At 38.5% G+C, this 69717-nt stretch overlaps 5 protein-coding genes across 6 annotated transcripts in view; 3 read left to right on the top strand and 2 right to left on the bottom strand.

Annotated features, from left to right (window-relative positions):
• LOC145764710 (tektin-2-like) overlaps positions 1-2322 on the top strand; it is an 11381-nt gene extending 9059 nt beyond the window's left edge. The window contains exons 7-9 of the mRNA XM_082576367.1: positions 1-53; positions 582-661; positions 1107-2322. The exon at positions 1-53 is cut by the window's left edge and continues 91 nt beyond it. Coding sequence (XP_082432493.1) covers positions 1-53; positions 582-661; positions 1107-1335 — 362 coding nt within the window. The 3' untranslated portion in view covers positions 1336-2322. The remainder of the gene's footprint in view (positions 54-581; positions 662-1106) is intronic.
• A 9005-nt stretch (positions 2323-11327) lies between these two features.
• On the top strand, positions 11328-20140 carry LOC145764981 (uncharacterized). Its single transcript, XM_082576698.1, has 6 exons — positions 11328-11469; positions 12129-12217; positions 12366-12492; positions 12692-12838; positions 13544-13676; positions 18417-20140. Exons 1-6 carry the CDS (start codon positions 11395-11397, stop codon positions 18635-18637), a joined length of 792 nt encoding a protein of 263 aa, XP_082432824.1. The 5' UTR covers positions 11328-11394; the 3' UTR covers positions 18638-20140.
• Positions 20141-26655: 6515 nt separating this feature from the next.
• LOC145764811 (vacuolar protein sorting-associated protein 28 homolog) lies at positions 26656-29956 on the top strand. The gene is made up of 4 exons (XM_082576489.1): positions 26656-27208; positions 27583-27790; positions 28406-28551; positions 29394-29956. Exons 1-4 carry the CDS (start codon positions 27054-27056, stop codon positions 29506-29508), a joined length of 624 nt encoding a protein of 207 aa, XP_082432615.1. The 5' UTR covers positions 26656-27053; the 3' UTR covers positions 29509-29956.
• A 26122-nt stretch (positions 29957-56078) lies between these two features.
• LOC145764553 (mitochondrial fission regulator 1-like) lies at positions 56079-64667 on the bottom strand. Its single transcript, XM_082576175.1, has 9 exons — positions 64513-64667; positions 64230-64327; positions 63890-63988; positions 61384-61454; positions 60577-60708; positions 58982-59175; positions 58492-58586; positions 57650-57830; positions 56079-57098 (listed from the first exon to the last, which is right to left on the bottom strand). Exons 1-9 carry the CDS (start codon positions 64534-64536, stop codon positions 57048-57050), a joined length of 945 nt encoding a protein of 314 aa, XP_082432301.1. The 5' UTR covers positions 64537-64667; the 3' UTR covers positions 56079-57047.
• A 3-nt stretch (positions 64668-64670) lies between these two features.
• On the bottom strand, positions 64671-67438 carry LOC145764554 (serine/arginine-rich splicing factor 2-like). Of its 2 annotated transcripts, XM_082576177.1 has the most exons (3): positions 67253-67438; positions 66902-67158; positions 64671-66345 (listed from the first exon to the last, which is right to left on the bottom strand). In XM_082576177.1, the coding sequence occupies exon 3, from the start codon at positions 66313-66315 to the stop codon at positions 65740-65742; it is 576 nt and encodes a 191-aa protein (XP_082432303.1). In that variant the 5' UTR covers positions 66316-66345; positions 66902-67158; positions 67253-67438; the 3' UTR covers positions 64671-65739. The 2 variants fall into 2 exon arrangements, with proteins under 2 accessions (XP_082432303.1, XP_082432302.1); XM_082576176.1 differs by having other exon boundaries at positions 66902-67438.
• Between the last annotated feature and the right edge of the window lie 2279 nt (positions 67439-69717).

The following is a 69717-nucleotide window of genomic DNA, read 5'->3' as shown; positions in this document are numbered from 1 at the left end:
CCAGACTAGAGACTCGGACTTATCGTCCCAATGCGGAGCTCTGCAGAGACAAGGTGACTCATGTCGATATTTGTTTCTATTTATTCATTGAGTTTGCAAAGTAAATCTTTCAAATAATAAACAACGTTCTAAAGCTGAAAAGCAACGTAAGTTGATTAATTTTAGGTGTTAAGTTAGATGTTGCGTTTGTTTGCGACTTTATATCCTGAGAAAGTTATTTTCCTTATAAGAATGCTTTGCAAAGTTTTTCTGGATAAATAACTTCATAGTCTTATTATTATTTACCACCTCACAACCGGGTCATTCTGACTTGATTCCACACAAGTTGCTTTGATACCAAAAATTAATAAAATATGCCTTTCCAATATAATGACGATTACTCATTTTTGGGTTGTGGGATCGGAGTCGTTGAAAGTTTAAGCAGACCATGCTCTGCTGAATCTTGCTAAGGACGTTCAATTCCTCCTCCGGCGTCGAACCAGGGACGCATGAGTGCCAAGCACTTTTTCTTTATCTACCTCCATATTTAACCTTTAGCCGTTATGGTTTTGTGATGAAACAAACATCCATTATTTTACCAGCCTCAGTATGGACTGACCGACGAGGTCCATCAACTCGAAGCCACCATCGCGTCTCTGAAGGAGAAACTCGCGCAGTCTCAGTAAGTAAATTATAAGGTTTAGTGACTGCACTTAGGCCTACCCCTCTTTCAGCAGCGTTTTACCACTATTAGAGATTATGCTTACTGGCGTCGGTAGTGGTAAGAGAAGACATCAGTGCAAGGAATCTGAATAGAATTACCCCTAACAACGGGGGGGGATGCATGGCGAAAGGTCTGAAAAAAGTGGCAGACCCCTGCAAGCGTGAGAAGCCTTCTGTCTTATCTAGGCGACTAGCGAAGGGACAGATAGATGATGATGGCATGGGTGTTAATTTAATGTCATAATGCAATCAATTGTAGCTCATAGTTCTGGTCATCGGCAACAAGGCTATTATTATATCGCTTGAGTAGCTTGTAGCTGAAATTCTGTCTTCTGCTTTTTGTCATGTGATTGTCATAAAAGTAGCTTGAAATGCGACAATTGAGCAACGTACCTTTATTGCAGCCATGCCAGAGACAACTTGTACAGGAACCTGCACAGGATTGAAGAGGATTTGGCCTGCAAGCAAAACTCGCTTAAGCTTGACCGGCAGTGTGTTGACGTCAGAAGGAAGTTGGTTGTACCAGCTGAGAAATACGTGGCCAAACCTCCGACCGACATTTTCAAGCGAACGGAAGGACGGGAGTCGACCCCACTGAACCCAATTAAAACCTTACAGCTCGAACTCGCCTAACATTGGATACTTCAAACTTTTGTTCTCAGCACCAGATATACTTGATAAAGCTTATTGTTCGCAAACAGCCATTCATTTTTTTATGAAACTTGCGTCTGCTGACGTCATGGTTGCGTCATGTGGGCAGACTATCGTACATGCTTACCATAATTTTTGTTAAAAAATTACGTAGGTTTAGCTCGTTCTCTTTCATATAAGAGATTTGTGTTACAATAAATCAGTGACGGATTCAAGGATGGGGGGGATTGGGGCAATCACAATAACTTTATTTACAGTATATTTGCAATGTCGGATTAATGTAGGCCTACACACCTACACACCATTGTATTTTATTGAAGTCGCCCCCTCCTATAAAGCTTCCTGCTGGATCCGTCCCTGCATCAGGCCTTCTCCAATCAACAAATGTTTTTGGGCAGGCAAGTGTGACAAGATTTCACAGCGATAGACATATTATTCGCCCATAAGACTGGGCTCATCTCTATCGCATCACTAATTTACGCCACAGAGTTTTTGACTGCTGAAGAAGTCTTATTGGCAAAAAAATCTGGCAATTATAGGGATTTCTGGATCGACCGTCCCTGCAATGAACGGTGCGTGATGGTTACTTTGTGTTGACCTGATTTGTTTCACATAAATGTGAAGCCATTAACAATTTTGTCGACTGACTTATACTTGGACGTGACTATGTTGGCGTCAAGTTGCAAATAGAAATTATAAATTTAAAATATCGCCCTAATGTGACAGGGACATTGTGCGTAGCTATTGCTCTGCCAAGATATATGAGATTATTTCTTGCAATTTTATGAACTTTCTCTGCGCAATTATCTTTGTGTTGGCTTGTTTAGCTGGCTTTTGTATAATTTTGTCGAACATAAAAAGCAAAGTAACATTTTGAGTTTGAAACAAAATGGCTGACGAATGTCTTGGTATATAACGTCACTGCTTTTTGTGAACTCACTTTGTTGTACAAAATAAATCCAAAAATGTTGTAACTACTGACCGAGTTCACTTCCGTAGTTGACTCTACAGTAGCCTACAGTATGCAGCCTACTCACGCCAGGGCTCTCAGAACTGCCGGTCATAGCCTACTACTATAATGCAGTGCTGTAGCCTATTGCGTCATTTTAGGTTCCTCGAAACTTACTGATGGATTCCTTTTTTTCGATGGCAGCAGTAGCCTAGTAGTAGTCGGTAGTCCAGTTTTAATCCGGTGATGTCCCCGTTACCTAGGGTGGCCGGATTCACCTCCAAGTGCCGCAATCCCTGCCTCCACATCGATCTGTCTAAGGCGTACTCTCTTATCAAGCCCACCTTGCCGCTTTCCTTTTCCAAGTTTTCTCGGGTCTTCCTTGTTTTTTACGACCCTCCACTTGCAACTGAACCGCTCATCTCAAAACATCATCTTCATTTCTTCTCAAAACATGCCCATACCACCTCACTCCATTTGCTTTCGCCAACTTATCAACATTCTCATTCAACCCAAGCAAGTTCATAAATTTTTCAGTATTTCTTTTGTCCATCAGCTTCACACCGCGCATTGCTCTCACCATCGCTCTCTCAGTTCGTCAATCGCCAATTCGCTTTCCCGTAAACACCATGTCTCACTTCCGTACAGCATTGCAGATCTCATACAACTATAGTATATAGGCCTATTCTTCCTCTCATTTTCAACGGAAATCTTCTGCCACATACTTGCCACACATACTTGCCACTGCCACAACTCTCGACACTCTCTGAATTTCACCCAACTAAACCTTTCTCTTGCAGTCACTGCCGCTTCAGAACCACCACTGGCATTCAATCTATCTTCTAGATAGCAAAAGGCATTCACTGATTCAACTTCGCCATTCAGATTTTCTCAACAGGGCCAACCATTCCTTCTTCAATCTTCTTGCATCTTTAACATTCTAAACCATCTCCGGATCTGCATGTCACTCTCTTCATCTTTGCACATCTTCCATGCACCCACTTTCTGCATTTTGTAGCCTACACTTAATAGAATTTGCCATCACTTTTTTTCCACATAGGCTAGGCTACACCACATGGGTCAATTTTGCTCATTGTGATTTCCCCTTCCGTTCCACTTATTAGCCTACGTCCTTTATTGTCTTTTTGATGTTGACACGCATACCTTTACATTGAAGCGACTCCTTCCACTTCTCAAATTATTCTCTCAGATGTCCCAATTGTGTCACTCAACAAAACCAAATCATCCGCGTAGGCCTACAGTATCTCCATCAATGAATCTTCTCTTATACATTCAGTAATCATCACAATGGCAAAAATTAGAGGAGAGAGGACAGAACCCTGGTGTAGGCTACAGCCACCTTCACCAAAAACTCGTCTGAGAGGGCAGATCCAACTTGAACTCTTCTCCGAGTTGACAAACTTGGCAGCGACAAACAAAAAATTTTCTAGGTATTTCTCGAACTATGGGCCGATCCAAACTTAGGATGGGGAAAACTTTTTGAATGTATTCTGCAGGTGGTGGGAATAAAAATTTCTCTCGTCATTTTACTGAAATAGCCTGTTTTCTTGCAATTATTAAGCAGACAAAACGATAATATAGGCTACTACAGCCTGCATTAGAGGTCGCTCACTACTGAAATATTGCATGTTTTGCTTCCATTTTTATGCTTCCACTTGTTTTATTTAAGCTTAGAGCACTTAATTAGGCCAATGTTGTGCTTTAGGCTACACAAGATTTGCAAAACTAGATCGCGGACACTCGACACTATAAGTTAGGCTACCATTGTTTGTGAACAAACAGACCGACCGATCTTGATTTTATACCATTCCATAGGGCATTAAAGTTTAGGCTAGGCTACTTGAAAAAATATTAAAATAGGCCACGACTTTTTCGGTGTAGGTAGGCCTTCTCTTGCTGCAAAAACGCCCATAATCTTTCAACTTCATAGCCATGTATCACTCCGTTTGTCCGCCCTGTTACCTCAATGGTTGAGCACCGGATTCAAGATCAAGCGGTGCTGGTTCGACTTTCTGGGTGTGCGCTTGCGCAACACATTTCAAAGACTGATTTCTTGTTACTTTTCCTTCTGGTTTCTGAAAAGTGATGTCAACAAGGCCCTTTTCGTTTTCAACAAGTTCAGTTTAGTTTTTTTTTTTTTTTATTTCTGACCATCACAACGAAAAAACAGTTTGTGTTGTTTGTTTGTTTATCTTTATCTTACATTGCGGGAAAGCGGACTTGAGCGCTATGCATCGGTGTACGCCTTCCGACATACACCTGACCCACGCTGCAGCCGACGGCAATGTCTGTTTTCCGGTTGTCTACTTTACTTGTGACTTAAATTTGGTACTAGGCTACCCATAACTCAAAATCGATCACTAGGTAGAGGCAATTATCGTTAAGTTTCTTGCCCAGAGAAACAACAGCAAGTGCGGGTGGCTGGAGTCGAACATGCAGGCTCTCGACTGCGAGTCCAACGCGCTAACCACTCGGCCACGGCTGCCGAGTGGCTGCCACGGCTGTGGTTGCCACGGCCACGGCTGCCACTCGAATAATAAAAATGAATTCAAGAAAAAAAAAAGAACAGGGTTGGATTGAACAGGGTTGAACTAATTTGTGGAAGCAATTTCAGAATGGCTTACTCTGTTGGGTTTTTGTGTAGTTATTGAGTTTTTGTGTAGCTGAGTCTTATAATTTTAGCCGCAGTTTTTGCCCGTTCGTGTGTAAGAGCTACCTTTAATAAGTTAAAGCTGTTTATCTGCTAATAAATTTCATACAAATGTTACTCTAAAAGTGTTTCCAGAAAGCGCTATAATCCATTATTTGAGTGTAATTTTTCAAAAATTTTCCGGGGGGGCATGCCCTCGGACCCCCCTATAATCGGCAGCCGTGGCCGAGTGGTTATTGCGTTATTGGGCTCGCAGTCGAGAGCCTGCATGTTCGACTCCATCCACCCGCACTTGCTGTTGTTTCTCTGGGCAAGAAACTTTACGATAATTGCCCCTACCTAGTGATCGATTTCGAGTAATGGGTAGTACCAAATTTAAGTCATAAGTAGAGTAGACAACCGGAAAACAGACATTGCCGTCGGCTGCAGCGTGGGTCAGGTGTATGTCGAAAGGCGTACACCGATGCATAGCGCTCAAGTCCGCTTCCCACAATGCAGGATAAAGATAAACAAACAAACAAAAAAAACAAAAACAAACAATACGCGTGCCTTTGGCACGCTCTAACCCCCCACCAGTTTCATTGCTTCCTTTTCTCAACCCACCAGGATACGCCTAGCCCTTAAATCAAACACTTTGTTGTTCTCTTTATTTCATCAAATATTTTCCCCCCAAATCTTTTTTCTGGCTACGACACTGCAAGTATGCAAAACTAATAGGAACAACCTTTCAGAGGCTTCGTCAGACCGAGGATAAAGATTCAAAACCAAGCCTCACAAAATATTCTTGGTTCCAAAAATCTACTCCAGTGAAATTTTGCATATGCCCTTGCCTGTAAGCTTTTAAATTTTAAGTTTCTACAGATCTATTGACTATTAATACAATAATACGCTACTATTTTCTGCAGACGAAGAATAAGACCCATTAGTTCTACTTTTCCCTTGAATTTATTATACACTTCCCAGAATGCATCAGCGGATATGGGGTCAAAGGTGATATAGCCCGCGCAATTTAAAGGTTTTCGTTGGTCAATCAACTTTGGATGACGTCAATTAGAAATCCAAGAAACTTCAGAAAGTGTCACAAGATTATGAATCACTCAGTAATGATGGTGGATATTGTTGTTTAGTTTGTTATTATTTCCTTGTTTCAAGATGCTTTGTGTCGCTGATGTAGTCTCCATGTAACAGAAAATAAATACCAGCCACAGAATGCAACATAGCTATCTGCATGCCAGTATGCAGCATTTTTTTTAAAACTTCTTGGATGGATCTAGTTGTAATAGGCCATAGAGCAGGTTGAACAGTATCATGACCCCAAACCCAAGAAACCTTCAAATTTATGAAAACAACTAATTTAAACCAATTTATTTGGCTGTGACAGTAGCCTACTGAGTTCTTCCCATTCAGGTGAATGAGTTTGTATAACATAGACAATTAGACATTTGTCAGCATACAGCCTACCATAGTAGGCCTACAACAAATCAAATTGACATAAGAATAGTGCAGGTTACCAGAGTTCTGTCAACAACTTGTAAGTGTGAATATGCAGTTATTATTGCAGTGTATAAAATATGTTCCTTCAGAGAAAACATTCTCGATGACAGTAATTCTTTAATTGTTTTTCTGTATGCACTTGCTATTGATGCTGTACGGTATATAAGAGGATGCAACCTATTTCGTGCCCTGAAAAGATCGAGAGGCGAAGTATTCAGGAGACAAAATAGGTTGCATCCTATATAAGAGAACCCCATCATCTCAAACAGTGGCGTAGCCAGGAATTTTGAAAGGGGGTGGTTTTGACGTCTGGCGAGCGGAGGGGGGGGTTGAAACCCCCAACCCCCCTTGGCTGCGCCACTGACCTCAAATAAAGTTTACAAAATTTTTTTTCTGTAGCTGCTTGAGTTACCATTCAACAACAAATACAAAAGCTGGCTACTTGATATGATTTCTCTTTTTCTACATTGATATATATTATATTTTTTGGTACAACAAAAAGCTTTTATACAAACCACTTGGTGATTTGAAATCATACTTTACTCGATAAAAGCCATCGTCGTATTGGCTACTAGGCCTTAACGGCAAGGCTGGGGGGGGGCACAGCAAGGAATGAGGGCCCCTTTGGGTGGCGTCAAATGATCCTAACCGCTGTGCTGTGACTGTGCGCAAATATTCATCAAATTAAAGAACTTTTCAAACTTTCACCAACAAGATAAAACAAGCCAATTCTGCTGTTGGGAAATGGGAGACATTTGTGACAACGAACTAATAATGGAATTGAATCGTTTTATTTATGATTTTATGTCATTGAGAAGGAGAGAGGACTTGTCACGGCCAGGGCTGCGATTTTTTCTTTCTTGTTGAACGACCAAAAGTTCTACGCTTGTTTGTCGAATAGTAATATGACGTCACAAGAGTCAGATTATAAGCGTTTGGTCACGAGTTACCGCACAAGTTGTGTGGTATCAGAGTCACTTTAAGTTTTTAATCGCACGCTGGTTGAGTGATTCCATCTACAACGGCAAAAACATTGCCGTCGCCAAATCAACACACCTTTGATTGCTGCGACAATTGCCGTATGCTTTAATTTTTAATCAAATGAAATTTTATGCGCTTCTTCATCGCGTGTCACATGGCGGTAGCCCAGAGCATCACGCAAGCTATTTTATGCGCTGACAATGCTCTTGTGAACTGTAAAAAGTTTGCAACCTTATAAATACCGGCTTATTGTTACGCAAAAGTTATTCTTTCATCGAATGCTTATTGTTTACCGGTGTCGTTGCGAATATAAATCATCGTGAAAGAAGATAGGCTACAGTTAAAAAGTGGAATTTACCTGCTATAGATTATCAAACAAAAGGAAAAGTTAGTGTGGTATTTTGCAAAATTTGTCAAGAATTTTATGACGGAAACAAATTGGAATTAGAAAAGCCATGGGGTCAAGTTAAAAAAGTAGTACAAAATTGGATAAACGGTTCTTCGGTAGAAAAGAAAAATAATGCTTCTGATCATATGGCATTGCGCGTTCATGAACGGGCAGTTTTGCGTCTTCAATTATTCCAGTGACGATGCGACAGCTTCATCCTCCCATACGGCGTCTTATGATTCCGATTCTGACAGCTAGTTCTTTATCAAACAGACTCGTGTTTGCTCGCAGTATCTCAATTGTGCCGAAATTATGTTAGTGTAAACGTAAATCGAGGCAACCATCTCGCAGTGAGATATTAATTTGTTACCGGTACCTGGTTGAACAATTAACGATATTTTATGATATTTCAAAGTTACTAGATGTCGAATTAATGTAAAACAAACGTAAATTTCTTCTTGGGCATTGTTACGCAGGCAGCAAAATTCGTTATTTTTGCATTGACTTCACGTCTGTAGATGTTGAATCAATGTAAAAATGATGATTTTTGCTGTCCGGGTACGCAATGTAACCCGCCAGGAAAAAAAATTAAATAGATTTGTGCTGACTCGAACGTTGAATCAACCCAAAATTAACTTACTTTTCCCCCTGAGTTATTTAACGTGACAGCGTGCGTATCGCTACTTTTGGTATTATTACATCACTACAAATCACACAGTGCGGTCGTGACTCGTGATAGGCTATACTCTAGTCTCTAGTATATTTTTCGCTTCTCGTTTTTTCGATTCAACGTCTGCAGACGTTGAATCAATATAAAAACGACGGGTTTTGCCAGCTGGGTTATGTGCTTTTGTGAATGCAAATGCAAAATCGTCCATTTTGTAATCACAGAAACCCTTTTAGTGGATGGAAGTCAAGTTGCAGCCGTGTTTATCCGTCTACTATTCTTTATTCACATTGCAAAACATTTCTGAAATCTTGGAACAACAAGTGCATAAGTCAGACATAAATACAAACTTGCAAACACGTTGACAACTAAAAATAGCCTATTTCAGTTATTTTTTCTATAAAAGAAACCCGTTGTGTCGAATAGCACAAAACGTGTGTGGCGAAATGTTTGATGCCAGGCGTTGGAACTTCGATCAAAGCATTCTCCCGCAGTGTTGAAAATGGCGGCGCTGACGCCTTGGGACTTTCTCGTGTGAAGCGACGCTTTTAGACCTTGCTTTGAAAGTAGCCTACCTGGCGCAAGAAAGTTTACGTAAGTCAGCACTCTTATGATTGCATCACCTGATGCCCCCCCCCCCCCCGATTGTTCCTCGACCTGACGACGTTTAGTCCTCTCTCAGTTTTTTTCCTGTTTATTTTCCTTTTTTTTTCGTTTTTTTTTTTATAAGGCACGGCGTTTGTCGAATAGTGATGGCGCGTGTCGAGTGACCTCGTCATCGAAAAAGGCAAAAATCGCAGCCTTGGTCACGGCTTTCCAATAAATTTCCTTTCGCTAACAAGTCTGCTAAAATTTCTAAATAAGCTATTACCGAAAAGGCTAATCCGCTAACCAAAGCGTTAGCTTCACTAATTAGCAGTTAGTGGAACTGTGCCCTCTATTGTGTAGGCTATACATAAAATGAACCCTGCGTTTTGTGCAAAGTAAGTAACCACATTTCAGTTTCTGCGTTGTAAGGGGCCACAGACTTATGTTCGGAGGGGGCCACATTCTGTGTTGCTACAGCCCTGGTGTTGTATAGATGCCACTGATGTCGTCCCCTGAACACGTCATTTCCCCCGATGTCGTCCCTTGAAAGCAGTGTTGCCAGATGTTCAATGTTTTTGTCTATTTAAATGTACAAGTAAAAATGGATGCAACCTAGTTCGTACCATGAACAGTTCGGACTGTCAGTTCGTACCTTGAAAAGATCGAGAAAAAAAAATAAAAAAAGCCGAAGTCGCTGATCGCAGTTTCCGTAATCATTTTAAAACTTTCCCCCTGAAAAAATCAAGAGAAAAAATAGCTCAACACCGAAGTCCGCTGATCGCAGTTTCCGCAAACATTTTTTCGCAGTTTCCGCTAACTCTAACCATAGAGTAATCTATGCTCTAATCCTCGCTGATCGCAGTTTCCGCAAACATTTTTCCGCAGTTTCCGCTAACCTTTACCCTAACCAAAGAGTAATTTATGCTCTAACCCTCGCTGATCGCAGTTTCCGCTAACCGCAGTTTCCGCTTACCCTAACTCTAACCATAGAGTAATCTATGCTCTAACCCTCGCTGATTGCAGTTTCCGCAAACATTTTTCCGCAGTTTCCGCTAACCCTAACCCTCGAGTTTGTTTCAAATTGTTTGGGGAAACTTCGATCAACGACTTCGGGTTTGTGCTATTAAACTGCGATCAGCGACTTCGGCTTTTTCTAATTTTTTTTCTCGATCTTTTCAGGGTACGAACTGACTGTACGAATGGTTCAAGGTACGAACTAGGTTGCACCCGGTAAAAATTAAGGTTGTTCGAAACAAACCTTTTCAGGTCGAAATGAAATTTTTGCCACCTTTTCCTTTTTTTCAACCACAGACATATTTTTTTTAGCGAATATATGAAAAAATAACAACTAGCCTAGAAATTAAGTTTTACTTTTAAAATGAAATCGAATAAAATCAGAAACTCTTGAAAATGGTGGCAGGCCTCAAAACAATTTTTTCTTGCGGCTGAACCGACTGAAGCAAGCTGTTCCGTGGCCATCAGAACTTCGACATGCATCGTTGCATCAATAATGATTTATCGCATCAATAAAGTGTATTGTGATGTCACTTGCATCCTGCTTATCGTCAGACATCAGTTGCTTGGTCAATCAATTTTGTTAACAATTCAAGCATAGACAGTGTGTATTGTGATTTATCGGGTGCTTGGACTGAACTGCTTTCTAATCCTTTGTGATTATAAGCGGCAAAGTACTTCATTCACAAGGCTGCTTGCGCAAAATTTTTCTCGGAACTTCATGGCGGACAATTGCGGCCGACGGAAAGGGTGAGACCCGGTGGACAAATTGTCAGTTTTTGTAGGTATCGCGGCTATGGCCGCCTTCAGTTTCAAGGCCTGGTTTTTTTTTTGTTCATCAACTAATTCCACAAGTTGTTCCAAACTGAAAGAATAACATAACAAACACCACAATAAATATTTAAAATGTAATAGGCTAGCCTAATTTCGCAATTCTGCTTTTGTAGCCTACACTTCAGCAAAAAAGCATATTCCCAGTGAATATCAAGTCTTTTCAGCTGCGTTATTTATAATCACTCACTGGGAACGACACGCGCATTGATGCTCGAGCTGAAATGCAACAGCCATATGAAGTCTATTCGGCAACGTTATTCATGATCACTCACAGGGGACAACATTAACAAAAAAAAGTGTTTTTGCCATAAAAGCCCTTGTGAGATGACTTTTATAAAAATGGGCTTTTTAACAACTCTGATTGATATACTGTATGTTACTAGAAAATATTTTTATACTTTGTTTGAAATTCTATCTCATTTATAACATCCAAGACCAGTGGGTGTTTGCTCAGTATGGCAACGAATAGAATATTGAAGCTGTTAAATGCGCAAGAAAAGGAAAATTCTAACTGCTCCCTGGCACACAAGGTTAGTTAAAATAGAAATAGAATCATTCGATTTTCATCACATTTAAAATTGTATTTGTATGTTATATATATCTAATCTAATATGTTTTGAAATGATTTATATCTAAAGGAAAATAGGGATCAATCTCAAAATCTTGACTCTTGAGTTAATGTATTTTTGTGACATCACATTATACAAACACGGTTTGTTTAGTTTTCAATGTTACCTTTATTTTGTTAGTCTCGCTCTGTTTTGCTTAAAAACAAGCTTGGTTTTCTTCCTGAAACACCAGGATTGATCAGTTGTCTGCTATGACTTCTCCTCCATATCTCTTTATTGTTGGCATCTTCAATTTATAAGTTATTTTTTGTCAGATCATCTTTCACAGTGTTTTTCCATGTTTTCTTATGTCTTCATTTTTATTTTTCCTGTCAATACCTTATCACAATTTCGCTTTGTCAAACTTCTCATCTTACAAGCAAGAAACAAAATTAAACAAGAAAATCCAAACATCGGTGTTTGCAATTAAGTGTTGAAATCATGTCCTAAAAACCTCAAAATTAGAATAGGCTACTTGATTTTGTAGTTGCATTTTTACGTCATCATAATGGAATCTATTAGTATTACTGGATGCTGTTTATCAGATGTATAGCAGTGAACTCGTTTAATGCACCTTTTAGGAAAAACAAGATGAAAACTTGACATTGGTCAAAAACGTTGATTCTCATTCATCACGTCCTGTTCTAGCCAGTCAAGAAAACATCATGAGGTATTATGAAACTTTTTTGGCTGTTATTATCCTTCCATTTCTATCAGTTGAAATTGTTAAAGGTCACGTTAACCACGTCATGTATTTTTAAGGATTTGTAAAGTTATTTCCAAGCGCAGTTTTAATAAGTTGACGTCAAATATTCCAGAAAGCCAAAGCAACAAGGAAAATTGAAGGGTCCAATTCAAAAGCATTTCACTAAAAGTGTCGGTTCTTCCAGCAAAGCAACAAAACGATTGGAAATTTTTGATGAAACAGCTCAGGCTTCAAAACGGGTATGAGTTTGGCTAAATCTATCAATCAATCAACTATTAGAAACAACGCTTTTAGTTTTGTTTAGTGTTGATATACTAAGCAGTTTTGCCAGAAACATACATTTCATGTGGAATGCCACGGTATCACTGCCACCACTTCCGGGCATCTTACAATTGCCAACAAACTATCTTTTCTAACCATAAAAGTATTATGGAACAGTTAAAGACCAAAGCAACACAAACAACATCCGAGGAAGAAGATGTCATTCAGATGATGAAGAACGATACTCCCACAGAGAAGTACTGGGAGCTGCTTGCTGAGACAAGAAGGAAGGCGCTGTATGAGGCTCTTGAAGAAAACAAACAGGTTATATAACTTTTAGAGACTGGTTGCATGTTTGTTCCGGCTCATTTGCCTTACGCACTGAGCCAGACCTGGTTGCCGGCTCTAGGCAAAATAATTATATTGTTATGTTTACGCCTCCTCGTCAATTTTTTTTGCTTGCGCCTTTATCTGCTGGAAAAGCGTCTTAAAAGGAAAGGCAACACTCTATTGTTTTCTTCAGTTCAATGTTATGTTAAGTTCCGTCCAGATGACTGTGACTTCAATTTTGCTTTGTTGTTTTATGTAAAAATCTAATTTTAATCCAAGTCTGGTACAAAAAAACAGAGTTATTGATGGTTTGAGGTGTGCCAGAACATGATAGTGAGACTTGTTGGACAAGCTCTTTGAACGCAGCATGTGTCTTTTGACAGCGTTGAGGGACGCTCCAATTATACATTTTGCTAATTTTTTTTAACAAAATATGCGAGAGGCATTGGGAAGATTAGATTGATGAATTTTTCGGCAACATAAAAAAAAAACAAAGAACTTAATATCTATATGTTTTTTATCAACCCAAACACGAGTTTTCGAATATGTCGAATTCGTTAAGTTTTCATTTAGTTAAAATCGGTTTGGATAAACTGTTCAATAAAAATAATGACACGCGCAGATGTTTCCTTTTATTTGTTTGTACTTTGTGGTATTTTTTATTATTAAAAGATTATATTTTGTGTTTTTCTTTTTCAGTTTGCTGATGAAATCAAGACAAAAGATTCTGAAATAGAGGAGTTGAAGTCAGATGTGGAGCGTCTTGAAGAGATTTCATCCCATGCGGAGTATCTTGCATCAGTCATCGAAGAAATGTCCCAAGAAAATGATGGTACTGCTTGAGTTTATTTCGTGTGGTGCAAGTTATTTGTTTAGCTGCTTCTGTCAATGCAGACGCATTTGATGACAGACATTTTACTGACTTCAGTAAGTCATGTCCAACCAAAATTACCTTTAAAAACTAACGTCGTGTTCAGGAAGTTCGTAACACTGAAGATTTCGTTTTCGACACTGCAGTTTTCAAACCGTTTTTAACACAAATTTAGTTTTTGGGCTTTGCGATTTTACATTGACAAAGCAATTAAGCATTCCAACCATTTTTCACTTTTCAGGTTATATTTGTTTCAATGAAAAGGACATGAATTTGTAGCCTACACATTGCGGCGGCAATTGCCGTATAATATAATCATGAATACTGAATCATGAATTACATTTAATATAATCATGAATACTGAATCATGAATTACATTTAATTTAATCATGAATCATAAAAATCATGATTACTGAATAGGCTCAATACATTTAAACATAAAGCATACAGATGAAGTACTTCACAGCTTTCAGTGGTAAGCAAACATTTTTGTTGTTGTCCCATCGAGAACATTGTTAACCATGCCGTTGTCCTAAAAGCTTCCAGTGTTTTTATACAATGGAATATAAATGTATTTATTGAGTGTTAATCTTATCTACAGCCCTCGAAATTAGGTTCCATCTACGACGGCAAAAACATTGCCGTCCTTGGATTGCGAACAAACCTTGGATTGCGGCGGCAATTGCCGTATGCTTTCAAGTTTAATCAAACGAAATTTTATGCGCTTCTTCTCCATCGTGTGTCACACCACGGTAGCCCAGAGCATCACCAAGCTATCTTATGCGCTGACAATGCTCTTGTGAACTGTAAAAAGTTTGCAACCTTATAAATGCTGGCTTAATTGTTACGCAAAAGTTTTTCTTTCATCGAATGCTTATTGTTTACCGGTGTCGGTGCTAATATAAAAGTGGTACAAAATTGGATAAATAGTTCTTCGGCAGTAAAGAAAAGTAATACTTCCGATCATATGGCATGGCGCGTTCATGAACGGGCAGTTTTGCGTCCTCAAGTATTCCAGTGACGACGCGACAATCCCATCCTCCGATACAGCATCCGATGATTCCGATTCTGACTAGTTCTTTATCCAACAGACTTTGTGTTGCTCGCAGTATCCCAATTGTAGTATTGCAGTATCGAGGAAATCTTCTCGCAGGGAGCTATTGATTTGTTACCAGTACCTGATTGCGCAATTAACGTTATTTTATGATAATTCAACGTCGCTAGATGTTGATTTAATGTAAAACAAACGTAAATTTCTTATTGGGCATTGGTGTTACGCAATATAACCCACCGGAAAAAATCGATTTGTGCTGACTCGAACGTTGAATCAACCCAAAATTAACTTACTTCCCCCCCCCCCATGAGTTATTTGACGTGAATTACCGTAACAGCGTGCGTATCGCGTTGCTCGCTTTATCGCTATTTTTGGTATTATTACATCACAACAAATCAAACAGTGCGGTCGTGATAGACTACCCGAATATATTTTTCTCTTCTCGTTTTACATGCTTTGGTACAATTTTTTCGTAATAAACGTACACAGCAATTGCCGAGGCAATTTTAGCTTTTGCCGTTTGGCCTCGTCAACGTTTTTGCGAAGTAAAAATATGCTAATTTTGAAGACTGCGTGAATGTTCACAGCAAGTAAAATAGTCCGAGGTGAGGTCTTGGTGCGATGTTTCTGCTGGTTAAACTTTCGCTGCGAATAAATAACACTGGAAGAAATTTTGAACAATTTTTGTCCTAATTAAGTGCTCATTTTGCGATGGCATTTTTATTGCCGTAGCAGAATGGCCATTATGGCGTTTGTGGCAGCATTTACCACGGCAATTGCCGCGTGCCGCCGCTAATTGCGAGGACTGTATCTATTAATCGGGTGACGTTACTGTTACCGAGTTATCGCCTTCACCAGACTCAGAAATTCAGATCTATGCAAGTACAGTAGTATAATCACAGACACCTTAAATAGAAGGACTCGTAACTCGCAATCTCGGGTTTTTAAACTTGGGTCCCAAAACCTTAAGGTAGGTCTACCCTGAAAAAACTAAAATGTGGATTTCTCAACATACAACCCATTTCTTGTTTTTAAAATGATGCTTGAAGATGAAATAATTTAAAAAAGGCAAAAAAAATATTGAAAATGTGGCAGTATTTCCCCAAACCGCTACCAAGTGGTGAAAATACACAAATTTTAAACACAAATATTTTTAATACTGTACCACTTACTGGATTTGAATCAAATTTTAACAGAATGTTTGTAAGTATCAAGACTGAAGCTCTATGGAAGGAAATGAAAGATATTTTGAGAAAATAAAAAGTTATTCAATTTGTTGCATTTTTTCAAAAATTTTTGATCCTCAGACATGAAACAAATGGGTGCCGACAGCATCATGAACAAAATTTCCAAAATTCTTTGACCAGAGGCTTTGCATGTTTACTCTGTCTGATAGTGTTAAAAATTTGAAAGCGATTGGCAAAGAAATGAAAGAGATATCTGGGATTAAAATTTGGTATTTGGTCAAAAATCACATTTTACGAAAGACAACAATAAACATTTTCAACACCTTAAAAGCCTCATTTATCATAAGTAGATCCTTTTTTGCCTCTGCTTGGGTTTGGAATCCTTTCTTAAGTACTTTTAATGTTTTTCTCCTGGCCTTGGATGTGTCAGAGCTTCTTTTTGTTGATTTGTCAAGTCAAAACGTGTCGAGTGTTTGCCAGATTTCTGAGTATTCAGATATTTTGCCACTGTCTTGTTTTCCTAATTTTTTTTTTGCTGAAGTAGAAGGTTGTCAAAAAGGGATTTGATCTTCTGTCGTTGGATGGCTTTCTGGTGTTACAGGAAAGGTTACACTTGTGTAACAGTTCATCACTACCACCATTGTTAGACTTACAACCAACCTTATCCAACTTTCTTTGTTTAGCAATTGCTTTTAATGTTTTCAATGGCTCGCTCATTGCTCATTAACCACTCACTGCTTTTAATGGCTCTATCAAACACAAGATTGTTTTTCTGGTTGGATATTTAGAACACAAAATTCGATCTTATTTGTCGGGAATTGAAAATGAAAATTTCTACGATGATGCAATTGATTTACCATTTCTTCAGAATTTGAACCGGGTGAACTGATGATACACAAACTGTCAACAGTTCATTTTGTTTATTCAGTACAGACATGTTTGAGAAGTAGAACTTTCACTGCTGTGGAATTCACGTAAGCCAAATTTTAGCACATATCAATAACCCAATGGGTAGAATTAAAGCAGCCTGCATGACGGATGTCCAATATTCTTTTGAAAGGATTTGTTCTGGACAAAAGCGACTTGCTTGTGCAGGAGAGAAACTTTCTACTTAAGTAGGCCAGTAATATGCAGTTACACTGTTTTAAAAAAATAAATATGGCATTAAATTAGCTCATAGCTGACGAATAACTTTATTAAATATAGGCTACTCATCTGCTCTGATACAGCCTAGGCCAGCGGTTTTCAACCAGGGTTCCGCACTTCTGCGGAACCTTAAGGTTCTGCCAGTAAGTTTAAGGGTTCCGCAAGTTTACATTCAAATCCGAGAGTCTATTTTATTATTATATGGATGCATTCTGCTTGTTGGTTGAAAAGGAATATCCTACAATTGCGCAGAAAGCGCTGCGACTTATGCTGTTTTCAACCTCCTACTTATGTGAGTTTGGATTTTCAGCTCTGACAACCATCAAGCACAAGAGGCGAGCACAATTGCTGTCTGTGGAAGATGAACTTCGTGTGTGTCTGTCAAACACACGACCCAATATTAAAGACTTGTGCAAGAAACACCAGGCTCAAGTTTCTCATTGAATTTTTTATGAGAATAAATATAATTTTTTACAGTTTGTATTTTTATTGTAGGTTGCATAAATAAATCTGAACATGAGTATTTTGATTTTATTTATTAAACGCGTTTAATTAAATTATGGAACAAGGGTTCCTTGAACTTGTGGAATGTTTCATTGGGTTCCGTTCCACCAAAAAGGTTGAAAACCACTGGCCTAGGCTGATGTCATTGATGTACCTCGAACCAGTTTGCAGTTTTGAATCTGATACGATTTAAACGTATACTGAATGTTAATTCAAATTCTTGTTCCATTGACTTAAATAAAAAAAACACTCATTTTTGCCAAAAAATGTAATATTTTTGCGACTAATAAGCTTCAAAAGACCTTTCATTGATATTTTAGAACAAAACAAGTGTGAAAAATGGAATCCTTGCCCCCCAAAACCCTGTAACAGACATCAAAAGCAAAGTTTTATGAATAATTTATACCACATTTTAGATGGACCCAAGTTTGGATTTGGGACCCAAGTTCCAAATACCGAGCATAGCAGATACTAGTCCTTCTATTTAAGGTGTCTATGAGTATAATATATATATAAATTCTTCATATCATTCGTAACAAAAATCTTCTCTCGACACTTCCTGAGTTTCACCCAACCAAACCTTACTCTTGCCGATTCTCTCTGCCGATTCACAACCACCACTGGCATTCAATCTATCTTCTCACATTTTTCACATTCAAAACAATATCAGGATCTGCATAAAACAAACTGAAATAAAATAATAATTACATGAACAAGTAAAATAAAGTGACGATATTTATCCCCGGATTGGCCTTTTTTTAATCTTAATTTTAACACTTGATGTACGAACCTTTCCTGTGTATTCCGCAGAAGAGCCACAGTTGGAGCTTGCTACCTCCAAACTAAGCTTTTCCAGCGGAGACGAGAAGGATCAATCCGTGAATACCACCAGTGGGAACGACCGATTTAACGGAAAATCCGCTGATTTATCCGACGGATCGTGTAGTCATGACAGCGACAAGGAGAACAAGCCTCTCCACTATTGCGCTCCTCCACCAAGCGATGACAGCTCGGACGGGGAGGAAACGTGACGTGTTACCTTTCACTTGTTGAACTGTTTGACTTCAGTCATTGTTGCGTTATAATATGTAAAATTTGGCTAAGCGCTGTGTCACAACAAACTTACGGCAGCACGACATTTGCGTTCGTACCACCACTGCCCTGTAAACATATTTTTTCGCCTTTTGCAGTGTCAGTTTTACCGCCCTGTCTGATTTTTTGTTCAGTCATGTGCATGTGTGCTATTACTTTTACTAAGACGGTTTTCGATGCTGTGAATGTTTTTGTCACTTGACAGTCATTGTTGCGTTATGAAGTGTCAGTTTTTAATAAAAGACGCTTTGTCCAACAAATTTATGACAAACTCCAAATTTTATCGCTTATTTAGTTAAATGCTTTTCAAATTTCATTTTGTTCAGTTTTGTACATTGCAGACATCTGGTGTTAACAATATCACTGCCCTCTTAGACACACACATGTGTTTTACCGCTCTGTCTGATATGTTTATCCAAGTCATATGCATATTAACAATAGTGTTTATTATGGAAGTGTGGGTTTTATGGAAATAATTAAGGTCCCTGTGGAATGAAAATGGAAGACGCCATTCTCGAGTTCCACTTTTGCTTGGGATGATCATGTTGTCTCATCAAGTCGAAAGTTTGATTCCGGCATAAGATAATATCAAGATATGTATGCTCAAGATGTATTCTGCTAAAGATGGATGTGCATCACTGATGAACTCAAACAAGGGTGAAGCTTGAGTTTGGCATCTTCCATTTTTCTTTCGATTGGAGTCTTAATTATTCTTTATATGTTTCGATTGGCATTTCAACGACTTTGTGAAACTTTATTTTCCAAATTTGCAATCCACAAACACAATCAAACAAACAATTATTGAAGTTGGTAAATATTAAAATCATTATTTACAGTCTATTGTCTAGTCACAATGATCTTCGATGATTCTGTAGTTAGTGTCATGTATATTTGTGATCAAATGTGAAGACTTGTTCGTTTGTATTGTTAGATCTGCAACCTCTTCCTACATCGTGCTTGTCCTGCCTGCGATACCATGTTCTTTCTGTGTAGTGTATAGCCATCATCGTGGAATGCCAAGGTTTTGATAAACACATTCTTACCCGTAGGTTATGTTTCCTTTTGATGCTTCAGTTGTAGATTTCCAGACGCGTGAAGTCAACCAGCGTCGTTGGTATGGTGACGTCATTGTGAATGCAATTGTGAGAAAAGAATATATTGACGAAACGTTTTTATAAACGTTTGTAAGACCCAAATGAATGGTTTTCCGAAAGTTCTTGCTGCCAGTAATTGAGAAAATTCTTGCCATCCCAGCGTCACAGAATCTTTTCACATTGATTTGGCATCCGGGAACGTTGAATCGGTTATGAACGAATTTTCGTGGCTAGAGTAGGTTGATATCTTTCGTTTCGTCATGAGTTTGTGCGTAGTCAGGTTTTTGTGTTCTGCTTTTATATTCTCGTTCATTGTTATGATTTTGAATAAATGTTTTGAATTTTGCAGTTTCCAGCAGTTGATCTGGACATTTTATTTATTTGCATCAGACTCAAGATGGCCCATATTACAATTAAACATAAAAAGTAGAAATGAAGCAGATGCTCAACTCCGAAGAGCTGAGTCGTAATGTACCAAATACAAAGATTGACAGTAACAGCCTATTCGCATTAGTTCATAAATCCATTGATTGGAAGACAAGTTACATCGGGTTACAAACGCAAAAGCTACTAACTGTTTGTAACTACTGTGAACTACTATTAAAGTCACTGCTGCACAAAACGTCCACAAGGCCATGAAAGTTTTAAGAATTGGGTTCTGCAATCCTGGCACTACCAGTAGCTCAAGCGGGCTGTTAAAAAATCTCTACTCCCTGAAGAGTCACTATTAGTAGTGCAGGCCCTTAGGGGAAAAAATGAGCATCTTTAGGCTAAACGTGTTACACGTTGTATTTTGAATTTTTTTGTAGTTGATGAATCTAACTTCAACTTTAGTGGGTGCCGCAAATTTTTTTGTCACGTGATCACCCCCAAATCGGGGATTTCCCCCAAATTAATTTTGAGCTCTTTTTACGGCATTTCTGCAATTAGATACGTTATTTTTTTATGTTTGTGCTGACTGCCACTACAAAACACACGAGATAAAAATCCAACAAAATAATGTTATCAATGACGTCACATAACATCATTTTTTTGCTTGTTTTTTTTTTTTTTTATTGTAGTCGCTTGTTTGTTGGTATTACTTTTTTGATTACAATAAGTTATCAATGCTAAAATAATTCTCCTTTCAATTATGACGTCAGCATTGCATCATGAATGACGTCATAATTTTGTTTCAGATGTTTTTTTACAGGTTAGTATAGTAGGTAGGCAATAGCTAATTAGTGTAGTCGTATAAGGTCATGACACAATCGAATCAGCTGTTTGGAGCGGTCGGTTTATAAATCGACTTATGGTAAAAAGCAGTTAATACTCATATAAAAAAAAATAGGAAAAGGTCAAAGTCATTTAGGCCAAACAAAAAGATAGCAAACCTGTAGGTCACTATTTTTTAACCTGGGCCATCAGCTTGAAACTACTTGCCAATGTTGGAGATGCGGCTAATTGTTACAAATAGGCTACAGTAATTGCGAATTTTTCCACAGATGACCAAGACTTCCTCAACATCTCCGAACTTATTTTGTTTCCAAGGATTTGCTATCTTTTCTACAGCCTTTTGATTTAAAACACAAGCATATCATTCTTTGCCTAAGAAACTAACCCCAGAATGAACTTATAGTGGATACGCTTTATGCACTCCTAAAGGCCCACCGCTCCAGCAAAGTATAGTCACAACTCGACAGCTGACTCCACTCAATGGTCCACTGCAGAAAGCAGCCTTGATTGTTTTACAGGTGACGCGACGTAATAAGTTATTGCGTTGTAATTGTGCTTTTGATACATCCATGATTGGATTGAAGCTCAAGTAAGTTTTTTGAAAACAATTTGGCAAGAAGCCATCTGATTAGCGAATTATTTGCAGCAAAACAGAGTAACCGGATAATCGAATACCTGTTAACTGAGGTAAACTACGGATATCGCCGGGATATAGGCTCCCCATGCCAACAAAGAAAAGTTGTGTAGGCTATCGCTAAAGATTTTGGTATTTGCTTCTAAACTTACTCAAAATTTTCCTGGCATATCTTGGTGCACCTATAGCCTAGATTTCTGACGTATGCTACTTAATTCCAGTTGTATGTTGTGTAACAAAAACAGCCATCTAATACTGCAATCACACATCCATAAATGAAAAGTTGCTGTAAGTTTAGTTTTTTGTGCATAAGTATGAAAATCGAGTAAAAATGTAGCCTAATAGCCTACTGTAGTAACTTACTGAAAAGTTTGGGTGTTCATCAGGACAATTATCGTTTCTAGCACTAGTTGCAACGTTCATCTAATGAAATTGAACGAAAAGTTTTCCAGTTTACTTTAAAATCTAAGTTTGTCTCGAATTTCTAGTGGTCTTCAGTGCTTCGAATTTATGTTTATTGTTGGAAGTTTTTTTACGTAATTTAACGTCGAAAGTAACCACACATCATTAGCCAATCTTTAAAACATTGTGTTCTATTTCTCTTGCCTTCAATCGCATTTTGTTTGTTTTTGTTTTATTATCTTTATCCTGCATTGCGGGAAAGCGGACTTGAGCGCTATGCATCGGTGTACGCCTTCCGACGTAGGCCTACACCTGACCCACGCTGCAGCCGACTGCAATGTCTGTTTCCGGTTGTCTACTCTAGTTATGACTTAAATTTGGTACTACCCATTACTCGAAATTGATCACTGGGTAGAGGCAATTATCGTAAAGTTTCTTGGCCAGAGAAACAACAGCAAGTGGGGGTGGCTGGAGTCGAACATGCAGGCTCTCGACTGCGAGCCCAAGGCGCTAACCAATCGGCCACTGCTGCCGACGTATTTTTTTCTGTTGGTCCTCACTGCTTCGAATTTTTATGTTTATTGTTGGAAGTTTTTACGTAATTTAACGTGGAAAGTAACCGCTCACACATCATTGGCCAATTTTTTAAAATATTGCGTGTTTTATTTTTTTGCTTTCAATCGCACTGCAGTATATAACCTGGTGAAATTTTATTTTGTATGTTATTCGCTCTGAGGATGCGCATTGTCATGGTGCGCAAAACGTCGGTGAAGCAATAAACCATCTTGTTTGTTGTTACTTTTACTTTCAATTTCATCAGATGAACGTTGCAAATAGTGCTAGAAACGAATGTCATAGTATGTAACCACTAACCTATCAAGGCTTTGTTAGTCCGAGGATAAGATTCCAAACCAATCATGTGCCGTATTTTTAAAGCCATTGAATTTTCCGTTTTATATCGAATCCTTCGATTGCTGATTTTGTTTTGCTTCCCAGTTCAGTTGTTTTTTATTTCTGACCATCAAATCAAAAACAATACACGTCAACCTGTAAGGCCGAGCGCCCGAGCTTAAGCCAGCTGCTTTCAAACTTTTTTGGGCTACAACATACCAACCAAAGAATTTTGCAATCTGTGGTGGAACGTTGAATTACCACGTCAACGTTTTTTTTCAAAATATTGTGTCCACTAACTATTCGATGGAAGCTGTCACATTGAATAAGCTATAGACTTGGCTACCGTACCAGGGTACCGTACATGATAGAAGTTACTAAAAGTTAGCTTTATTCAAATCAATGTATGCCAGTAAAATCATTTGTTTTTAATGGAATGTTTTATGCACATACGTACCTTATAGTTTTGATTTGGAGTTTAACATCAGTTAGGAGTGGTCTGATGATGTGATTTAGCTGGTTAATTGTTGGTCTACCGTAACATAGTTTGGTTTTTGAATTTTTATCCTCAGACTGACAAACCCTTGATAGGTTAATATTCCGTGTAGTTTTGCATACCGGCCCTTGAAAAGGCTTTGAAGCAGGGCCGGTTACCAAGATTGACAGAGTGAAGTTTTCCAATTGTTGAACTGTTGTTGCCGGGGAATTATTCCATTCACTAGGTGCCGCTGAATAGAGAGCAGTCCTGAAAGTGCGTTGCTCAAACGCACACCCCAAGAACCAAACCAGCGTCGCATGATCTTGAGCTGGGCGAAAGATCAAATTTTTTTTTTAAATTTTCTTAAAAAAATGAGCGCAAGAAAACGACTCATATGCCTAGCCACAGTAGCCAGTATATATTATTTGGCCTCTCACTCAGCATTTTAAACTTTTTTCTCCACTTGTGCTATACATGAAACTTGTTCCTCTTCACCTGCATTTGCAACATTTTTTCACAAACCAGGTAAAGTCTCTCACTCGCCGATGACCTACCGGTACTTAGGAAGCTGTACACTTGAATATAACTGCAAATATGTTTCAAGGCCTTATTTGCATTGTCTTTAATTGAGTGAATGCAAAAACACAATATCATTTAATGGACTTTTAAAAACTCAAATTTTTAACAAACTTATTATTTTAGCTGTTAGGTCCAAAAATTTGGCCATGTCCAATGCTTGGTCCAAAATTTGGCCATGTCCAATGCATGTCTATGCTTGATCACTGGAAAAATAATAGAGCTTAGGGGCCTGTATTTTAATCTAACAAGTTTTTATAGCTTAGCCTTCCGAGGTTGATTTCATGACCACAAATTTGTTTTTATTAATGATATTCCACTTATATGAGCCTAGTAGAAGCAGACTGCAATGAGACTGAGCCTAGTAGCAATGAGCCTAGTAAGTAGCAAGTAGCAATGAGCAAGTAGCAATGTAGCAAGTAGTGTAGCAATGTAGCAAGTAGCAATGTAGCAATGTAGCAATGAGCAATGAGCCTAGTATGAGACTGCAATATTGCTCAAATCTTATGGTTCAAAATTTTTATGTGCTGAAATGGGATATGGCATCATAGGCATAGAGTTTTACAAATTACCGGGGAAGCAGTTATATCAGAATATCACACGCATAAATATCAAATAACAACAAATGACAACCATCAAAAGAACTGAAAACAGCAAAACAAACTTACAACAATTCACCCACAAAACATATTTTCGAACTAATATTCTCGCAATAAATTCTGCGATCAGCTTATCTCTCTCTAGTCTAGGCGATCAACTTTTTCTTTGTGTACCGTACGTTAAACAGTAAACACGCACACATGGTTTAGCTTGGTTTGGGTCATTGTTGACCTCAAGTACGTCTTAATCCGTCTGAGTGTGCCGAACGAACGTTCATCCTCGTAAGACGTGCATAGTAAAGTCAAGTACAATCGTATGAGGATTGCGACATTCGAAAACATGATTGGTAAGGTGTCGTCTTCATGAAGTTTAACGACATTGTTGTGTTCTTCCAACGACAACACTGTACAGTTATTAATGTACCCTAAACCTCAGGCATTGTTGTAACATGCTGCATAGGAAACAAACTACATTAGTGTGGAATGTGGATTTGAAAGAAATATGTTTTGAATAGTAAAATTAAAATAAAATGAAAAAAGAATTGAAATACCGATAAGAGCACCTCCATAGGGGGTGTTCATAACATAGGATAGGGAGATGTGCTGCACCCCCCTACTCTACTCTTATGGTGGCCACATTTGCCAAACAAGATTTTGCGGAAATGACTATTCGTATGCACTGTATTTTTACTGTCAATGAGTAGGTTTGGTGGCTATACAAATTAACATTAATAATTCAAACAAACAAATGTAAAAAAAGAATTTAGCTTTCCTAATTTTCCTTTAATAAGTAGCACTGTGGCGCCCGTTCATTTACGTGCTATTCCTAGTAAAGTCTGCAGATTGTATCAGCTTAGCAGGTAGGGCAATGGTTTTCACACAAAATGTAATAGTGAACAGAAAAAGGTACCCGGACATTTTGCCGAAAGACATTTTGCTGAATGGACATTTTACCGAAACTCCTTTTTGTGTTATATGTATCGATATTCTCCACAGTGTGTTTTAGTCTATCGTTCACAACCTTAGTCCTTTCGGCAATTTGTCCATCGGCAAAATGTTTGTGCACGCAGAAAAATATGTTGTTTTGTTAATGCACGTGCATTTATTTGTTGTTAGTCATGGCTTCAGTGAGTGAAGCTGCTTTATTCGACAATGCTTTTCACACAAAATGTTGTATTGAACAGAAAAATATGTCATGGCTTCGGTGAGTGAAGCTGCTTAAACCGGCAATGCTTTTCACACAAAATGTTATATTGAACAAGAAAATATATTGTTTTTTTAATGGGCGAGTTTGGCATTTATTTGTTGTTAGCCCAGGTTTGCTTCGGCGAAAGCTTTATCAATAAATTATTCAAGTTTCCAAACATGACTGAGTTCACTTTTTAGTTATATTAGTCCAATAATAACTACACTAAACATCAGTAAAAAATATACCGTAGCCTATATTCAAGCTGGTGGTGGGCAAGGCTTGAGTGATGAGTAACTTAGTTTTCCGTTAAAACCCCGACTAGGTTTTTTCAAAGCTGAGCTGATACAATCTGCAGACTTTACTAGGATTAGCACCTAAATGAATGGGCGCCACAGTGCTCCGCACCTAAATATCCTGACGCCACAGTGTGCGACTGTGCGCGCCTGTTTGACTGGCACCTAACTGTCTGCGCCTAAAAGACGTGGACCCGTTATTTTCGTTACTTGAGAAGGGCTAACTTAAGTATGGCCGAAAACGTTAGTAGTCTATAGTTTTATGTTAACTCTAATATATGATGTTGAATGCCGTGTGGTTGCTTGGTTTTATCTGTCTATGGTTAAAGAAAATCGCCTCTCTACCAAAATTGTAAGTTTATCTTAGGGAGCTGGTATACAAGTTCCCCCCCCCCCTTGGTAACTCATGAAAAAGACAGGACTCGACCAAACTAGAATGGCCCGTTTCGGTGAGTCCGATCCCTTAACGGGGGATTTTTTCAATTTTTTTTTTAATTATTGGGTACCGTAGCCTAATTATCATTGCCGTTTTAGGGTTAGGGGTTAGGGTTAGAGGTTAGGAACTCATCGAATCAGACTCACCGAATCGGACTCACCGAATAGTAGCAGACCCCGAACAAACATATAGGGTGAAACTACTTTACCTTTGCTTTACTGTTCACACACTTCAATCCACATGTTTTGGTCAATTCCTTTTTGTCATTGAGTTACCAGGGGGGAAGGGGGGGACTTGTATACCAGCTCCCATAATAGTACATGCGCAATTGTGCATCATGCAACCTTACGTTTTGCAAAAAGTTATGCTGGTGTGTGTGACATCATGTTAGAGTAATGCACAATGATAGCTTAAGAGGCTATGGTCACCATACATGGTAATGGTAAGTATAGCCTCTGCCAATAATATTTTGTATTTGCCAAGTTATATATGTCTGTGCTTTGCCTTGTAGTGTTTAGATCACGTTTCAATTAAATTTATGTTTAAAAATGGCTTCTCAGCCAGAGTTGTATCAAGAAGTGAAGCTTTATAGCACGGCGAGGGAACGAGAAAAGTTTGATAACTTGGCTGAGTTGTATTCAATCATCAAGACTTTACAAGCACTGGAGAAAGCTTATATCAAAGATTCAGTTCCAGCCAAAGAGTTTGTATTTTGTTGTTACTAATGCACTTATTATTCATTACCATATTTTTTGGACTTAAGAAATATGAATACCATTGCAAGCTGTATGTTTTTTATTTTTCACTAGTTTAAGGCTTGTTGTTGTCATGCATTTGAGTGCTTCTTTTATATGGAAGTTTTCAAAATACAGTATGTCACTGTGACAGCAACATAGGGTTGGAAAGCCTCCGTGCTGTATTCCATTTGGTGTTTTGTTCTGTAGAAGGGACATTGAAGCATAGCATGAAGTTTGTTTGTCCTCATTTTTGTGCCACAATTGAAACTTTCTTCCATTATAAAATTAACTGATTAGTTGTGGTCATAGGATATATAGATTTAACTTTATCTTGTTGTAGTTACACTGGAGCTTGTTCAAGATTATTGGAGCAATACAAAGTTGCATTTCGACAAGTCAAGAGTGAGGTTTCATCTCTTGATGAGTTCATCAAGCAATATAAACTTGAAGACTGCCATGCTGCCCTGGAACGAATCCGGGAAGATCGTCCAATCACCATTCCCGATGATAAAGGAAACACAAGCAAATGTGTTGCTGATATTGTATCCGTGAGTGCAAATTCGTTACTTTAATCCTGCAAAATTGTGAGCTGTCTCTACAAAATTCTCTTAGAACTGCAGACAAACTTAGTCACAAAGATGTTTACTTTTTTGTGACTATTTCATCATCATCATAATCCATCGTCGGTTTGTTCCCCACTAGTGGGGGTGGCCGATTGTTTCCGCGCAGCAATTGTTTTAATCCCTTTTCTCCATTTCACCCTGTCCCTTGCATCTTCCTCCTTCAGTCCGACTTTTTTAAATTCATCCTTCACTTGTTGTTTCCACGTTCTTCTTGGACGACCGCGTTTCCTCTTCCCATCCACCTTTAGATCTAGTGCCTTTCTAAGAAAACTATTTGACTATTTAGACTATTTTGACTATTTAACTTTTATTTGACTATTTTTTTAACCATTTGAAAGTCACACTAGTTTTGATTTTGGAAAATGTAGCAAGTGTTTGATGAGTTTAATCAGTGGAAGTATTTTGCTAATACGAACTTACAAGAGAAACAATTTATTTGACTTATAATAGCTTTAAAATGTTTCGAAATTCCGCAGCCCATAGCTGGGTTCGAACCGTCGTGTCACTCTTCGCAAACTGGTTATTACTTTTGTTTTCCAGTTGTTCATCACTGTGATGGACAAACTCCGTCTCGAGATTAGGGCAATGGATGAGCTGCATCCAGAGATGAAGGACCTCCATGAGAGCATGAGCAGGATGAGTACTCTTCCATCTGACTTCGAAGGAAGAATCAAAGTGGATGTATGGTAAGCCAACCCTTTTGCTTCAGAAATACTTCTTGTGAAGCAAGGAGTGATAACAATCAAGATTCCATTCACTGCTGTGGCAACATGACTATAAAAATTAAAGCTCTTAGTACAAGTACAGTTTTCAATAATAAGCTACGTTGTCTCGTTTTACTATTCCTATTTACTATTATTTATTTATTTTCGTATTGTCACCTCTTTTAGGTGACTTATTGCAAACAGTTGACGACTTTGTGAGTGTACTAAAATTTAAGAAGTCTTGTTGAGAAATACTTGATCTCAATTCACAAAAAAGTTATATATCACGGTTAGTCGGTTGCGCATCACGCTTTATACCAAGTGCTTCTGTTGTATTGCGCAGTAAAGTCTAATGGCACACTAACAGGTGCAAGAGACAAGAAGCTGCAAAGACCATCAAGTTATCTGCTGTTGAGTATTTTGAACTGACACAATACCTTACGTTAGCCTGACGAGCTGATGCTAACATGCATTCCAACTTTCCAATAAACTGGCGCTTGTTATAAACCAAAGCTACTTTTGCATCATGTAACATATAACTGCGTAGCACGACTTGCAACTCTACAACAAAACTTGATCTAATTTCTCTACTAAATTTTTAAACTGGTAATTCCACTACCAGCATCAAAGCCACTCTTTGTCGAAGATATTAAATTTCCCTCTCCTCAATAGAAGTGTGAAGCCCATCTTGCTTTTTGATTGGTCAATTCGGTCGCATAACGCCAAGGTGTAATACAAAGTACGCTGGTTGTACAGCATACTTTGTATTAAGTACGCTGATTGTCAAAATGTTTTTTGGAATGCTTACTACAGTTTTTCATCAGGTTAAAGACCTTCATGGGGATGGCGGCATCGGACGATCTCTCTGACGCTCAGGCGCGACAGATGCTCTTCGACATGGACTCAGCTTACAACGCTTTCAATCGCTTCCTGGCCTGAAGAAGCCGCTGGATTGCGCGTCCTGTGATTGCCCGAAGACAATGCTACTGTGAACATCGCCTTGCAACGTAATGCTCGATGAACCTGACACGGTCCCGCTATCGGGCCATCGGGAGACTTTGTTAACAATATATGTGTGTGACGTCGCCATCGTGATATTCGCTGACGTCATGTATTCGAAAAATTTATTTTGTTTGTTTACAATTTTATCTATTGTCTTCTTTGGATTGAATTTTTTAAGGTATAATAGAGAAGCGAAGTATTTCATTACTTTCTGCTAATGTTTTGGGTTCGCTCAACTTTCTACAACTGTTTATTCTTCTTTCCCTCCTGGGTCCACCCATTGCAAGGATAAGAGTGATTTTTTTAGTTCTAGAATAATTTTGACTTTTTTCCAATATCTTCTCTCCTGTACTTCATTTTGGAAATAAAGCTGGTATTCTTCCAACTTCTCTTATTCCGTGGATGTAGTTACTAGAATATACGAAGAAACTTCCGTTTATCTGGACATTCACCGAGTGATTGGTTAATATATTTAGAGTAAGCTGCAACAGCTTCAAAAACGCATTGAAGATTATTTATTGAAGCTAAACTTTTGGTCGTATATCCTGGTTGATAGACCTACCTGATAAGCAGGCCCGGATTTAGAGGGGGGAAGAGGGTGCAGGTGCCCCGGGACCCCCGACTTTTGAAGGGCCCCCCTACATGGACAAAATTTGATTTTGTGTTTTCTTTCTTTCAGCCTCTGAAATTTCTGCAAAATGCAGTGCTGAATTACTGCTACTGTAGAGGTGGTTTTTGCACGGGGGCCCCCCGATCTAAAAGTGCCCCGGGCCCCCCATCAGCTAAATCCAGCCCTGCTGATAGGTCAAGATTAAGTGTGCGGGCGCGCAAAAATGGCCAAATGTAGGCTACAAACTGATTTATATGGGCAACAGATTGAGTTTCGCTTTCAGCAGCATGTTCGTTGCTTACTTTACAATGTAGATTTTAACGACCTGTTTTAGCCTGATGCTGCGAGTTTGCTGTGGTGACAGCGAATTGCACTAGCTTTCAGAACACAGCTCCCTAGTCGTGTGCTATGACGAGGGAACTGTGTTCCGGTCGCTATAGCTAAATCTGCAAGTGAAAACAAGATGATCAGCAACCTCTCAAGCACATGTTTCGCCACACTAAGAGAAACTTACAAGACCTAAGTAGTCTAACCGTTATGATTTCAAATAAAATGCCTAATAATAGACTTACCATAATTTCTTGGGCATAATCCGGGATAAAGTCAAAACTATGAATGAAATAACTGGAAGAAAGGCCGAAGGCCAGAGTTTGGCAAATTTTTATTCCATATTTATATTTATAAGCTTTAATATTGCACAATAAAGTATTCTACTTAGATTGAATAAAAACAATTTAAGCAACACTAAGTTACAAATCAGACATTTATAAGAAAAAAAGAAAGAACAAACACTGAGAACAAAGAAATAACACTAACTCACAAATCAAACATTTATGGGGGGATGCATTCAGAAACCATTGGCTTCATCGTTTCATTGAAGTCAATAGAATGATGACGCAATAAACGTCACTCATTATTCCCTAACTAAAGGATTTCTCAAGCTATGCGCGATATTTTACTCAACCTAATAAGCTAAAAAAATTAAGATATTAAAATAAGCCTCGAGTTAAAGCAAAGTTATGCCTTTTGGGACGGAATTATTTCATAATTTTGCATCAGGTTGGAGTTAATTTTGAAAATTTCACTAAAGTAAAATTCCGGGACATTTTGCTAACCGGGTCGTATGGTAGGTCTACAAGGCATTAGCCTACTAACTGCAGACAAAGACCAACTGTGGGGTGGGATCAACCTTTTCACTGCAGTGAAGGAGAATTGATTTGATTGCTCGACTCTTTCAGTCTTCGAATTGGAAAGTTGTTTTCATGTCGTGGCCTAAGTGATCGAATGGTTCAAAAATGTAGAAAAAACAAATACTGGTAGGCCAGTTTTGACAGTAGCCATTGGCCTATAAATATTTTACATTCTACGCAATTTGCACTATTAATAAGCTGGAATATTAAAAAAAGAGATAACTTACTTACATTTCTATGGACTTTGTGTCTGATGCAAATAAAAAAAATAATAATAACAATTTAAGTTACTTACGGTACAAAAAAACAATAGCCAGCTACCAAACATGCATCACGTTTTGCACGACGCAGGTTTGAAGCGGTGACTTCAATTTAATGATGACGCGACAACGTATGGATTTGAAACAGAATGCTCTAAATTTGATTTTGAAATGAGTGAATTGACACTTTTCATGCTTTGGGGGAAAGTGGTGTAACGTGGACCAGTGTGTAATTTGGACCAGTCCCCTAACTCAAAAAATAAAAATCGTTTTGTCAGTATTTTTGAACAGCTTGAAAGAAAATATAATAATAGCCCGGATGTGAAAAACTCAGCTCATTAGGTTTAGAAACGTGGACGGGAGACAGAGTTGCCAGATTGGGCTACTTATCGCGAATTGGGCTACTTTTAATTCGCTTCGCGACTTGAATTTGAAGGTTTGCGATTTTTTGAAATTTGCGACTTTTTGGGCTACTTTTTACTTCCCAATGCCTAACAAAGATGAAAGTGGAAAGAATCACAGAATAATCGACTTGCATCACATCTCTCACTTTGGAGCGTTTTTACGTTTTTTCTCTTCTCTCTTATTTTGGTAAAAATGGCGTGATGACCCCTTCCACGTGACCACGTGTACTTTTCCTAGCCAATGAGCGAGTAGCGTCTTGCTGAGTTTTACCCAGTTGGCCTTGGCCGAGTCGAACTCGAGTAGCCTATTGGCTATTGTCGCCTCACTATCAGCATCTAGATCTATGCGTTTGTTGTTATAAAGCAGAAGTTTCCCAGGGGGTTTTGTAAGTATTTGCTATTGATAGATTAGACTTAGAGTGTGAATTTTGTGATAGACTTATTTTTTGTGGTTAAGATTTGGGTTTAAGTTTGAATTAGTAAACTTTAAACAAGATATGTACGGTATTGTTTAATTAGACAAAGACTAGAGGTGTAGTGGGTAGTAACTAGTAATGTAGCAAATCTTATTAGCCCAATGGAGGCTAGCTGTGACAGTCTTTTAATATTTTAAGTCAGCAACAATGGTAGCACAATAAAGCTAATTGAGTGACGTAAAAACTAATTTTGTGACCAGTTTTCCTCTGGTTAGCGCTACCAACTAAACTCTTCTCGTTAATCTTTGTTGTGCTACCATCATTGCTCACTTTCTTCTGTGTTTTAAACCTTGCAATATATATCCATTTTCAACTTGCCATGAACAAAACTGTCTAGATCACATATACTGGTATTCATAGAGATATTTGATAGTAATGAATATTTCAATGAGCACAATTATGCAGTACTACCTAGATATGAATGCATAAATAACTCTTAACTCCGTGAGGTTTGTCATTGCCATGTGAGTATTGTAAGATTTATGCTGACATTTTTGTGTTGTATACATCACTTAGTGGTATTGTAAAACAATCAATAGACTTTTTTTTTAGTACTCGTATAGGTTTCATTAAAACAATTAACGGTATTGGTGTTCATTTCTTGGTCTGTTGGTGTAAGCATTATTTTGCATATATTTCTGCTCTTGGATTATAATAATAGTTCTTGTGATCTTTCCGATTACTCAACTGTCAATACTGTAGCCTATAATCTTTTTTCTGTTTAGGTAATTTAAGGTTGTAAAGTTTAATTGTACAGTAGGAACTGATATACAATGCAATATCTTACAATTGGGACATGTTGGAAAATTATGCAACATACAAAATACAGTTTTCCTTGAAAGAAAAACATCGCGCAGAAATTGGGCTACTTTCAAATCCATTTTGCTACTTTTTTGCTACTTTTTGTAAAAAAAATCTGGCAAGCCTGACGGGAGATTGGAATTTGTGGTTTTGGGTATGCTGATGTTATTTTGGGGAGTTGGTTGCTAAGCGCTGAGACGTTATTGGCATGACGTTTGAGTCTGATATGATGTTGGTATTATCTTTAACCTATAAGGAGGTGTTGTGGTCAATTACAAGACTTGTAACCAAGTGTGGAAGTCATAGTTGGTAATTTTTAACAGTGCATGACAGTGTGTAATTTGGACCAGTCATCTCACCTATGCAGCATCGCGTCAGTTCAAAATTCCCAAAGCTGTAGTGTTAAAACATGTCCATAACAGGCTACCAATAAATATGCTACACAAGTGTCAAAAACCATTGGTCGACAACTTGATCTTCCCGAAAATATTGAAGATCAACTGGTCAAACATGTTTTGGAAATGGAGTGAAGATTTTATGGTTTAGGGCAGGGGCTCTATCCACTTTTAGAATTCGGGGGGGTGATTTTTGGACAGTGGGCTAAAATCGTCATAGGCTAGTCATTTCAACTTCTGGGGGGCTACGCCCCCCAGACCCCCCATTGCAGCATCAGCTTCTTTCTGATCGAAGCATAGGGTTTCCAAATCGTTTCACAAAGTATGTTTCGGAAAGGGCATTTTTGGGTAAGCAAACTGGTAGTCACTTAACAAGAAATATTTCTCGCATTGCAAATGAAAACTCGAACCAATCATAAACTACGTTTTTCGTGACGTGAAAAAGGGCGAAAAGAAGATGATACAAAGCAAATCAAGTGCTGGATTTTCTATCAGCTGTTTGTTTGTTTGTTTATTTGTTTTTCATATTTTTAACCTGCATTGCGAGAAAGCGGACTTGAGCGCTATGCATCGGTGTACGCCTTCCGACATACACCTGACCCACGCTGCAGCCGACGGCAATGTCTGTTTCCGGTTGTCTACTCTACTTATGACTTAAATTTGGTACTACATTACTCGAAATCGATCACTGAGTAGAGGCAATTATACTCATAGTGAAGTTTCTTGTCCAGAGAAACAACATCAAGTGCGGGGGGGGGTGGAGTCGAACATGCAGGCTCTCGACTGCGAGCTCAACGCGCTAACCACTCGGCCACTGCTGCCGACTAAGTTGGCAACTGGTTGGCTTTTTAGGGGTTAGGGTTAGAAAGTAGTCATTTCATTGACGTGGGTTCGACTGCTGGTCACAGCGGTAAACCATAATTTCTTCGTGGGAAAATTGTAACTTAAAGTTCCCGGATCCTTTCGTCTGCATATAATGACCGAAGAAACACACACTTGAACTTCTTTTCAAAAAGTGTATTTCTGTAAAAATTAGCCCACGGCTACCGAAAACGAGGGGGTGCAACGCGTACACCACTGAAAACTGTCACTACAGAACAGATTACTTGGATAAAAGACGGAACCTTTGTCCAGCTAGCAAGCACTAAGCCAACAGTTAAATGTGCGGCCAACTTTCAAACAATCATTTTACGAATGACCAGAATAGATATCAATATCTCAAATTCACGTATGCAGTACTGTGACGCAATAATGAAAAACAATTATGAAGTCATTCAACAGGTGTTCGAGCTAGTGAACCAATGCATTCATGTTTAAACAGGCCCAAACAGGTCCAAACAGATTTAAACAGGTCTGACACAAGTCTTATTAACGCTGGTGCAATTTTGGCTCATGTTTTAGGAATTTCCATGACGTAATATTCAGTAGACTTGAACGGTTTTATATGACGTTTGATTTGTACAGAGATTGGCCGTAACATAGCGGCCCCTAGTTATGACAGTCTAACATGGCATAACTAAAAAAGAATTGAAGGACAATCGTGAGCCAATGAATAAAACACACGATACACAAATTTTTTGAATCACTCACGTTTAAGTTAATACGCAAATACAAAGGGCATGCAAAGAATGAACAGCAATAAGAATAAACACGACGATACATGAAATTGGTACCATAGGTATTAGGTACACGCAAAATGACGCTATATACATTATACAATAGTTGCGATAATAACCGACTGTTCTTGGGCTCAGACAAGTATCGGCCACCGCAGACAAAACCAGGCTCAAACCCTAACACTTAGGTGTTCTTTACGGGGGCGAGGCACGAAATATCCCTCAACACGTAGTCTACTTTCACTTTCCCCGTACTCTCATCATAGTTGCAGACGGCAACTTTGGCTCTACGAACCACAGGCTTCCCTTTCCTAATTTGTGGAACTACCTCATGCACCCTCCCAAGTTGATACTTCCCACGTTTACCAATGTCTTGGAGAGAACCTACCACTACAAGTTGACCAGGCTTCAAATTCTCGGCCATTTTTAGCCATTTTTTCCGGCCCTGAAGACCTGGCAAGTAAAAATCGATCCATTTACTCCAAAACTGCTGAGAAAGTGACAAATTGAACCGATAATCCCTTCTTAATTGGTCACGATCATGTGGTTGCCCAACAGCACAGTATGGGTCTAAGTATGGGGTCAAAAGTGAGGCAGGGGTGATGACAGTAAAATCCCTAGGGTCGTCACTCAAAGGTACCAAAGGGCGTTCGTTCACGATCCGAACGGCACTACTGGTGTACGTAAGCAGTTCAATAAATTTGGGCTTACGACTTGAAGAGTCCAAAATGTGAAAAAATGCGATTTTAAATTGTTTAACCATTGCCTCCCAGGCGCCACCTTGCGCCGGAGCATACGGAGGTATAAATTCCCAGTTTATCGCTCTCTGTCTCAGGGCGTTGTGAAATTCAGCTGATTCTATCAACTCGGGTAACTTCTTAGATGCTGCCTGAAAGGTGCTTCCATTGTCGGAATAGATAGCATTAACCTGCCCACGTAAATCTGTAAACCTTGTAAAGGCAAGTAAAAAATCACTCAGCGACAATGACGTAACCAGCTCAACATGAATAGCGCGAGATGCCATACATGTGAATAAGAGTCCCCAAGCTTTTTTGTGACTCCTACCTTCAACAAAGGTCAATGGTCCAAGATAGTCCAAGCCGCAATCAAAAAAGGGTTTCCTATGGGCAGTTGTGCGAGACAAAGGTAAATCAGACATGAGCTGCCTTATAGGCCGAGCTTTCTCAATCGCACACACACCACAATCATTGAGATACCTCTTCACGGAAGCATTACCATTAGCGATCCAAAACTTCTGTCGCGTAGACAACAAAGTGTGCTGTACTCCACAGTGCGCATTTCGATTATGATGCGACAGTACAACAAGCCTAGTGAAGGGGTGCTTCGAAGGCAAAACAATCGGATGCTTTGCTTCTAGAGAAATCTCGGGAGAATTACTTAAGCGCCCTTCAATGCGGATTACACCAGCATCATCTACACAAGGTCTGTACTTTTTAAGTGAACGCAATCCTTTCAAGCGTTCCTTCTCACGTTGCGAAGCGCCAACACTACCCCGCTTTATCACTTCCTCAAGTGCATCCGGCGATCGTTTGGTCATTAAATGTAACACATCGCCATACACGCTTTTCTGAACAAACTTCACAGTTAAGTCTAAGGCTCTATTAAGATAAGAGGCGTCCAGTTTTGGCTTCATAAAGCTACGCTTTTTCGTTTTACAGCACAAAAATTCAACAAAAGCAACCAAATAAGCAATTCTCTTTTTCATAACATACAAAGAAGGTGCGGCCTCGATCAATCTGTGAAGGCCACCCTGTCCAACGTCAAGCGACCCCTCTTCGTCACGAAGATATAGGCTATGGACAGGTACTGGAGTGGGGTTTTCTACAGATGGAATTTCTTCACACTGATAGAGAAGACTAGAACCATTTAACCACAACTCTCGAAACTCTTTCTTTGTAATAAGATTTGGCCTTGTGCCAACATCAGCTGGGTTCATATCGGTAGGGCAAAAACGCCAATCCTGGGCTCCAGATAACAATAAAATATGCTCAACTCGACGCGTAATAAACTTATTCAAACGTAAATCAGGGTTTTTAACCCACTGCAACACAGTCCGAGAATCACACCAAAAATACTTACTGCAGTCGGGCATCTTCAATGCCTCGTAGGCCTGCTTCACGAGTCTTGCTGTATTTAAAGCGGCAACAAGCTCTTTCCTAGCTATCGGCCAAGAAAACTGATTTTTTACAACAATGGTAGATTTACCCAGAACGAAAGACACACTCGGAACTCCGTTAACCAGTCTACGTAAGTAAACAACAGAAGAGAAAGCTTGATTCGAAGCATCACTAAACCCATGCAATTGATATGAAACAATATCATCCGGACTGCACACACCAGAGTTTGCAAAATACCATCTCGGTAACGAAAAATCCTTAAGCAGGTCCAAAGAGCGAAGCCACGACTCCCACTCTTTAACAAAGCTATCAGGGACCTCGGTGTCCCAATCAAACTTGTCTATCGCCAATTGCTGAAGTATAAGGCGTGCTTTTAGAAAAAATGGCGCTCCAAAGCCTAGCGGATCAAAATTTTGTCCAAGCTGACTGAGCATACTTCGGCGCGTGTGTTTAGCTAAGGGCTTTAAGGAACATGCGATACGCATCTCGTCAGACTCGGTTTGCCACACACAACCCAATGTCTTCGCTGATGGCAAAGTCATATTTTCAGTCTGAAAGTCAATGTCACGAATCAAAGGTGAAAGCATCTCATTATCCAAATTTGACAAGACAATCATAGCCTCCTTGTTAGCACTCCACTTAACAAGTTTAAACCCACGGCTATCAAACAAAGCAATTGATTCATGAGTGATTTGCTGAGCTTCCTCTAAGCTATCAGCCGAAAATATAAAATCATCCATGTACATATTATTTGCAATATTGCAGAGAGTCAATTCACCAGCACTGCTGGGATTCTGCTCGATCATTTTCTTTATAGCCAAGCAAGCGATATACGGGCTACTCTTTATTCCCCAAGGGTGTACACAAAAACGAAATGGTACCATCCTACCATTTTCAAGGTCATCATCTTCAAACCACAATATACGAAACAAATCCCTTTGCGACTCAGGTAACTTTATTTGAAAGAAGCATTTAGTCACATCAGCCATGAGACCAAATCTACCAAGCCGAAATCTAGCCAAGACATCTACCAGAGGGTTTAACAAGTCAGGACCCGAAAACATTACATCATTAACACAAGTTCCTCGAAATTCAGACTTGCCATCGTAAACAATACGCTTTTTTAATTGTGACGTCACAAAGTATGGTAAATACCATTTAAATCCCTTGACATTTCCTGCTTCACCCGCACGCTCAATATAGCCATTAGATTTAAGATCTTTCATGGTGTCAGTAAGGAAATCACGAAGTTCAGGTTGTTTTAAAGCTTTCTTTCTTAAAGCAGCAGCTCTATCTGACGCCAACACAAAATTGTTAGGTAGATCAATATCTTCCTTCAACGGAACAGGTATCTCAAATCGACTATCTTTCAACTCAATATTCGGTTCGACAAGTTCTCTAGCCAAAATATCATTGCGAGACAATTCACAGGTTTCATTTTGCAAAGTCAAATCCTGAATGACTTTATTCAGGTCTGCTATTTCCATATCACGAGACTCAATTTTACGCTGAAAGCCAGAGATGACATCCGACTCTGAAGACGTCTGCACTCTGCACACTTTAGCAACGCTTTCAACTAAGGGTGACTTACCACCACAAGCCAACCAACCGAGAGGAGTGAGTAAAGCATGCGGTTCACTGCGATTTTCACCAACACGTTCTTCTTTTGCCCACATCAAATAAGCGTTGTCGTTTCCAATCAGTACATCTACAGTACTACAATCATTCAAATGAAACATATTCACGTCATGAAAATGACGGAAACTACTTAAATCCTGCTTATGTGGTAAAGTCTTAACATCGTCAGCCCAAGCTGGGTTAACCACCGAAGTTATATCACAAAACAGTTCATTCGTCTCTAACGACTGAATGTTGAGTTTAACAAGTTCAGCACAAGTAGGTTTCTGACCAGCCAGAGTATCCATTTTAAACGACGCTTTATCATACGGTTTAAGACCAAGTTCGCACACCAAGTCACTCGAAACAAAGGTCAACTGCGAACCAGGATCATGCTGACAATACACCAACTTCGATTTGCCAGTCATTGGATTCAAAACACGAGCAGCAGTAACGCGGTTAAAGGCTGCTTTAACATTTCCAATCTTAACATTACGCACAGGAACTCTGGCACCAGCATCATCTTTACCGACCGAATCCAGAGAATCACGTGACGTCACATAAAAATCATGCAGAAGAAAATAGTGTTTCCTATCGTTGTTAGGCCCACACTGACGACAGTTGTTTGCATGATTACAGTCCTTAACCATATGCTGGCGCAAACAGTTCAAGCATTTTCCAGCTTTCACAATGACATCTCTCCGACCTTTAGGTGTCAAGCGCAAAAATTCTTTACAATTAGACAAAAAAATGATATTCAACTTGACCACGTGATGAACAACAAAAACATGCCGGTATGTCACTACGTCTGGCCACACCGCCGCGCGGTGCGCCAACAGCAGTCGAGTACTGCGAACTCCCTGAAATCACATTATCATGGGGTTTTACCGACGTCTGCCTAACCGGACATGAAGGCAATTTTCCTTTGCCAAACTTTTTAAATTGCTGCGACTCACCAGAATCGCCCATTAGCATAATGCTAAAATCAGTCGACTTGCGCGTTTCCTCTCGTACTACAAATTCAAACAAACTCTGAAAGGTAGGTTCCTCAGTGCTACCATACTGATCACCTAAAAAGTCAAGATAACGCTGCTTAGCGTCAAACGGGAGTCGCTTAGCCAAATCCAAAACAAAACGTCCTTCTAATTTATCACGCTGACCATAAGCTTTCGCGTAAAGCAAACACTGCGACAATTCATCTTTAAACTCTTTCAAATCACTGGAAGAGATCGAAGTCAATTTGCTACCATAGCGATACTTTCTAATTTCTGGTTCTGCGAAAAGACCTCCACGAACTCCAAAACGTTGGGACAAGCGAGCTAACGACATTTCTATCCTGTCTTCCTCTGACAAGCCAGGAGTGTCGGAAACCAAATTAGCAATCGTTTGTGCAGCTGTTCTAACACAAGCTGCTTGCAACAAAGTCAAACGAGTTCCCTTAAAGGGCGAAGCTGCCATCAAGGCCATAACACGATTTTTAAAGAAGACAAATGGCATATTATTACCATCGTAACCAATCAAGGCCGCCTTATCGAAGAACGTCCTACTATTTTGGTATTCAAAAAAGCAATCCTGCTGTTGAGAACTCGATTTAGCGGGAGAAGACAAGCTATATCCCTTAAGGGGCTGAGTGGGCTCAGTCACATGCACAGCCCGATCACGATCCTCACACACGTTAAAATCAGGAGACGCGATACGCCTCTCACAACCACCCAAATTACGTGTAGCTGGGCGATCAAAAACTAGCGGCGCAGAAAACTGTGAAGGCGGCAAAGCATTACTGCTAATGGCGGCCCCGTGACCTGTACGCTCTGGGGGAGGAGTTCGGTTGTAATTTGCAGACCTTGGCTCTACAGCCTTCGGAAGACCCTTAGCCGCGGCCCCGAGACCTCCTGAAACAGCTGGAAAACATGTGGATTGTACAGGTCCACTTACAGATTGAACAGGCGTCTGGAAAAGGTTAGGTAAATTAAACTGTGATTGATGTTCACTTCTGGAATGCCTAGAAGAGCCCTTCCTAGAGCTACGCCGGGAGCCCGCCTCTGATCGATATTCAGCTAAAACTACCTCTTTTCGTTGTTCAGCCCTCAACTGAGCGTCTTTGAGTGCGAACTCAGCAGCTCTCGCGGCGACCTCAGCCGCTCTCGCTTCGGCCTCAGCTCTCGCGGCAGCCTCAGCTCGAATGGCCTCAGCTCTCGCGATGGCCTCAGCAGCTCTTGCTTCGGCCTCAGCTTGGATCTGGAGCTCCTCTCGTCTTAGCTGCAGGTTAATTTGTGCCACTATCCGAGACGAAGTCCTAGACATCCTAGTGCTTACATTTGAGGCGCTATCCTCAGGATGTATGTCAGCATCCAACATATCTGAGAACTCACTTTCTTTTTGTTCAAAGTTATTTTTTAACGAGTTAAATTCGGGATCTACCCTATCACGAAGTTCTGCCAAGATTGCAGAGTTAAAGATTTTAGTCAAAAGAGCATGGAAATGCCGTAATTCCTCTTCTAAAGTAGATAACTTAGATCGAAAAATTAACAGTTCCTGCTTATCACTCAAAGAACCTAGGGCCACAGAAAGTTTCCCAATTTGAGTCAAAATATCCCGTCTAAGATGCCGGGCCTCTCGAACTGACTTAGCCTCATCGTTAATGGGTCCCTCCCCAGAATGGCCTGCCCGACCGCAAAGAACATCATCAGGCTTAAACTCAGTCGAGTCGACGGCGGTCGAGTCCCTGTCACCACCGAGTGTAGACATATTAAATGTTAGGGCTAAATTTAACAATTAAAAAAATTAAGTTACACAAACACACAAAATTAAGTTATAAAAAACTTAACTGCAAAGACCGTAAAAATACAAAAAAGAATTTAAATGCACGATACCGTAGCTGTACGAGTATGAAGTCCTAAAGTCCACAAAACTTGCTTGGATTCTTCGACTTGAATCTTCAAGCACAGATGGATTGCCTTTAATCTTCTTTCTTGCCGATAAATGTCAAAGTTATTTTTCTTCTGTACCAAACTGAGAAGAAATGTCTTTACTGTTTAGCTTAAAGTTCTTCAGTTGCCTACCGAGAAGAAATGTCTTTAATTTTCTTTGCTTCTTTAGACTACCAACCAATAAGATCTTCTTTTATTATTTCTTTGCTTCTAAGTGCTTCTTAGCCTACCAACTACAAACTTCGTCTTTTATTTTTTTATGGTCACAGCGGTAAACCATAATTTCTTCGTGGGAAAATTGTAACTTAAAGTTCCCGGATCCTTTCGTCTGCATATAATGACCGAAGAAACACACACTTGAACTTCTTTTCAAAAAGTGTATTTCTGTAAAAATTAGCCCACGGCTACCGAAAACGAGGGGGTGCAACGCGTACACCACTGAAAACTGTCACTACAGAACAGATTACTTGGATAAAAGACGGAACCTTTGTCCAGCTAGCAAGCACTAAGCCAACAGTTAAATGTGCGGCCAACTTTCAAACAATCATTTTACGAATGACCAGAATAGATATCAATATCTCAAATTCACGTATGCAGTACTGTGACGCAATAATGAAAAACAATTATGAAGTCATTCAACAGGTGTTCGAGCTAGTGAACCAATGCATTCATGTTTAAACAGGCCCAAACAGGTCCAAACAGATTTAAACAGGTCTGACACAAGTCTTATTAACGCTGGTGCAATTTTGGCTCATGTTTTAGGAATTTCCATGACGTAATATTCAGTAGACTTGAACGGTTTTATATGACGTTTGATTTGTACAGAGATTGGCCGTAACAACTGCTATTGCTCTTTTTTCTTCTGTAATTACCAAATAAATTTCAAAGCAAAGATTAACTCTCTGGCTAAGTGCGAGGAAGTCACAATTGGACGGTAGCCTCTTATAACATGTTCTGATTGGTTGGCGGTGTCATTCTAGTCATTTGCAGTGGCAGAATTTTTTCTTGTTAAAGTGGCTACCAAGCAAGCTAAGTTAAAACACAATGTAAACGCCTGGCTTGTAGTTCAGGGTTGCCAAACCAAAAAATCATATTGAAATGAAATATATATTCATATTGATAAAAAATTCAAAATGTGCCAACAGCGAAAATATATTTTTCAAAATTTGATTAATAAAATAGCACAAAACCTTTTCAAAGCCAAATGAGTGGGGGGGTGATTTTGCATTGATCACCCCCCCACTCCAATTAGTGGGGGGGTGATCACCCTCCTCACCCCCCCTTGGATAGAGCCCATGGTTTAGGGGCCATAGATTTAAGAAAGCTTGCATATGACATTGCGTCTGCCAATAATATCAATACCCGCTTCAACAGTGAAAAGGGTCTGGCTGAAAAAGATTGGCTTAAGGGATTCTTGAACCGTCATCCAGAAATTTCATTTCGAAGACCTCAAGCAACTTCAGTTGAAATTACGTACTCCAATGGTACAAAATACACACCCCAATGGTCCAAAATACACACCATATGTGTAATTTGGACCATTTTTGAACATTTTTTATTGCTTAATTATTCTGTATTTTTTTATTGTATGTGGTTTATATTTTCTACACTGGTTTGCAAGTACCTAGACTGAATCTGGGTGAAAAATAATACACATTGACCGGAAGTTGGCTGAGTTGTGCTTATTTTTCTTTAAGGGGTTCAAAATACACACCTTTCCCCTACCAGGGGTAGCCAGTCCTGCGTGATGTTCGAACCGCATATCACAAAATCCAGTTCGGTTTTAGAAGAGCCGCAAAACAACAAAAAATCAAAAATACAAATTTATTCACACGTAATAAAGTGTAGGCTATCAAATAATTAGTGCTACATGATATTCTGTGAGTTTCCACTTCGTAATGTTTGAAATTCGGCTGATAAGATAACTTACCTAAGCAGTTCCTTGGAGTGCCGAGTTTAAACTTTGTAAATGATGCATTACCTCACTGACAAACATAATATTTTGCATCCACTTATCATCTTCCAGTTGGAGAGTAGGTTTGTTTCTTTCATTAAAAAAAAGTACTTCAAAAAACAACTCGGCAAGATGGGAAAAATGCATGTTAAATTTATTAACTCTAATTCATTAAAGAGCTACAATCAAAGACTCAAAGAGGCGCAGTTTGGCCATCCCTGCTCTGTAGCCTACTGTAGCCTACCTTTAGGAGAATTTTTTGAAACAGGCAGTCTGCACTCTGCAGTTGTTAAATCCATGTAAAAATCACGGATTTTGCTGTTTGGGATGGTAATTGGTAGGCTATTTCCAAAACGTGAAAAATTTAAAAATAGTTGTTTGAATTTGATCGGGTGAAAATTCTAACAAATCGCTTAAAAAAAAACATCAGCTATGTTTTCATCACGCAATGAGATACCAAAAAAAACCTCGACCGTGTTTTGTCACATAACAAATTCTTATGAACTCGGAGATATTTGAATAGCCTACCAAAGTAAACATTATTCTTTTGTTTGACACAATGAAGTTTGGATTGTCTCACCTGCACACAATACAGTAGGCTACTGTAAAGCACATAGGCCTAAGCACGACATTTTGTCGTGAACATCGAATGTCCAAACGAAAGTTTTGGGAATGCAAAAAAGTCTTTTCACAGGTAAAAGACATTGTCTCCTTCAAAAGGCAACATTAGGTTTATATTTTGTCAACTTGTGGGTGATGAAATCGTCAAAAGGTTAGGGTTGATTTCACACGAATTAAAATACTATTCCAATAAAGCAATGTAGGCGTGGGCAATCGCAAATATTCAACCAGCAAAACTACTCTTTTTGACGTCGATTTATTGTCTGCAGACAAGCAACCGTAAAGAGGCCGAGTTTTGCTAACTGAAGCACAAAGCCTCAATAGAATTCACAACGAGAGCCAAAGGCTGGCTGGAAACATTTTGTAACAAACATCAGTTCAGTTTGTTTTGTTTCTAATCGTTGGTCAGTTTCCTAGCTGTGTAGTAGCTAGACAATTTTTCAAAAAAGAAAATTACTGGAATTTGTAGAAACAACGTTACTATCGCCATGGAAACAACGACGTTCAAAGAAACTGAAAACATTGCAGGTGCATCTTTTTAAGTTTGAACAAAACCAAAAATAAATGTTTGAAAAACAGCATTCTACATTTTTAGACAAAGACATTCTTCAACTTTTGGCAACAATGAAAGTGTTTTTTGTTGCACTGGATTTTTTTTTGTTTTTTTTGTAAAATACTAAATTATTTGGACATGGACCTGATCGTTTTTTTTTTTAGTTTATTAGGCAGAGATGGATCCAGCAAGTAACGTTAAGGAGGTGATTTCAATAAAACACAATGAAGTGTAAATTTAGGTCTAAATTAATCCGACCTTGCAAATACACCATGAATAAAGGTAGTTTTCTGTATTTTAAGGGGGGCGATCGCCCCCTGAAGGCTGAATCTGTCACTGTTGTCAGGAAGCCCAATGCTTTAGATTAGCCTTACGTTCTACGGATTAGTACCAGGGTCGTAGTCGTGGAGCCGGAGGGATTTTGGCTTATCCGGAGTGGCAGTCGACCAGTTTTAAATCGAGGTGCCAGAGTCGTAGGCTATATTTTTCACATCCCGGATTAGCCTATTTCCGTGAGGTTGTCAGCTGCCCAGTGGATCAAAAGATTGGGAGAAACGAGGAAACGTGATTTAAAATGGACCAGAAGGCAGAAAGTTATTGTGTCGTCATTAAAGCATGTCATGAAGTGTCTTGTCAAAGCAGAGCCGCGTGTTATCGATATTGAGTTGAGTTATTTCAGTTTCCATCTTGAGTTGTTTCAAGTTGACGGAATCACCTTGAAGATGCAACGAGGCAAATGTGGCGGCCAGTTTGCTTCTTAGTAGCCTACATGTGTTGCTTCAATAATAATAATTATTCAGACAAATAAGATCAACAACCTGAGTTGCACGCCAACTTAACTAAAGGAATAACAATGTTATAGTTTTATTTATTAATTATTATCGCTCTACAGCTGCTATGGTCTTTTAGCTACAGGGCTCATGTTTCATTTTCTATCAGGTTCACAATGTCATCACATTATTATCGACTTATTTTCACTGCATTATGTAAGAAAGAACACAATCGTTATCCTACCGTCTTTTAAAGTGTTAGATTTGACCCGATGTGGAATCGACATCAGATCTACCAGAGCCGAAGGCGTAGCCACTCGGCCATTGAGCTGGTTATGTCTTGCTTCAAAGAACGAGACAATTCTGTTTCTGGCAGGTTGAACGTTTTTTGTACTTTCTTCTCCATAAAACATGACGTTTTTACAACGCACATACCTCGCAGCAGAAGCAACAACAAAAAGTGACATAACAATAGGTAACGCTCCCATGGCGTTCTTATTTAAGCCACAATTGTCAAATAACAATTAGGCTACACTGTGGCCTTTGTAGTGTACAATTGGGATAAGATGGGTTGGCGGATTGAGGCGCGGTCACCGCTAGATCACGCAGTGAATATGTGGTTGATGGCTCTGTCTGTGTCAATGGTTCTCAACAGGGATCCGCGAAGCGATTTTAAGGGGTCCTTGAAAGTTTCCAAGTTTGCAGCATGATTGATAAATTACGAAATTTAAAAATTGGTTGTGCTTTATTTATGTATTCCACTTACAGTGATTTTCAAAGTGTAGCCTACGTCTCAAAAAAACTGCCGTGTCGTTTGAAAATGCAAAGGACATCACACAAGGGTTTGGTTTTCTAACTAAAAAGATATCATATAAATGAAATAAATCGTTTCATAAGGTTATAGGTTATGTTCAACTTAATTCTTTTGAGACAGCAGTCTATTGATCAATGCTTGACTTAGAAATACAAACGTTAGTCTGCAGTCTATTACCACTCACAGTTTTGCAATGACTGTGATTATAACGAATTAATATTGATTACGGTACAAATGAAAAAAGGGAGAAATTCTTTGTAACGGTCGCAAAAATTCTGTTATTCTTTGATAAAATTTGTAGAAAAATATTAAATCAGCATTTTTGATTCTGTGTGCCAAAATATAGCTAATTTTGTCAATGTCATCAGTAGTCATAAATGCGTCACAAATTCAACAAATTCTTTTAAGTGTGTCGCTTCGAAACTTTTAAAACATTTGATTCCATTAAGAGACGCGATACAAGCAACTAAAATTTGAAACAAAATTTTGTTAGGGGTCCACGACCACTTCAAAGGTACCAAAAGGGTCCGCCAAGACAAAAAGGTTGAGAACCACTGCTGTATGTCCTTGAGAAGTTGGTTGTGAATGAGAAGCGACTTTCTCAGATTTGTTTTGCGACACTGGATAATTGTTTTTCTTGTCAGTATTGACAGAATTAATATGATAGAATTCCTATCCATAGAATTCCTGAAATATGATAGAATTCCTACTACTTGATGTTTTGTGCCCCAGAGTGATTGACAATAACTGTAGGGAAGATCACAATGTTGGAGCAGGTTTAGCTTCACAACTCAATAGTTTCAGTTTACTTTCCATATTGTTGGTAAATTCTTTAAAGCTTTATAACTTCTCCGCAAGCTGTTACGTTCAACTTTGTAAGCATATCCAGCAAACATTGGTTTGGCTCTTGGGTTGAGGCTCTACAAGAAAGCCTGTACCCTACATTGTTCAAACACAACCATGGCCTTTAGAGTTACGGCTAGCTATGTCACATTTTGTCAGCCATTTCGAAAAGGCCTGCTTTTTTTTATCTTTTCAAAAATAAAGAACTGTAGGCTAGTGTTTGTTGAGGTTGCTAAGTTCGGTGAAACTTATTGCAGTTGTTTTAGCTGGATAATACTACAAGCCAAAATGGTAAAACTTTATGCAGAAATAGCACCCATAGAGCACTGCTTGCAGCCGGAGCTCTGCAACCCCAAGCAAACCTCAACAATATAATGTAAAACAGTCAATTTACTGTAGGCTACGTGACTGAACGTCAATTTCAAAAATTTGGACGTAAATTTCAAGTTTTTTTTTACCAAAGGTCTTAAAATATCCGCCCCGTGGTATGTCTGTCCGCCCCGTTGGTGGTTACGCGCCCGGCTCAAGATCACGCTGCGCAAACTCGACTCTCGGGGTGTTTGCTTGAGCAACGCATTGCAGGACTGCTCTTGAGCAACGCATTGCAGGACTGCAGGACTCTTCATTCAGCGGCACCTAGTGAATGGAACACGTCAACAATCGGAAACTTCACTCTGTCAATCTCGGTAACCGGCCTTGTGTCAAGAGCCTTTACAAGTAGGCTATGCGAAACTACCAGGAATAACCAATTAAGGCTTTGTTAGTCCGAGGATAAAGACTCAAAACCAAGAATATACTGTTATATCCTAAACCCTGCGCTAAAGTTGGATTTGAAAAAGAGCCGGTTCCCCCACCCTACTGTAAGTGCAGATTCACTAAAAATTGGTGTGCAATATATTTCATCAAACTGATGTCGTAAAATCAAATTTAAATGATATATAACAAAACTAAAACAACCACAACAAGTTTCCCGAACTGTTAGCAACCTCAACAAACATTACAGCACTTTACTTTTAAAAAGATCAAGAAACTAAAGGTAGGCTTTTTAGAAATTGCTCACAAAATGAAACATAGCTAGCCGTAACTGTAAAGGCCATGGCACAACTCAAGAAACTACTGGGATCAAGCTCTCAAACAACCTTCCTCAATTTGAAGATTCCATCAATCAAATCAAAATGCCAATGATGCATATTTAACGTTGTTGATACCACAGAGCCTTGCCACAGTAGACAACGACAGTCTCACAATTGCTTCAATTTTACACCAAAATGACCTTTTGAAGATATAGTTCGGTCCAGGTGCAGTTTATTTACTGTAATTCTCACATCCTGATGCTCAAGGTTGCTTATTTAAGTTCTAATTTTCACGATTAGCTCTACTACGTTTATCACTATTATTGCTATTACAATAGTTATTAGTACGGTGGTTTATAAATATTTAGTTGTTAATAATTTTTCCAATATTGCAGTAGTAACTCAACTATCTCTATTCCATAGCTGGTAATGAGTGAATGCTTTAAGGAGATCTTGCTATTTGGATGAGCCACTGTCGCTAAGTATGTCGACCCAAGCAGTTATTATGGACAACTCAAACTAATAATAGTCAACTGGCTGTTTTGCGGAAACAGGCAGATTTTTTTCCAAGTTCCTGAGCCTCTAAGTCCTAAACTTATGATAAGCCGAGATCTAAAAGAACAACCGAGATCTCTCTTCCCAATATCACTTTTAAAACATTTTGTTGATTACATTGGCTACTGTATAATGTTGCTGTATAACAAACAAGGTTTTGTGAAAGTTGATTTGATATAATTATTTCACAATGCAACAAATTGAAAGCTTATCGAAACGTTTGAAAGAACTTTGTGATGAAAATGGCAAAGAAAGGTTTGAAGATCTCAGCCAAACGTCAGAAATTTTAGATTTGCTCGGAATGGCATACATGCAAACGGGTTTACATAAACTCAGCTTGATCAGAAGCGCCGTTTTCTTCAACGCCGCCATTCAACGACAACTGAAAATGAGATCAACAAATAAAATATACAAAACGCATCTTAAAGAATTGTGTTTGCATGTACTAAACGTATCTCCAGCGAAACATAAAGATGCAGACCTGATTGAGATCGCACAAAACGTCTCTACAAAAGTTAAAGAAATGAGAGACCACACTGAAAAAAGTTTGTTAAATATCGATTGCATAGAAACAGGATTGTCTGAAGCAGATCTCAGAAAAGCAGAAGAAGACAAAATTGTCCGTGTGCGCAATCTTCAAAACGAGATAACTGATAAATATGTTGAAATTATGGCCAAAATTTCTGATGATATAATCAATAAGGTCATGGGCACCCCTCCAGAAAACTGCAAATTTGCAGTTGCAGGAATGGGATCTCTCGCAAGGAAAGAAATTACACCTTACAGTGATTTTGAGCACATCATCTTGTTGGAAGAAGGCATTCAGTATAAATATGGAGAAAGCAAATTTGAAGAAATTTTGGAGTTTTTTCGGTGGTTATCTGTTATATTTCACATTGTCGTGGTGAATTTGGGTGAAACTATTATTCCAAGCGTTGCTGCCCCATTTCTAAATGGTGATAGCGTTTCTGGTGGTGGTTGGTTTTTCGACAACCACACCCCATGCGGTATTAAGTTTGATGGGATGAAAAAGACAGCTTGGAAGTTTCCGTTGGGAAAAATGGAAGGGTCGGGAAAGTTTGAATTAATAAAACCGATTGACGAAATGGTCAAATTTCTTGTTGCTGGTGAAGAGAGTAAAGATTTGGGATACTTGTCTGACATCTTAGTCAAGACAAATTTTGTTTTTGGTGACAAAGATTGCCATGCAGCGTATCAAAATCGGGTTCAGGAAACGGTACAAAACAATTTACCACAAATAAACTTGCAAATGAAAACACAACTAGAGAAAAACTTAGAAGAGTTCAATTCATATGTCAATATTGCAGGAATGCAAGCATCAAAAGGTTGCAACATCAAATATTTGATATATCGCGCTACGACTATTTTTATTTCACACATTGGTCGTTTGTTTGCAACAGAATGGTTTTCTTGTTTTGAAATAATTGAGTCTTTATTCGTTTTCTCAGATAATGCACACAAACTTCAATATGCTGTTGCTATTGCGTGTGAAGCTAGGCTCAAATTGTATACAGCTAAGCAAGGTGCCGACGATGTCACTGGCGAACGCAATTACGTACAAAACAATGCAAAGACTTTGATGAAGCTCAAAGATCTTCTGGGGGAACAAAGTCTCGGAGATTATTTTGTGATTGCTCGGGCTTTACATCGATTGTTGAGATTCGGAGACATCAGTGATATCTTGACTCAAGATCTGAGTTGCCCTCTTGGTGAACAAGCGCTAACGTTCATGAACTTGGATTTACGAGACCGCTGTATACAATTGGGAAGACACCTTGCACACAATGCACAGCTGGATCCACACGACAAACTAAATTTGCAGTGTTCAGTTGCTCGCATTTGTCAAAGAGATGGAAATTTGGATGCAATTTTGAATGTTATCCAATGGGAAGAAATGTTAGATGAGATTGCAAGATTACGTGATGATGGTGTTCAACAAGAACTACTCACGTCTGAATACGAACTGAAGTTGTGGGGTTTTCTGATGAAGTTTTTGTTAGCAGTGGATTGCTTCTTCCGTAAAAAGCAATTCAAAGACCTAAATACGAGTTTAAATGCATTAAGCCAGTTTGGTCCATTTTGGGAACAGCATCTCAACCCAAGCAGAAACAAACATGTAAGCACAATGATTCAATTTTATATGGGTACATGGAAATTTGGCACTCACAATTATTCAGAAGCATTAATTTACTATCGCAGTGCTTTAAAAGGTTTCGAATCATTAAACAATGAAAATCTGCCGAACACAAAAGAAATTATGGCACAATGTCACCTTTTGATTGGAAAGTGTTTATTCAGTTCTAATCAGTTGGCAGAAGCTATTCTGCACGGTGAAGAAGCGCTCAAGCTGTACCACTCAAATAACTTACCGGTTGCATTTGAATGTGAATGTTGCCCATTGTTAGGTGTATGCTACTTAACAATAAATGAACCAGTGAAGGCATTGACTTTTCTTGAGAAAGAACTTTCCATCCGACAACGCAATGAATCGAATGAGCATGAAAATTACGACATCTTGCTTTGTAAAAATTACATTAAAATATGTAAAATATGTCAAGAAAAGGGCTATTATCAAGCCTATGCCCATTTTAAAAATCTTCATGTCGGTTTGTTTCCTTTATTACGTGTTGGCAGAAGCATTGTTAACCAGTCTAGTACAAGCGAAAACAACCGACAAAGAGCACTCATAGAGTATCTTTCCAACTACTTGTCCTTCCTTCCCAACGACTCAGAAGTAGAAAACTTATTTTGCAGTATCCGTTTTTTTGCTTTTTTGTTTGTATTATCCAGGCTTACGCCTAGTAGTTAAAGATTTAGATTAAGCAAACCGAAAGGCAAGGTAGCCAATCTTCGTGTCCACCTAGAGTCTCCTAGACCTATTAGTGAAGCTTGTGACTATTGTGCGAAATAGTTTGGCCACCTTCGGAAACGAAGGGCGAACATCATCAGTCTGTAGTAGTGTTTGTGTAGTGTTACAAATTTGTAATACATTCTTTGAAGCCTGATATGCTTATACTGTGCAACAGTATAGTAGTGTATATCTGTAGTGCATCTTACTGTAGTGTATATCATCTTCGAAAAATGGTTTGTTGCTCCGTAGATCTATAATATGTTTGTGTATATTGCTCGGATTTAGCAATTCATTACGAATTCATTTTTGCTGATCTTTATGCATTGGTAGCGTATAGAATAATAATAGTAGGCCATATGAATTAAATCTGTTTTGAAAATGAATAACTCTGTTTCGTACATGGCCACTGTACAAATAGGCCGTGTAACAAATATCTATTGATTTATGAGGAATCCTGATATCAATCGCATTTGTTGGAATTTATATGTATTAGGTCTATAGCCTATTGTTTATTAAGCCTATTTGTCATATAACTTTTTAAAAACGCTTGTTTTATATCCAGTGCTAGTATCATAGCCTATGCATTTTTTTGCAGCTGTGGCGTGCTCACTGAATCGTTGACAGTCACAGAGTTTTGTTAAGCATGAAATCAAGTTATATTCAGAATTATACACAACTGCTCTAACAAATTCATCACTATGCAGATTTTAGTTGTATTTAAGGAATGAGTCGTCTCCTTATTCCTAAAACAACTGAATAGTGAAAAGTGCCAATTGTTCAAGCAACGTATCTTTTTGTAGTTATTGTGTCATGTAAGAGGACACCGGGATTATTTGGAACAAATTTTAATAAAACTTCTAAAATTCAGAAAATGAGTTTCAAATACTTTATTTGGTGCGGCATTAGACCACTATAGTGTGCAACTTATGACAAAAGATTTAATAGAAATTTTTACAGGTTTTGGCACAAATTTAATTATCTCAGGTATACATCACATGTTTCAACAAACCCCATGGGCAGGATTTATTGGAGCACCACATGGGTTTAGTTGATACATAGCTTTTTTATACAGTATATTGCTTACAGCATTCAAACGTGTCTCTCAATCGAAGTCAACAATCAAAAGTGTTCAAGGTCGGTGTATCTATTTTGGATTTTAACAAGTTAACAATTTTATCAACAAAATTTCACAGCAATAACGCCAAACAACACAACAGACAGCAGTCTCAAGCCAAACAAATAGGCCGCATAAAACAACGACTCGCTGACTTCAACACCGTTCGTCATAGCACATGACTGGGGAACTGTGTTCAGAAAGCTAGTGTAATTTGCTACTACCATACTACAGCGAACTTGCAGTCATGCTAAAACAGATCGTTAATATTTACATTGTGAAATGTCAAAAGCGTTTATCTTAACCAATTGTGAACAATAAAACCTGTTCCAATTAACACCATTCAAAATGTTTCAGATAACCTAATTATATGCTCTAGAACAGTGGTTCTCAACCTTTTTTGGTGTCGGGGCCGAATTTCAAACTTCAGAGTAGCCTACGTATGGAGCGCATGAAAACACTCAAGTAATTATAACGAAAATTTTAAAGAATGAAAGCATGTACCAACGAATAGCAACACTAACAAGAAAAATAACACAAATCAATTTAATGTCCAACTTGGCATTGGCTTTGAGCTTTAACAAATTTGTCAAAGTGAGGCGCAATTGCAGAGGATGCAGTAGCTGCTTGAGGTGGTCATCTGTCAACCGATTGCGATATTTATTTTTGATTCTGATCATTTTGATAAAAAGTGTTTCACATACGTAAGTTGATCCAAATACAGAGGCATTTTTCTGGGCATTGGTTTTCGCAAGAAGGCTTAGCTTAGCAAGCTTTTTAGCCGTAAGAAGGCTAGCTTGGAGCCGCATGCGGCTCTAAGAGCCGCGGTTGGGAATCACTGCTTTAGAAAGTGGAAACATGCCGTCATGTAGGGGAGGGTGGGGTAAGATGAGCACCTTTTTGCTTAAGTCGCTTTTACAAAAGAACGGTTTGTTTTGGAAAATTTTAATAGGGTAAACTTAGCACTAGTGAATCAGCTACATTTTAGATTGAGTTTTATCACCTTGCGATTTTTATTTTTTTTTTTATTGATACTTATTCGCGTGTTGCTCAACTTACCCCGGCATAAATTGTATGGGGTAAATTGAGCAATGACCTGGGGTAAGTTGAGCAATTCGATTAAGTTGAAGCATTCCCCTGTCAGTTTGTTTGTATAATTGCGAGGCATTATGCTTCACAACATAACACTGTTTTTTTTATCCAATACGAACCTAAAAAGACACAAATTCAACAGTTCAAACATTAAATAAGCTAAGGCTATTTCTTTTGGGGTAAGTTGAGCAACTGCTCCAAGATACAGTACTTCAACTAGCATTGCACACTTTACCCCATCCTGATTTTTGTGACAAAATTACAAATATTTAAAAAACTACAAGACCAACCAACCTGAACGTTTTATTGAATATCCTCACACTTTATACTTACCAATACAAAAAAACAGATTTGACTTACATAGTGTAACAATAAAGTTATTCAGTTTTTGGCAAAAAAATAAAAATTTCGAATTTTCGACATAAGCAATATAATCTGATATAATTGCGTGCCATTGTAAAATGCAATTCTCAGTGGACATAACAAATACATTGCATGAAGTGGCATTATGAGTGATACATCCAGAATAAAAATAAAAAAATTCCGCCGACTCGTTTTTCCAAAAACAGGGGTTGCTCATCTTACCCCATTGCACACTTTACCCCAGTCTCCCCTAACCACTGTCTGTGACATGCTTTTTGTAGTAGGCCTACCGGTAGGCTACTATCAGAGATTACTTGTCACTTTGTAAGTCATCTATGGTAGGCCTAATTCAGGGATGGAGGAACCACGTGGGCCTCGGCCGTCCTACTTTTTTTTCTGGGTGGGCCTGGCCCACCCACTTTTGAAAGCCAAATTTCTTTGAAAAGGTAGCAAAAACGGCAAATTAGAGGAGTTCCAAAAAAAAGCTCTTCACTCATTTGATGTACACTAGTTTGATTACACAGGCCAGCAAAAAAAAAAATTGGCACAAAAGGTGAGAGTCATTTTAGAGTATTTCAGGGCCCCTAATTCCAAAAATGCACTTAGTTTTTTCGAAACTCCCAGGAATTGAATGTCGAACCAAGATTACGTTCTTCCGTATCAATGATAAAATTTTAAGCAGCTACTTTATTGAAGAACACAACTTTGTATTCTGTAATTATATAAATGACCTTCGTACCTTGATGGGTGTTGCACTGTTGCTCAGTATAGTAGGCCTACCATAATAAAGAATTGCGTTTGTTCATCGATGGCTTTGTGACGTAACTGTACAGCCGCACGCTTCGCTGCTCAGGCACAATCTCGTTTTGAAAGCTCTGACAAAAGCACGCGCGGAATGCTGATCAGACCGCAATGGGGCAAAATTTTATTGAAAATCGTTTTATGGTAGCAAGTTAAACACAAAGAACGTGGAAAATCGCCAAGTCAGGTTTTTCCTTTAGTATCCCTTTAACGTGCGTTGCTCAAGCGCACGCCCTGAGAGTCGAACCAGCGCGGCTTGATCTTGAAGCTTCTTCGTTCCAGAAGTGACGCGCAAACCAATTGAGCTATAGGGGCGGACATTTGATCGCTTTGTGCAAGTTCTTCACTAGGCTATATTAAGCTACAGTAGAATTTGCTTAATTCGTCACCTCAAGGGGATTAGAAAAAAGTGACGAATTAGGCAAATAGGTCAAAACAACTGTAGGTACACCAAATCGGGACCAACAAAATTGTGACGAATAAGGCGAACTGACGAATTCTACTGTATAAGTTGCAGCAAATCTCTACCAAGCGAATTTTTAATGTTAAAAAAACTTGTGAAATCCTGGCAGAAAGTACAAAATTAAATTAAATTTTTTGCCTTTTCCCCTGTACCTGTATAAGATAAAACCAACAGAGCTGAACTACACAGCAAGTCAGCACGACAATTTATTAATATCAAGCACATACTGCGGAAAATGAAATCCTTGAGGAAGAACATATTACTTTCCATCAATGCAACTTCAAAACACGTTGAAGCAATGTACCATCAAAACGTGATACATCATTGAAAGAACGAACAAAGAACGGGCGATAGGCTTGCACCTTGTTTCACGTAGCGGACAGAAAACGCACGGCAACAACTCACAAGATGGCGCCTTAACTAAATCGTATTGTCATGTGCTTTGTTGTGTGGACACAATACAACCTCACGTCGTGCTGTAGTCGTGATTAAACGTATGAAATGCAACGATCTGACGTGGACCGAAGTAATGGTGGCAATGTCACTACGATCGTGCGTAGGCGCTTGTGACGTCATGATAAAGGCAGTTCCTCCATCAGAAGCCATGAGTCGATAAATGCGAACATCCGGGACGTTTCTTAACCAACGCCGTTGCATTAAGAGAAACAAAGTTTCGAAAATAAAAACTTTAAAATTATTAAATATCTTCAGTCACAAAACCCATAACTTCAAATCGGGTGTGCCCCGCAGTTTGGTAACTGGGTCAGATCATGCGACACCACGCGGTGACAAGCAATTGACTAACACGGGGTTCGCCCGAAGAGTTGTTTGTGGGTGAAATGAACATAACAGGTTAGTGATGAAAACATTGGTAAAACAACGAGGTCGTTAATTATGAGTCACAATTGAACAGCTTTTGACAATAACATGCTATACTGGAGAACCATCCACTTGTATCCTCGCTCGAGAATTTAAAACATTTTTAAAAACCCAAAAGTAAACTTCTGACCGGAATAAGTTAAATAATTTTATAAAGACCAACCATCCAGAACAGACAGTCTCAGCTGGAAGCACTCAAGCGTGGCGAGTAGAGGAATGAAGCACCGCAAATAAAATGATCTATCACAAAAACAAACTTGGCAACACTGAAGTTAGGTGGTAGGGAGCCGTTCGGTCCGTTTCTTTAGCAAATGTTGACCAAACTAAAATATAAAAACACATATAAATCAACCAAGCAAACTACCCACCTACCCCTCACTAAACGAAACTACGTGGAATGATGAACGAGTCACCTTGCCCAGTATGCTGCTTGTAGCTTACATTCCTCCCAGCCGCCATGATTGCGACATTGATAAAATGCTTCGATACAAGATAAATTACCACATTAGGGTAACCACGCAAATAATCTCATCAAGTTACCACACAGTCGGTATATATTCAGCATTGTATTTTTATATCGCTTATTAAAATTTAATTACGTATTAGACCTTGGCTATTCCAGATAAAGACACATTTATCTGGAATTTTTTACTTGTTTAATGTCTGTATACCACCTTTTGCTTTTTCGTGTGAACAAAAAATGTGTTGAACCCATTGACGTGACTCAGGTTTACCATGTTTACATATCTGAGGTAAAACAAAATAATAAAACTAGAGAGTTTGTCTTGTTGAACCATAGACATACGAAGCAGAGCAACGTGATCAAGTTTAACATATTCAAGTTTACTGTGAACCAACAACACCGGTCAGTTACCTTGGGCGGGGAATCTTCCCACTCCTTGGGGCCTGGGGAAGGGTGTCTCCGGGCTGGGTCGGGGGAATCCCCTATCCGGTGGGAAAACTTCTTTCTGAGAGCTGCAGCGATGAAAGCAGCGGGGTCCGATGGGTCAGGAATTGAAGGCTTTTTCTTGTTTATTGGGGTTCCGTTGGGTGATCTGAAAATTATTTACATCCAGTTAAAGTTTGCTAGTCTTGTCTCGACTAGTACTGGTGAAACAGGTAGTCAACCTTACAAAGCTGTTTCATCTGTTGAACAAGGTTTCTGGCTATGTAAAAATACGCAATAAGTCTATTGCTTATACTTGACAGCAGGGCGGTGGAGTCGGAAAGATTTTGGCATGTCCAGAGTTGGAGTCGCCAAAAAAAAAGGTCAACTCCGACTTAATACAAAACGATAAACAATAGAATTTTTTCTTTGCAATCTTTTTTCAAAATATTGTTTTTTGTTTTCCGTATTGCGCTCTAGACCTTCACTAGAAAATAAAAGTGTTTGTTTTAATTGTTTGTCGTAGTTTCAATTTCGATCACAACTTAAAATAAAAGTCAATTTTAACAAAAATATACAACAAATTTGAAGAAATCTGGCAGCACTGAAGCTGCAGTAGGCCAGTTATAAACCGAGAAGTCGGAGATTTTTCGCCCGACTCCACAGCCCTGCCTGACAAGCCAACATCTTGGAAAAAGGAGAGAAATCTTTCATGGCTGCCAGCAGTCAGCTAAGTACGAGTAGGCAGTAGAGAACATCTCATTCCGTTAACCGTATCAGCGAAACTCCAATACTTTTGTTGCCATCTAGCGTGAACTCGCAGTGCATACCTCGATACTGACTTTAACTTGACTTTATGAAGATCCTTCAGTACATCTCCCATCGACAAAGGAGCTTTCACAGTAGCAGTTACCCCGTCACCCATCTGTGGACGCGCGGTTATGCATAGTGAGATATTATATACACCAAAGATGAGAACATGTCTACATACAATAAATGCTTGAAAATACAAAAAAAAAATGCTTTTGTAGTTTTCATATATAGTTAGAACTCAGAAGTATGACAAATGATTAAGACAAAGATACAACAGAACTACACATCAACACATACATGGCGGCTGTAAAGTTTGTCAACAATAATATAATTGGATTAATTGGAAATACGTAACGTAATAAAATACCCGCTAAACTGAAGGTCACAAAATTACACAAGTTTTTACTTCAATAAATGGCAAATAGATACGAAAGCTGGTGTGAACACATAAAATATATAAGGTCGTTGCGTAACAATCCAACAATGCTAAAAACAACAACGTCACACCTTCTTTTGTTTCCTTTCTCTGATCAACTGAAAGACCGAGTCGCCTGGGTTCTGAGCGGGGGCAATTGTGAGTGGGGGTGGTGGAGGAGGGGGTGGCGGTGGAGGAGGAGGCGGTGGGGCCGATGGGCGAATAGGGGTTGAACAAGAGAACCCATCTCCCGGATGGACCACCATGGAGTTGAAGCTCATAGACGCTGAACAGAAAGCAACGCGCATGACGTCACCACCATGAAGGCAAAACTCCCCCGCGCAATGGCAAGTTACATTTAACTTACAGTACACTGACAAGTTAAAGTTCGAATACATCAAAGTGTTTCATGCCAAAACAAACTACGACAAAATGAAATAGTATAGCATAGTTCAACATCTCAAAGCCCTGCTAATGACCCTGTTGTAAAATTATGATTTTCTCATCTGTTTTTTTTAGATTAACAACTATATATAGTATATAACAATAGAGATGACACAAAACAGAAGTCAAAAGTGACAATAAACACTTTTCATAGCCTAGCCTATCTTACATAAACATTGGACACCTGTCTGAAATCAATCTTAATAATGTAATCAGAACAGCCTGACAGAACTTAAGCGTAATTCTGGCTTCCCACGATTAATTCGGTAACTCGTTACTTTATGAACAACACAAGAGATAATCAAGTACTTTTGCGACAGTCAAAACAGTAATGTAGCAACGGGATGGATAGAACACGTCCTCAACATCAGACATAACCCAACCAACTAACACGTCGCTGCACATTCTGTCTGGGACTGCTCCTCCCAACATCAGAAGAAGAGTGACCATCAGAAAAGAAAGATCTTGTCAGGACATGGATTTGAGACACCCACTATATGGCCAAACTCCAACACGCAAGCGATAGAAGTCAAGAAAAAGTTTCCTTGTTTCACTTGTCCCAGTGGGTCAAGATGAGGTTGCCGCCAATATGCCGGTCCAACTGTGGCAGGAGAAGCTGGCAGCCGAACTGACACCGGCCAAAATGGAGCTTTCTCCCACAAAAGACCTTCCCCCAGGAAAGCGTGACACCTGGAAGTATTGGCGATGCCTCAACCGCTTGCCTCAAAAACTGGTACTGGAAGACGTAAGACATTGATGCGACACTGGGGATATTCTTTGGAAAGCACAAGTTCTAAATGTGGACAGGAGCAAACGATGCAACATCTCCTCAACTGCCTTGTCATAAAAGCAAGATGCTCTGCACAAGATTTGGCCGAGTTCAACGATAGAGCAAGAGCTTGCGTAATGCTCTGGGCTTCGGCCGTGTGACACACGATGAAGAACATCAGAAATGATCAAAGTTCACCTTATTTAGGCTTGACGTTATTATGGCATTATTATTGCGTCATCCGGACTTGACGTCATTACGGTCGGGGTGGTGGCATATATATCAGGTCATTAAGTGGTGAACCGAAACTTAAACCTTCAACCACCCTACACACGATCCTGCGCCGATGTCACAATGTGGAGTGACAATACGGGCAAAATAAAGTGATAGGACAGTGCTCACCTTTCCTGGGTTAAATAGATCATGTGTTTTATTTATTGCTGTGGCGGCACAACCTGCTGTCTTATGACTCACCATTCGATTGTTCGTGTTGCTTGGATACCAGCATGGCTATCTGAGACCGAAGTTGAGATAATTCATCCTCCAATGCTGTTATCTTGTTCACCACGTCTGGGGGAGTCTCGGTGGGGGAGTTTGCAGGTTCCACTACAACGAAGGATGATCTTAGTCTTAAAGTAATATTGCCTTCCTGCATGCTATTCCATCAAATGGTTAAACAGATTGAACGTTTTAATATGTGGTCAATGCATGAAAGATGAATATAACAATCAATAAAAAGTTTCGATTTTTGACTACGTACGTTTAGAACACATTCTGACGAAGCCAACCTGGTGCAGGGATGTCTCACAACAGGGAACATCTTACCAAGAGAATAGTTTATGCAAATTTTATCCTATCTTGCATTGTGCCCATACTTTCATTTACCAATATTTAATAACCTTCCCAATTTTTTCACTAGACAGTAGACGCTTGTTGTGACACAAATGCTGGGGCACAAAAGTTATCCAATGTTTTTACGCAAAAAGAAAACACAAGACAGGATGTGTATATAATCTTTTTTGTGGGTGCGTAGTTGGTGTTTTCTTGTTTCAAATATTTGTTGGATAACGTTGTCACAGCAGGTTTCTGGTGAAAAAAATGTAATGGGAATTATACTACAATATACATTGTAATCAAAAGTATCTGCACAAGATAAGGCATGCTTCATAGATAAAGTAGAATTCTCGTCATATAGGTCTCGCGGTGAGACGCCTCTCCGACAGGTCGTCGCATCAGAATGTCGTGTACACACAGCAACGTGTTGTTTCGAAGCAATTTTACCTTTCTCAGCAACTTCAGGATCAGGGGTTGCTTGTGATTTCAAATCGCTGCTCGATTTTGATGATGGAAATCTATAAAATGTAAAACTTGTTTGTGGTGGAGAAAATGGAACAAAAGCTGCTTGATATCCCCTATGGCAGGGTTTCCCAAACTTACTTGGGCCACGGACCACTATTTGTAATTTTTTTTGGGCCAAGGACCACTAATTTTTTGTAAACAACTTTTAACTGCAACTGAGGTGCAACAAGTAAGATTTACGATACTGGATAGCAAAAGCTTTCGAAATCATTTAAGTTGTAAAGAACTACGGCAATTATCTTTCGGTACGTACTGTACAACGTTTATGTGTGACTTATTAATTTCTTGTCATATCGCCATGGACTGCCTGTGCAGTTGTCGCGGACTACCAATCGTCCGCAGACCACAGTATGGGAAACCCTGCCCTATGAGGTTCATGTATTTTAGGCGCCGGTCAAACTGTGGAGTCAGGGTATTTAGGTGCGGAGCAGTATCCTTAAAAAACAATTCAAAGATATTTGAAACATCTGAAAAACAAAGGTATTTTTTAAACACCGAGAAGCAGCACTGAAGCAAGGCCAGTTTGACTCAGCGCTTATATTCACCTCCATGGCAATCGCTATGTTTACCGAGGGATGGTTAAAAATGTTTTTTTAATCGTTTTTTTACGTCTTTTTGATTTTTTATCCGTTTTATTTATTTTTTTCGTTTTTATACTATTTCCAATTGTTTCATACATTTTTGCAAGTAACACTAATAATTATTTTCATTTATCATAACAAAGAACTACCGTAAACCGGGGTAGCTTTGGCCCAATTTTATAATTATTTTTTAAGTTTTTTGTTATATTCTGATTTCCTAATGACCTAGGGTTTATTTTATATCATTACATTGTAGACAGAGCTCTTGTGTTATCATAACCCAAAAAGAATTCTCAAATTATTACAATTTAATGTGATTTTTTTTAAAAACAAAACATGGGCCAAAGTCACCCCAATCACGGGGTGACTTTGGCCCATGTCTGCTTTTGCCTTTCCATCCTACCCAAATTTAATTTTCAACAATGTAACAAAGTCAGGACGGTGTTTTTGGCCCAAAAACATGTTAAAAAAAGACAATATATATACATACAGCATGTCACAATACATTAACAATTAGGCATACAAATACACTTATTGTTCTCATGGATTTTCAGGTAGGGTGAATAAGTTATGAAATTATGAATGAATTACTATATATGTAGCCTAATATGATCGTGATTTGATTAGCAGCATGTATAATTGTATATACAATATTGGACACATGGATTGGATAGGTAATACTGATACAATATTGTTGTTGAGTTCATCATACTTCGTCCAAGCTTATACATTGGTGGTAATGTTGTTGAAAATTTAATGCACCATTTTTATACACTATTACACAATTTGGCATTTATCTGAGATATAAAGATTTGTGGAAGCAAAAAAAGTATATACAATACATCCTATCACAACATCCCAATAAACCAGTTTAAATGAAAAAAAATAATGAGAAAGTTATGTTTCCCATACTTTGGCAGAGAAATAGTAATAAAAGGACTCTTAACCTCAGTTCTGGCTTCTCAATGTTATGGGAATTGCTAATCATCAATAATTGTAGGATCCTTGTGAGAGGATTCAACCAAACGTATAATAATCAATAAAAAATCAACCAGGTTTGGTAACTACAAAAATTTATTGGTAGAGCTTTCGCCGCCGTAAAGGCGGCTTCATCAGTACTCTTATTCAAATAGAATCATATATAATAATATATATAATAATAATAATAGAATCAAAATAATAGAATAATAATAGAATTAAATAGATTCTATTTGAATAAGAGTACTATAATAATAGAATAAATAGAAATAATAGAATAATAATAGAATCAAATAGGTTCTATTTGAATAAGAGTACTGATGAAGCCGCCTTTACGGCGGCGAAAGCTCTACCAATAAATTTTTGTAGTTACCAAACCTGGTTGATTTTTTATTGATTTTGGCAGAGAAGTTTGAGAATGTTTTTTCGTCAAAAGTTTGACATTCTTTAACCTGCCTAGCATAATATCATAAAAAGTTTCCTATATATATTTGTTGTATTCAAAGTACTGATTCATGAAATTGAAAATACAGATTGTTATCTTTCATTAGACACCAAAACTGAGTATAAAAATGAACATGTCAGAAAATTATACCATTTCAAATAATTTTATAAATTTTGGGCCAAAGTCACCCTCAAGGGCCAAAGCCACCCCGGTTTACGGTACTAAAGGAAATGTTGAATTACCTATAGCTGCTGAATAACTTATTATAAATTAGTTTGTCAATATTTAGAATATCACCAAAAGTTATTTAACTGCATTTCTTTGCTCATTAACATCTGTATAACAAGTTTACTTACCTTTTTCTGAAAAGCATGCATACAATACACTTTAACACTTCATATATCATTACATATTATCAACTTACACGTCAGGTATATCAACAAGCTGGTATACATCTGAAAGGGAGAAGACCGACTTTTGATTCTCGCCAATCAATCGAGCTCCATTGGGGAGCAACTCAAATCTAAAAGCAAGCAAATCAAAAATAAATTGATTGTGATATGTCATTCATTGAACTGACACAAAAAGGCTGCAAATCAAGTTCAGCATTAAATTTAATCTACATTTAAACTAGCATTGCTTACAATAAATCTAGTTACCTATTTTTAAATTTACAAGGTGCTGCTAAAGCTAAACAGAAAGATGAATTTCAAGAGTTTACTATTTCACAATTATTTTAACACAAACTGTAAAACATTCCAAACCTGGGTCGTTGTGTGCTAGATAGTGGCAATGTAGAACCAATTCTACGAATTATACTTCGTTTCACACCAGAAATAAAATCTTCTTCAAGATATTTGACCTGCAATAAACTTTTGTAATATTTCTGTTTTAGCTAAACAAAAGTACTTGATTGTACAAAAATTTAAACAATGTACTGACAAAAGAGTTGACAAATATAACGTATGACTGTAGAGCACTTCAAGCTACTGCATCTGACAATGCATCAGACTCGTTTAGGTTTTGAAAAGCAATTACAACACTCACCTCACAATTTTCTGAAAGGTCCATGATTTTGCTGGGGCTATGTAGTTTAAATAATTTGTTAGTTTAAAGTTGAGCTTCACAGCTCTAGGCACAACATTTAATCAGTTTTTTAACATTTTGTTACAAATTTACTAAAATTCATGTTTGACATAAAATCATCTAAAGTTTTAAACAGTTTAGAAAAATGTTGAAAGCACAAGTTGGATCACTATGCAATGCTTTCAAGACCAGAGGCAAACATTTAACTAAATAGATGACATGATAGAAAAGCATTGAGGTTGATTAAGCAAACCACATAAACAGCTCATTTTAAATAGTTAAATTCAAATTTTTTTTATGTGTGGCACGGTACATTCAAATTTTGATATAATCATTTCAAAAAGTGTCTAATCCTTGAGCAATTCTTTACCCAATATTTTGTTGCCTGCTTCATTTGACATGAGAAAAATAATTTATGTGCAACAGTGCTTGATGATACAATGTGGTTTTCATTTTTGTTAATAGTTCAGTTTTTCAATAAATTGAATTTCTAGATTTGAACTTCCAAAATGTATAAGTTCTGTTAGCTTTGATACTTCTGACACAAAACATGCTTTTAGCCATGTCAATTACATACACAAAAACAACTTGATATAACTTCAAAATTGCTGTAAAATACCATCTACATCACACCAATGATGATGATTTTCCATTTGAATTAAACTAAAACTAATTGGCAACTTAGTCAGTGATAACTAAGCAGTGATACCAAGTGGTTGAAATGATACCAGCGCTGTACACCTTTGAGGAAGATGCGCATCATATATCTTTGTTATGAAATTATGGTTCAATAAACAGATATCAGTAATAAAAAACAGAGCAATTATTACTTCATTGTTAATTGTGTGTTCATATGAACAGTGATAAAGCAGAAATGGTTTAAACAAAGCATGTTGTACAAGAACACAAGGTTGCAGAAAGCAGATACAAAAACAAGCCCTACTGGCCTACGCACATATTCACATCATCGGTTTAAAATACATGGCGCAAATGCAACTGTGCAATTAATGTAGTGTCCACTTGTACAATCAATTCAGAGTCCACTTGCTGTTACTGTGGAGTGTGGAATGCAGTTACTAAGCATTGCGTCATAAACGAAAACAGTATGTACAAGTCCATTACAATTATCGTGTAGGGCACTGGCAGAAATAGTCATACTGGTGTTTAGAAGACAAAAGATTTGAATTCCTAATCACCGTTCACAGGAGATCTAGAACGCGAGTGTGATCGTGAATGGGACCGACCACTCTCTGATCTTGAACGAGATCGACTATAGGATGGAGAGCGATTTCGTTTACGATCTCTGTCATACGATCGACTTCTAGAGCGTGATCTACTGCGGCTTCTTGAATGCCTTCGACGTCGAGGAGATCTAGAATGACTCCTTCTGCGATCATAAGAACGTCGATGTCTTCCATCACCATACGATTGATTTCTACGTCCACCATAATCACGGTCCCTACCATGGCTTTCTGTTGGACGTGCATATCGAGCCATAGCGACACGAAGCTCTCTGCCGTCTAAAGTTTTACCATCCATTCTATCCATTGCATCTTCGGCATCACGTTTGTCATAAAATCGAACAAAAGCAAATCCTCTGCTTTCTTTAGAATATTTATCTCTTGGAATATAAACATCACCAACATCTCCATACTTTTCAAATGCTCTTTTGAGTGTCTCCGGAGAAGTTCGATAAGTCAAATTATCGACTTTTAATGAGTGCATGGTTTCTAATCCAGGAGGGGGTCTTCCGCCACGAGACATTGTAAGCACTGCTGGGCAATGTTTCCGATGCTAAAAATTTTAAGCTACAGCTTTATAAAACCTATAAGCAAATGAATTTTTGTAAGTAAAAGTCACTGAAGATGCAAGCCTAATATTTTAAAGGCAATATTAACAAAAAAGTGTCTCATAGGATTGAGGCCACGTTGCTCTTTTTTAGGTATTATATAAGAGAACATCGCTTTCCACTATATGATGTCAGTTATCCTCGTTTTCGAGGATGGTACGGTAGTTTTTGTAATTTTAACAATAATCATGAGTTCCACAATATCATTGCTAGAGAAAAAGCTGCGTCTCAGATTATGGTGGCAAATGTTGTAAACCTTAAAACCCAAACTAACTTTCATAGTAGTAATGTAATATAGTTTTATAGTAACTTTCATATATTTATCAAATGGATTAGATAAAATATTTTTAATATATATATACGGTATCCAAATTTCTAAATTGAACAGTAAGGTATGAAACCTACGGACAGACGTTTATCAGCTTCAAATCAAACAGCTAAGCTTTCTTTGCTATGACAGTTTGATAGATGCCAATAATTGCTAGGTACTGTACGGCTTACCGTTCTCTGCACCAACTCACATAATGATGATGATGCATGTCACCATCACCTCAGCAACATCTTTCAGCAACCACTATCATCACCAAACAGCTACAGGAAACAACGTCCCTCCGATTCAGCATTTACGTTTAACTACAGCTACTGGTCTCAAAACCATTGAAGGTGGTTCATGCTGCTGCAGGTTGGCTCTGGTTACAGGTCACCTCATGACTGGACAAAACGTCCATCGAGATCCTTCAACTGCAACACTGCACCCCCTGAATGCATTAAATTTATTTATGTATGTTTAGGTCATTCTTTTTTGTTTGCAACAAAATGTTAAAACTGTAGCCTACTTGTATTAATTCTTACATTTAATACACCAATTCATGGTATTAACTTGAAAGTCGTTTGGGTTTAAATCAAGATAGCTTCAGAAAAAACAAGAAACTCATTGAATAACTTCTTCATTTTTCTTCGATTGCTTTATCATCGCCGCGAGTGATTGTCAGGTTTCAAGATCTCAAACTAAAAGGCAAAACAAGTAGCTTTCTTCAAAATGGAAGACTCCAATTGCAGCTTGAGTTGCTGGACAAGTCACAAGAACTCGAACAAAAATTGAATTGAAGGTTCCATTTTTAGATGGCGTGTATAATGGTGTTGCCGTCTTTATTTAATATTATTTTTCAAAAATTAAAACCCCATATGAAATCGGATATCTGCTTTTTTAGTCATATTTAACTTTAGGGAATTTTTGTTACTGCACATTATCTTAGAAAACAGTTACCTGCCATATAGCATGAAAACTACGAAATTGCAAACTTAAGCAAAAGAGGCATTTCTGGTTACCTGGCACTTGGTTTTGCTTGCCACGCATCACAGTTTTATTTAGCCTATTGTGCAAAATTAAATTTTTTTGGGTAAAAATGAGGAGAGGCGATAATTAATCAAGTTGCATTTCGATAAGTAAAGGTAAAACAGATGAAATATATTAAAATATACTTATTTTTTTATTTTTAAAGCTAATCGAAGAACTTGACTGATTCTCTAAACCGCTTTTATTGCGATGTCACGTCAAAAACAATTTTGAAAAACACAAAAGAGGTTTACAGTAGGACAACTATAGGTTAGTTATCAAAAAGCCGATGTCATGTCTATAAAAGTTACATTTTATAGTATCTCAGGCAAGAATGAAGAAGTTAACATTTAGCCTACAAAGGAAAGAGAAAATTAACATTCATTTTATCACTGCCCATTTTGGAGTTTATTACTGCACAATTTTGGTTTATCACTGCACAAAGTGGTTACCGTATCACTGCGTCTTAGAATTAACTATGCTTTCAATGTTGAGCTTTTTGAAGCTGCTTATAGTAGCCTACACTGCATTAACTGTAACTTATACCTGAATGAAATATAATACAAATACAAGTAGGCTACTGACATGTGTGTACACATGCTTAAGCAGGCTATATCCCACTATGTCAGTCATGGTAGCCCTGTGTTTGGGGTATTTCTTGATGCTTCCAAAGCATTCGACCGTGCAAATCATTCTGTATTGTTCTGTAAACTAATTGCTAGAAATGTGCCTGCAATATTTGTTCGTCTAATAGCGTTTTGGTATAGCCAGCAATTAATGATTGTGAGGTGGGGTTGTGCTTTTTCTGACTCATTTACTGTATCTAACGGAGTGAGACAAGGAGGTGTACTCAGTCCATACCTCTTCCCTGTGTATATGGATGAACTGAGCAGTAGGACCTAAATAAATTCGAAATAGGTTGCTATGTTGGCAGTTCATGTCTGAATCATTTAATGTTTGCTGATGACCTGTGCTGCTTTGCACCTAGTTTGAATGGGTTGCAAACATTGGTTAATGAGTGTTATTCATATGCAGATTCACATGATATTATATTTAATTCTGATAAAACTGTTGGCATGATGTTTGATACTACTTACCTAAAGCTAAACCTGCAACCCAAAGTCAAATTGGGAACCTCTTAGTCAAGTCAAGTCAATTTATTTTGTTTTAACAGCGCCATATATTAACAAATAATCAGAGTAAAATGTAATTGTCAAAACAATGCATTGTACAACTGTTGGTTAGATTATGGCGCAATCAGGATGGTAGCGAAAGACCATAAGCAGTCATCTAGTCAGCCACCACCCCATCACAGTAAATCTAACTACACATTCATACACACTAGTGTGCAGAGGCAGGCACACTACTTCATTGAATAAAAAGAGTTCGCCACTGAGATTGAAAAACAACTACTGTTGGTTTGAATCTGCATTCTCAGACTGAGTAAGCCGAGGATGAAGATTCAAACCAACGAGCAACGACCAAGAATTGACCAACCACCAATAATTAGTGATTGTGTGCTATAATAGGCTACAGCACTTGCGAAAGTTTTCCTGAAATAACGAGGAAAAACGTGGATACCACCACCGAATTGCAACAATTTTTATGTGAAGCATACAAAAACAGGGCAATTTGATACTAATAACTGTAGAGAACAAATATTAATAAGTAACTTACGATATGATGATATAGGCCTACTGTAAAGGTAAGTTATCCTTTGTATTGAGCACTTAAGGTACGCATGTATATTCATGTAACAGTTGGTTTTTGAGATTTTTTTTAAAGCAATGGAACGGTAAATCTTTTACATCGTGTGAAATTTCACTCCACACTTGCACACACAAGAAATGGAGTGTTTTTTTGCCAAAGTTTGTTTCAAACCTGGGAAGAAAAAATCTGGTTTTAGCCTTATGTCTTGTAGGCTATCATGTTGATGTATGTCGTCTAATTTAACAAAGTAGCCAGAGAAACATGCTGGCAA

Source organism: Aplidium turbinatum, chromosome 2 (genome assembly GCF_918807975.1).
Source record: "Aplidium turbinatum chromosome 2, kaAplTurb1.1, whole genome shotgun sequence".
Lineage (NCBI taxonomy): Eukaryota > Metazoa > Chordata > Ascidiacea > Aplousobranchia > Polyclinidae > Aplidium > Aplidium turbinatum.
This window is presented reverse-complemented; position numbering and strand designations above follow the sequence as displayed.

What these genes read in the sequence shown, in the direction of transcription:
- LOC145764981 (XM_082576698.1), top strand. Translation starts at nt 11,395, where the DNA reads ATGGCAACGAATAGAATATTGAAGCTGTTAAATGCGCAAGAAAAGGAA. An exon ending in AGTCAAGAAAACATCATGAG is followed by an intron (nt 12,218 to 12,365) that starts GTATTATGAAAC and finishes CAAATATTCCAG; the next exon opens with AAAGCCAAAGCAACAAGGAA. An exon ending in AATGTCCCAAGAAAATGATG is followed by an intron (nt 13,677 to 18,416) that starts GTACTGCTTGAG and finishes TGTATTCCGCAG; the next exon opens with AAGAGCCACAGTTGGAGCTT.
- LOC145764811 (XM_082576489.1), top strand. Translation starts at nt 27,054, where the DNA reads ATGGCTTCTCAGCCAGAGTTGTATCAAGAAGTGAAGCTTTATAGCACG. An exon ending in GATTCAGTTCCAGCCAAAGA is followed by an intron (nt 27,209 to 27,582) that starts GTTTGTATTTTG and finishes ATCTTGTTGTAG; the next exon opens with TTACACTGGAGCTTGTTCAA. An exon ending in GTGTTGCTGATATTGTATCC is followed by an intron (nt 27,791 to 28,405) that starts GTGAGTGCAAAT and finishes TTTGTTTTCCAG; the next exon opens with TTGTTCATCACTGTGATGGA.
- LOC145764554 (XM_082576176.1), bottom strand. Translation starts at nt 66,315, where the DNA reads ATGTCTCGTGGCGGAAGACCCCCTCCTGGATTAGAAACCATGCACTCA.
- LOC145764553 (XM_082576175.1), bottom strand. Translation starts at nt 64,536, where the DNA reads ATGGACCTTTCAGAAAATTGTGAG. An exon ending in TCTAGCACACAACGACCCAG is followed by an intron (nt 63,989 to 64,229) that starts GTTTGGAATGTT and finishes GCTTGCTTTTAG; the next exon opens with ATTTGAGTTGCTCCCCAATG. An exon ending in GCAACACGAACAATCGAATG is followed by an intron (nt 59,176 to 60,576) that starts GTGAGTCATAAG and finishes CTTTCTGTTCAG; the next exon opens with CGTCTATGAGCTTCAACTCC.